The following is a 66,410-nucleotide window of genomic DNA, read 5'->3' as shown; positions in this document are numbered from 1 at the left end:
TTGTGTAGATAGTAGTCCATGCATTGATAATGTTTTATTGGTAGACGGCTTAACACATAACTTATTGTCTATAAGTCAATTAGCTGACAAGGGTTATGATGTTATATTCAATCAAAAGTCCTGCCGGGCTGTAAGTCAGATCGATGGCTCTGTTCTGTTTAACAGCAAGAGGAAGAACAACATTTATAAGATCAGATTATCTGAGTTGGAGGCTCAGAATGTGAAGTGCCTTCTGTCTGTTAATGAAGAGCAGTGGGTATGGCATAGACGGTTAGGGCATGCCAGTATGAGAAAGATTTCTCAGCTGAGCAAGCTAAACCTTGTCAGGGGCTTACCCAATCTGAAGTTCGCTTCAGACGCTCTTTGTGAAGCATGTCAGAAAGGAAAATTCACAAAAGTCCCTTTCAAGGCAAAGAATGTTGTCTCAACCTCAAGGCCGTTGGAACTTCTGCATATAGACCTTTTTGGACCAGTGAAAACTGAGTCTATAGGTGGCAAGAGATATGGGATGGTTATCGTTGATGACTATAGCCGCTGGACATGGGTAAAGTTTCTAACCCGCAAGGATGAGTCTCATGCTGTGTTCTCTACCTTCATTGCTCAAGTGCAAAACGAGAAGGCTTGTAGGATTGTGCGTGTCAGAAGTGACCACGGTGGAGAGTTTGAGAATGACAAGTTTGAGAGTCTGTTTGATTCCTATGGAATTGCACATGATTTCTCTTGTCCCAGAACTCCTCAACAAAATGGTGTTGTTGAGAGGAAGAACAGAACTCTTCAGGAGATGGCTAGAACCATGCTCCAAGAAACTGGCATGGCTGAGCACTTTTGGGCAGAGGCAGTAAATACAGCATGTTACATTCAGAACAGAATCTCTGTGAGACCAATTCTGAATAAGACTCCTTATGAATTGTGGAAGAACATAAAACCCAACATTTCTTATTTTCATCCTTTTGGCTGTGTTTGTTATGTTCTCAATACTAAGGATAGATTGCATAAATTTGATGCTAAGTCTTCTAAGTGTCTATTACTTGGTTATTCTGATAGATCTAAAGGTTTTAGATTTTATAATACTGATGCTAAGACTATTGAAGAATCTATTCATGTTAGATTTGATGATAAGCTTGACTCTGACCAGTCAAAGCTAGTTGAAAAATTTGCAGATTTAAGCATTAATGTTTCTGACAAAGGCAAAGCTCCAGAGGAAGTTGAGCCAGAGGAAGATGAACCAGAGGAAGAAGCTGGTCCCTCTAACTCACAAACTCTGAAGAAGAGCAGAATCACTGCAGCTCACCCTAAGGAATTGATTCTGGGCAACAAAGATGAACCAGTCAGAACCAGATCTGCCTTCAGACCCTCTGAAGAGACCTTGCTGAGTCTGAAAGGATTGGTGTCCTTAATTGAACCCAAGTCCATAGATGAAGCTCTTCAGGACAAGGATTGGATTCTGGCCATGGAAGAAGAATTAAATCAATTCTCCAAGAACGATGTTTGGAGCTTAGTGAAGAAGCCTGAGAATGTCCATGTTATTGGAACGAAATGGGTATTCAGAAACAAGCTAAATGAGAAAGGAGATGTAGTCAGAAACAAGGCAAGGCTAGTTGCTCAAGGCTACAGCCAGCAGGGAGGAAGAGACTACACTGAAACATTTGCTCCGGTAGCAAGACTGGAGGCAATCAGACTGTTGATCTCCTTCTCAGTAAATCACAACATAGTTCTACATCAGATGGACGTAAAGAGTGCCTTCCTAAATGGTTATATCTCAGAGGAAGTCGAGGTTCATCAACCCCCAGGTTTTGAAGATGAAAAGAAACCAGACCATGTGTTCAAATTGAAGAAATCACTCTACGGTCTGAAGCAAGCTCCCAGAGCATGGTATGAGAGACTTAGCTCATTCCTTCTGGAGAATGAGTTTGTAAGGGGTAAAGTAGATACAACTCTTTTTTGCAAGACTTATAAAGATGATATCTTAATTGTGCAAATTTATGTTGATGATATTATATTTGGTTCTGCTAATCAATCTCTATGCAAAGAATTTTCTGAGATGATGCAGGCTGAATTTGAGATGAGTATGATGGGAGAATTAAAGTACTTTCTGGGAATACAAGTTGATCAAACACCAGAAGGAACATATATCCATCAGAGCAAGTACACTAAAGAACTTCTGAAGAAGTTCAATATGCTGGAATCTACAGTGGCCAAGACTCCAATGCATCCTACATGCATTTTGGAGAAAGAAGATAAAAGTGGTAAAGTATGTCAGAAGCTCTATCGTGGAATGATAGGCTCACTTCTATACTTAACTGCATCTAGGCCAGACATATTATTTAGTGTTCACTTATGTGCTCGTTTCCAATCAGATCCAAGGGAAACCCACTTAACTGCTGTTAAGCGGATCCTAAGGTATCTGAAAGGCACCACTAACCTTGGCTTGATGTATAAGAAAACATCAGAGTATAAGCTTTCAGGTTATTGTGATGCTGATTATGCTGGAGATAGAACAGAGAGAAAAAGTACTTCTGGAAATTGTCAATTTCTGGGAAGCAATCTAGTCTCATGGGCAAGCAAGAGGCAATCAACCATTGCACTATCAACTGCAGAGGCAGAATATATCTCAGCAGCAATATGCAGCACTCAGATGCTCTGGATGAAACATCAGCTGGAGGATTATCAGATCCTTGAGAGCAATATCCCAATCTATTGTGATAACACTGCTGCAATCTCATTGAGTAAGAATCCTATCTTGCATTCAAGGGCAAAGCACATTGAGGTAAAGTATCACTTTATTAGAGATTATGTACAGAAGGGCGTACTTCTTCTGAAGTTTGTTGATACTGACCATCAATGGGCAGATATCTTTACAAAGCCCTTAGCAGAGGATAGATTTAATTTTATTCTGAAAAATCTAAACATGGACTTTTGTCCAGAGTGAAGATGGATCAGAACCTCTGACTATGATACTTCTTGATCAGAAGATGTCTAGTCCAGAAGGTAACTCAATCAGAGTGTGTGTGCCCACTGGTACTGACTCTGAAGCTGAGACAACAACACGTGTGTCAGAATTTCTGATGCATAATTCCTTGTGCCCGTGTGACAGTCTGTTATGATTGCGTGTAGATATGCTTGTCTCCTGTGTGTGATTGTGTATTTTACTGTTACTATCTATCTTTAATTTTCAACCGTTGATCTTAAAGTGCTTTTTGAATCAACAACGGTTATTTGATAAAACCCACTATACACACACGTTCTCGTTCACTTCCGGCTTTCACTCTCGCACTCTCTGCTTTTCAAAACCGCCTCTTTCTTGATTTCTCTCTCGATCTCTCTTCATCCTTCAAACTTCATCTTCTACCTCAAACCTTCAACCTCTTCAAAATGGTGAGACAAACCAGAAGATCTACTGCAGATGCACCTCAGTTCCCTCACATGGTAGTTGGTTTGGCAACGGGTCAAAGGGGCTCTGAGAACCCGGCACAAGAACAAGTTCAAGTTCAAGAGCAGATTGTTCCAATTGCAGAACGGGGCTGTGCCGTTCACTGCGTATTTGCTCCTGAGGAACTCCAAGTCCTGGCAGAATGGAGATTCGACCTCGACAACCTGGCTGCAAATGGGTTTGATCTTCGTCCTGAAGTCCAAGCTCAAGGTTGGGGAAACTACTTCAACCGACTTCGAGGACCGGTGTATGAGAAGTTGGTCAAGGAATTCTGGAAGCACGCCGACTGCGATGATACTCAAGTGGTATCTCATATTCTTGGCAGGAAGATCATCATCACGGAGAAGTCATTCGTGAATCTGCTAGGTGCAGACACTGCTTATGGGTTTCGATTCCAATTCACTGAGTCGAAGCTGAAACCCAGCACCAAAGACAAAACCAACCAGGCCCTGTACACCACTTTCAAACCGGGCAAGACAAGTTACAAGGTGATGGACCTTCACCCCAAACTCAGGATCTGGCACAAGATCCTGCTCAACTGCATCAATCAGAGACCGAAGGGCAGTTCCCCAGATTACATCAACTTCAACCAGAAGGCGATGCTGTTTTTCATTCAAGACAAGAGGAAGATCTGCCTTCCCTACTTCCTGTTCTCCTACTTGAAGGAGTGTATCCGGAAGTCTAGGACTACTGCCTCAATCAAGTCAGCAATCAAGTATATCCCCTTTGGGAGACTGCTGTCTGATCTCTTCATTGAGAGTGGCCTCATTCAAGACCTGATCAATGCTGGTTGCACAGAGGACTTGAGCACAATTGTCAGCGATGTCTTCACTGCCAACTCTCTGAAGAAGATGGGTTTGGTCCAGAAGAAGATTGCTCCTGCTCATGAAGACACATCTTTTGAGATCAGAGGAAGAAGGATGCCTCTGAATGACTACCCACTGTGGACTCAAGCAGACAATCCTGAAGCCATCAGATGCTATGTTGAAGACCTCAGGGCTCAAGGATTCGAGATTGATCTTGATGATTTCTTCAGCAGACTGCCGCCAGCTCCAGAGTTTCCTTCTCCTCCCAAGAAGAAAGCTCAGAGGAAGATGGTTCTGGAAGAATCCTCTGAAGAATCTGATGTCCCTCTGGTCAAGAAGACAAAGAGAAAGCCTGATGATGGTGATGATAGTGATAGTGAGGATGGTCCTCCTAAGAAGAAGCAGAAGAAGGTCAGAATCGTGGTGAAGCCTACTCGGGTGGAACCAGCTGCTGCAGTGGTCAGAAGGACTGAACCTCCTGCCAGAGTGACTCGATCATCAGCACATTCAAGTAAGCCTGCACTTGCTTCTGATGATGATTTGAATTTATTTGATGCACTTCCTATTTCTGCCTTGCTTCAACACTCCTCAAATCCCCTCACTCCTATTCCTGAATCCCAACCAGCCGCACAAACCACCTCTCCACCACATTCCCCACGATCCTCCTTCTTTCAACCTTCTCCTACCGAAGCACCTCTCTGGAATTTGCTTCAGAACGCAACCTCTAGGTCAGAAGATCCAACCTCTCTCCTTACCATTCCGTACGACCCATTATCTTCTGAACCCATCATCCATGACCAACCAGAGCCCAACCAAACAGAACCACAACCCAGAACGTCTGATCACTCTGCTCCCAGAGCATCAGCACGTCCTGCTGCCAGAACCACGGATACAGACTCTTCAACAGCCTTTACACCTGTATCCTTCCCAATCAATGTGGTTGATTCTTCTCCCTCCAATAACTCTGAATCAATTAGAAAATTCATGGAGGTTAGAAAAGAGAAGGTGTCTGCCTTGGAAGAGTATTACCTTACCTGTCCAAGCCCTAGGAGATATCCTGGCCCTAGACCTGAACGTCTAGTTGACCCAGATGAACCTATCTTGGCCAATCCTATCCAAGAGGCAGACCCCTTAGTTCCACAAGCTCACCCTGTCCCTGACCAACAAGAGCCCATTCAACCAGACCCTGAACCCGAACAATCAGTGTCTAACCAATCCTCGGTTAGATCACCTCACCCTCTGGTTGAAACTTCAGACCCTCACCTTGGAACCTCTGAACCCAATGCTCCCATGATTAACATTGGTTCTCCACAAGGTGCCTCTGAAGCTCATAGCAGCAATCACCCAGCCTCTCCTGCACCCAACCTCTCCATAATTCCCTATACTCACCTTCAACCCACATCTCTCTCTGAGTGCATCAATATCTTCTATCATGAAGCCTCCTTGAGGCTCCGCAATGTGCACGGTCAGACTGATCTCAGTGAGAATGCTGAAAATGTGGCTGATGAGTGGAACAATCTGAGCACTTGGCTAGTGGCTCAAGTTCCGATTATGATGCAGCTCCTGCATGCAGAGGGCAGTCAGAGCATTGAGGCTGCAAAGCAAAGGTTTGCTAGAAGGGTGGCTCTTCATGAACTAGAACAGAGAAATAAGCTTCTTGAAGCTATTGAAGAAGCCAAGAGAAAGAAAGAACAAGCAGAAGAAGCTGCACGTCAAGCAGCAGCTCAAGCTGAACAAGCCAGACTTGAGGCAGAGCGACTTGAAGCTGAGGCTGAAGCTCTTAGATGCCAAGCACTTGCACCAGTTGTGTTTACTCCTGCTGCTTCTGCTTCCATTCCAGATCCTCAAGCTGCTCAGAATGTTCCTTCCAGTTCTACTCAGACAAGCTCATCCAGACTCGACATCATGGAACAACGTCTTGACACTCATGAATCCATGCTGATTGAGATGAAGCACATGATGATGGAACTTCTGCGACGCACTGACAAACCTTAGTTTTAGGATCTCTTCTTTTTCTTCTTTTTCGTTACCTTTGTTTTCCTTTGTTAAACTCTGTTTCTTTTTATTTATTTATTCTCTTTTGTTCGTTTGTGATTATATATGCATAACTATATACTTATGTCACATATGTTTGCTAAACTCGTTTTATTCATAATTGTTTTGTGTTTACATCATATTTCTTTCCATCATATAATCTAGAATAGAGGATCTCTCCTCATTCTTCTGCACTCCTGGCGCTGCTCTGACCTATCCTTCTCCAGACGCTCCAGTACATGCTGGATGTTGCTGAGCCTGATCTTTAGCTCATCCCTCTCCAGAATCTCTTCTGAAGTCTTGAGCTTCTCTTCCAAACTCTCTTTCTCTTCCAGCAGCTTGAGTTCAAGCCGGCTGAGTTCTTGCACCTCCTCCACGAAGGCAAGAAATTCCTTCAGGTCTCTCTCCAACTCTGGACGCAGGTCCTCTTCCAGCAGTGTCCGTGTCAGCTCCGCGATGGTAGTTGCACCCTCTGGATGCCTGATGTTCAGGAACAAGTCCTCTTCAAAGGCCTTCTTCCTCAGCTCTTCTAGTGCTACGTTGTATGATGCCATTTTTTTTACTGAAAATTATTCGAGGTGTGAAGCTTACCTTTCTCTCCAACGCTTTTTATAGGCTTCACTTTCTCTCTGAAAGTTAATGCTCTTACAGTTTCTCGAGGTTAAGTTCTTGGTAACTGACCCTTCTATTTACTCACTTGACCGATGGTAAACGTTCATCCCTTGCATTAACTCTTCTATTTATTTTCGCCTAACTCTGATTCTTACATCGTTTTCATTTTCTTTTAAACTTAGACCTTCTCTAAGGGGGAGTACCTTGTACTTCAAGCTACGTTTTTCACACCCCAAGCTTTTTGCTTATGACAAAAAGGGGGAGTAAACCCAGTTTTTGATTTGTAAGATGTGTTAGTGTGACTTATTTTTCTTTTGGAGATTTTAAGAGTTCCACCTTCATGACCATAGATGTGTCACTGGGCAAATACAAGGAATACATTTCACTTCTTCTGAAGTGATTCTAAGTTGACTCTGATACCCAAGACTCTGATACCTTGTCCCTGACTCTGATCACTTATGCGCTCTGATTATTCGTTTTTCATCTATGTCATAAGCTTTTCACTCTGAACTCTTATATTTTTTTTAGCTCAGAATCTAGACTTTACTAACGTTTTCATCAAGTATTAGATTCAGGGGGAGCTAAGCTCAGAATCAAGCAGTGACTTGAATTCAGAATGAGCAAGATAAACTATTCACATCAGGATAAGTCTTATTCTATATCTCTAAACTCTGAGTGAATTCAGTTTAATGTTTAAGAATTGTTCATCAAAAATCTTAGTTTTGTCATCATCAAAAAGGGGGAGATTGTAAGATCAAGTTTTGATCTAGTAGTACAACTCTATGTTTTGATGATTACAAGTTAACCTTTTGATATGAACAATTGTGGTACTCTAACGTGTTTTTCTGAGTGTGCTATTTACAGGCTCTGACCTCAACTCAATCTCACACAAATCAGAAGCACTGTGTATAAAGGGTAACCCAAGCAACGCTTTCGCATTCACCATGTTCAGTATGAACAGTGGAAAAGCTTCAGAAGTTCTGAAGCTATACAAACTCTGATGTGGACTCAGTCGCTAGAAGCTCTGAAGATCCAGAAGTTCTGATAACCAAGAGACACTGAAGGTTCAGATGTTCTGATGGTGTAGAAGACTCTGAAGATCCAGAAGCTGAATAGTGGAAACTCTGATGTCCAGAAGCAAGAAACTCTGAAGGCCATGTTCTTCCCTCTGAGTTCAGAATCAGAAGATACAATGGTCAGAGGATCTGTGCTTTCCCTCTGACTCTGATCAACCGGCTTCACAAGTTCCAATATGAAGTATTCCCCTGATCAGAAGTCTCCTAGGTTAAAAGGTCAAGTCGCTATCCAAGTACAAAAGCAAGTGTACCTTCCTGACGACCTACCTAACGTTCTCAGCCACAGCAGAAGCTGGATTTTCCAGAACTGCCCTCCAACGGTAGCATTTCCCATGCAACGCTCAACCCTAATCCTTGGAGTATATATAGAGGCTGAAGATTGAAAGAAGCGGCTAGAGAGAAAGAAATACACACGCGCAAGACATATTCAAAATATTCTAAGCCTTCTTTCATATGAAATTCATTGAGTTTACAATTAGCTTTTTAGAAGCAAATCTCTTGTAAACAATTCTTTGATAAACAGTTTGTTTAGTTCCTTTAGGAGATCAAGGTTGATCGGATCCTAGAGAAGACTAAGAGAGTGAATCTTAGTGTGAGCTAAGTCAGTGTAATTGTTAGTCACTTGTAGGTTTCAAGTGCAGTTGTAACTCTTACCTGATTAGTGGATTGCCTTCATTCTAAGAAGGAAGAAATCACCTTAACGGGTGGACTGGAGTAGCTTGAGTGATTTATCAAGTGAACCAGGATAAAATCCTTGTGTGCTTTTCTATCTCTTATCTTTAGCACTTAAGTTCTCGAAAGATTTGTCAAAATCTTTAAGGTGGAAGTTTTGTTCTGAAAACGTTATTCAAACCCCCCCTTTCTACCGTTTTTCATACCTTCATCATAGTCAGAGGTTCTGATCCATATTCACTCTGGACAAAAGTCCATATTCAGATTTTTCAGAATAAAATTAAATTTATCCTCTGCTAAGGGCTTTGTAAAGATATCTGCCCATTGATGGTCAGTATCAACAAACTTCAGAAGAAGTACGCCCTTTTGTACATAATCTCTAATAAAGTGATACTTTACCTCAATGTGCTTTGCCCTTGAATGTAAGATAGGATTCTTACTCAAAGATATTGCAGCAGTGTTATCACAATAGATTGGGATATTGCTCTCAAGGATTTGATAATCCTCCAGCTGATGTTTCATCCAGAGCATCTGGGTGCTGCAAATTGCTGCTGAGATCTATTCTGCCTCTGCAGTGGATAGTGCAATGGTTGATTGCCTCTTGCTTGCCCATGAGACTAAATTGCTTCCCAGAAATTGACAATTTCCAGAAGTACTTTTTCTCTCTGTTCTATCTCCAGCATAATCAGCATCACAATAACCTGAAAGCTTATACTCTGATGTTTTCTTATACATCAAGCCAAGGTTAGTGGTGCCTTTCAGATACCTTAGTGTAAGACCCAAGTTTTTAAGTTTTGGATAAGGGAATAAAGTACAAGAGTTTATTGGATGAAATAAATTTATGAAGGAGAAGGTTCAGGTAAAGTCCAAGGATTGTATCAAAACCGATAAAAGTTATTGCACGATTAACCTACGCCTAATCCTAGGTCAAAGGTATTAGTAAATAGTTAATTTATACTTTAGGACGCGATGGAAACTAATTCCAAAAATCTTCAGAGAAATGTTAGAATTTCTCTTATTCGTCTATAAACAAGTACTTCGACGCGAAACCCTGGAACGTACGAACGTCAAATTCCAATTCTCGGAAGTTTGCCGAAACGGAAACCCTGATAGTTCGAGAAACCTAAGATCGACGGACGATGAAGACTTTTTCTATTCGGAGCTTCAAATGAAGATTCCACCCGTGTACGCCTATTTCTCTCGTTATTTCTAATCTTTCTTCAGAAGGAAGTTTTCTCATCCGACATCCACTGCAAAAAGTAACTTATCGGGTAAAATAGTTTTACACCGACTTTGCGTTAGTCACCTAAAATACAAGGAAACCTCTGTTGAGTTTTGGAATTCTGTCGCCAAAACCTATCTTAGAACTCACGGAGAATGAAGCCGGAAAAATAGGAATCATTCTTATATTTTTATTTTAACTCTATGAGTTAAATCCTCCGGTATCTAAACTAATCTGTACCGGTTTACAAAATATCTTCTCAAAATATCTCCCTAAAATATCTATTCGTTCTTATCCAGTCTTTGATAAATATCTATTCATTCTTATCCAATCTTTGATAAATATCTATTCGTTCTTATCCAATCTTTGATAAATATCTATTCGGTCTTATCCAATCTTTGATAAATATCTATTCGTTCTTATCCAATTTCTGATAAATATCTATTCAACCTTATCCGATCCTTGATAAATATCTACTCATCCTTATCTAATCTCTACAAAATATCTTTACAAAATATCTTTACCAAAATATCTTCTCAAAAATATCTATCCATCCTTATCCATCCACCAATGCATCCTTATCCAAACTTTGCAAAATATCTCCATTTCCTTCACTAAATATAGGTTATAAGCTAGAAAATGAAAATTTTGCAAAACTCACCCATTTCTTTCCCCAAAACCGCGACCAAGAGAGGAGAAGAGGAGGAAGTTGATCTTCGCGAATTCTTGCCCGTTTGCTTCACCGATCGTTGCTAATCGAAGACCTTGAGGTAGGTAAACTATATCTCTCTTCTGATCGTCGTTTCTGTCGACTTCTCCTAAGTCTTTATGTGTCCAAAGTTTTGAGGTTTTTGGAAAATTGTCCAAATAGCTTGATTTCTTTGTCTAAACATCTTCCCTACGTGCTCAGGAGCACTTCTGTCGGATTAGTTCTTTCGTAATGTCGCCGGAATTCCGCCGGAATCAATTCTACCTCAAATACCCATTTTGGGGCAAAGTCTCAATCTTTTAGCTTAGAACTCTCGACTTGGCTTAGTGCTAGTAGGATTAGTTGTCATAAACGTCGTTGTTGACGTCTCCATCCAATTTGTTTTTCAAAAATCCAGTTTTGAAATTCTGAGTTTAAAATAATGACCAAACTACCCCTATGTCAGTTTTCGATCCGAAAATTTTTCCGAGCATAGATCCGCCTTAGTTACGACTTATGATAACCTAGGAACCAAGTTTGATCGAAGAAAAATCGACCCTCCCAATTAAAGGAAGTGGCCGAGAGCTATATCAAGGGGGGGGGGGAAGAATCCGATTTTTCGAAAACTTGTCTTAACGCGTTAGATTGTCGTACCACGGAGTTGTAGTGTTTCCGTGTGACCCTAGGACTTATTGTTTGCTGAGTTTCTGACTCATTGTGATTGATTTATGTGAAATTGCTTTAAGGTTCGTTTGAGGAATTCGGGGGACTTGAGGAGGAAGATCGTGAAGGAAAGTCCAAGGAGCGAGCTGGAAAATCAACAGGTGAGGGCTACTCTCTGAATTACTAGATAATGCTTTAGGTGTCGACGAATTCGACTTGATTTATGTGTTGTGCACTTAATTGCTAAATGTCTGAAATGATTTTTGAGGCTTCGGCCGATCTTGTTGAGTACTTGATGCCATGATATTGTGTGCTAAATTATTCACATGTTATGTGCTAAATGGTTAATCTAGGATGTGTTGGAATATGCTGTTTATGTTTATTGATTGAGCTGATTTATTTATGTTACTCCACTTATATCTGCTATGCTTCAGAGTGAGGATAACGGGCATGTCATGCCGATTTTATTTTGAGATTTTGGGAAAGTTTGATGGGACGGACCGAGGTTCGTACCTTGTTATTGTTTTTTTTTTTTTTTTTTTTTTTTTTTGGATCAAGACCTTCTCAAGGAAAATGAGTTTGAAAATGATATTGGAAAAACCCCATTTGAATTCATGTAAGAACTTGGGTTGTTCTGTCTAAGGCAAGAAGGGCTTTTAATGAGGCATTGTGCCCGGCCAGCTTACCTGGGAACTTCTCGGGCCATTACTTGGGTGATGATGGACCTTTTGTTTTGAGACCTTCTCCAGGGAATCATTGGAATTATGGGATCTTTGAAACTAATAGGATTAGAGACGAAACTTAAACAATTTCATAATGAACCTCCATAATGTATTAAACAACCTCAAAACCCTTAATGTAATGATAAAAGACTCAGACGAAAGTTTAGGGCTCGAATATTAGTTTTGAAAAATGAGAAGTGTCGTCGAGTCCAAGTCTTGAGGAAACTTACAAGTTTCCGAGTATGCTTATACTCTTTCGCTCGATGAGCAGTTTACTGTTTGGCTATCTAAAGTTTAGCCGGAGACTATAAGTTTCCAAGTACTTCGGTACCTTTTCGCTCGATGAGCAGTTTATTGATTGGCTATCTAAAGTTTAGCCGGGAACCATGAGTTCCAAAGTACATTCTTCTTCTTTTGATTAATTCATTTTGTCGCAGAATCGACATTTGCCTTAGGGTAGGTTTTTTTAGAGACAATAAGTTAGCTAGAACACGTGACGACGTGTCGAGTGAGGTCGGAGACGTTGTTTGGCTAATCACTTGCATTCATGCACTCATTTTGAGGTTAATACACGGCGTGATACCGGACCTCGGTGGATTCCAAAATGGTCATAAGACCCGGATTTCCATATTTAGGACACTACGGTGGTCCTTAGTAGCAGACGGAATGGCAGACCTACGGGTTCACTGCTGATCTGACTACTTTTGTGTGGTGTAAGAGGCGCCCGAGCGGAATGGTCCCACTTTGGCCGGTGTTAGGGCTGACTCGATGGTGTCCATCCTTCTTCCGGAATGCATTTTGTTACCCAGCATTGCATTTCATGCAACATACATGCTGACTTAGTTGCTGAGTGTGATTGGTACCTGTTTATCCTACTTGAGGCATGCTAATTGTTATTATGATCTTTATATTCATTGTGATATATGCAACCCTAGGATGTTATCCCTAAACGTATAAGCCTGAGAGGCTAAATAATTATTACCCTATATATCTGGTTTTATTATTTATATAATTCTTTGGAGTTGACCCTCGCGTCTTCTGTGTGTGTTTGGGCGGACTACGCCATTGTCAGTTGAGTATGGCGGACTGGTACGAGACGGTCGTCCCTTCAGGGGGGACCAGGTTTGAGATGTTGGACCAAGACACCCCGGCCACCGAGCTATCTATTCGGGGCGAATAATGGAGGATCGCATTGACCGGGTACCAAGCCTGACGCACGGAGTTTGGAGGCACTACACTGTCAGCTTCAACTTGCCACCGGGTGTACACTGCGGGACTGGACTGGGAGTACCACCACCACCGTCGCCTTCGGACGACGAGTACCCCTCGGAGGAGGTGCCTGTGGGAGGAACTTCTTCAGGCACTAGTTCACCCACTGTCGCGGCTGCTATTGACTTGGGATCGGGTGCAGAACCCGCGCGACCAGCTGTGGAGACCGATGCAGTCATCGACATAGTCGTCTTGGATTCAGATTCAGACGACGATCTTGGGGATGCATAGTTGGGATTAGTGTAGGTGTAGCGTCTTGGCTCTGATGTTCAGTCTTCCGTTTTGGGCAGGGTAGGTCCCCGACCTTTAGCTTTTCTTGTGGTTCTCTTTACGGAAATCACAGAGAGTTGGTTGGACTAGGGGGTCTTGTTTTAGGCCATCTGGGCTGACTTATTCTCATTTTGAGGGTTTGTGTTGCGGACACTTAATCCTTTTTTTTGAAATGTACCTTTTGCCTTCGGGCGTTACTCTCTTTTGCTGTCCTTCACTGGAGGTTTACCCGTGACGTGGTTTACTACTTACAGCGGGGGCTGTAATTATTATTGTATATTAGTTCTGTTATCTTCTGTTGTCAAGCTCTATTTCTTACAGTTTTAATTTTGTATTATCGAGAAAAAAAATATTCACGTTTTTCCGCTTAAACTTTCTTTTCGGTTACTAAAGTGACGCCACCGTAATCGGGGTGTTACACTTAGGATCCTCTTAACAGCAGTTAAGTGGGTTTCCCTTGGATCTGATTGGAAACGAGCACATAAATGAACACTAAATAATATATCTGGCCTAGATGCAGTTAAGTATAGAAGTGAACCTATCATACCACGATAAAGCTTCTGACAAACTTTACCACTTGCATCTTCTTTCTCCAGAATGCATGTAGGATGCATTGGAGTCTTGGCCACTGTAGATTCCAGCATATTGAATTTCTTCAGAAGTTCTTTAGTGTACTTGCTCTGATGGATATATGTTCCTTCTGGTGTTTGATCAACTTGTATTCCCAGAAAGTACTTGAGTTCTCCCATCATACTCATCTCAAATTCAGCCTGCATCATCTTAGAAAATTCTTTGCATAGAGATTGATTAGCAGAACCAAATATAATATCATCAACATAGATTTGCACAATTAAGATATCATCTTTGTAAGTTTTGCAAAAGAGAGTTGTATCTACTTTACCCCTTACAAACTCATTCTCCAGGAGGAATGAGCTGAGTCTCTCATACCATGCTCTGGGAGCTTGCTTCAGACCATAGAGTGATTTCTTCAATTTGAACACATGGTCTGGTTTCTTCTCATCTTCAAAACCTGGGGGTTGATGAACATAAACTTCCTCTGAAATATAACCATTTAGGAAGGCACTTTTCACATCCATCTGATGAAGAACTATGTTGTGATTCACTGAGAAAGAGATCAACAGTCTGATTGCTTCTAGTCTTGCTACTGGATCAAATGTTTCTGTGTAGTCTATTCCTTCCTGCTAACTGTAGCCTTGAGCAACTAGCCTTGCCTTGTTTCTGACTACATCTCCTTTCTCATTCAGCTTGTTTTTGAACACCCATTTTGTTCCAATTACATGGACACTCTCAGGCTTCTTCACTAAGCTCCAAACATCATTCTTGGAGAATTGATTCAATTCTTCTTCCATGGCCAGAATCCAATCCTTGTCCTGAAGAGCTTCATCTATGGACTTGGGTTCAATTAAGGACACCAATCCTTTCAGACTCAGCAAGGTCTCTTCAGAGGGTCTGAAGGCTGATCTGGTTCTGACTGGTTCGTCTTTGTTGCCCAGAATCAATTCCTTAGGATGAGCTGCAGTGATTCTGCTCTTCTTCAGAGTTTGTGAATCAGAGGGACCAGCTTCTTCTTCTGGTTCATCTTCCTCTGGCTCAGCTTCCTCTGGAGCTTTGCCTTTGTCAGAAACATTTATGCACATATCTGCAAACTTCTCAACTAGCTTTGACTGGTCAGAGTCAAGCTTATCGTCAAATCTAACATGAATAGACTCTTCAATAGTCTTAGCATCAGTATTATAAAATCTAAAACCTTTAGATCTTTCAGAATAACCAAGTAATAGACATTTAGAAGACTTAGCATCAAATTTATGCAATCTATCCTTAGTATTAAGAACATAACAAACACAACCAAAAGGATGAAAATAAGAAATGTTGGGTTTTATGTTCTTCCACAATTCATAGGGAGTCTTATTCAGAATTGGTCTCACAGATATTCTGTTCTGAATGTAACATGCTGTATTTACTGCCTCTGCCCAAAAGTGCTTAGCCATGCCAGTTTCTTGGAGCATGGTTCTAGCCATCTCCTGAAGAGTTCTGTTCTTCCTCTCAACAACACCATTTTGTTGAGGAGTTCTGGGACAAGAGAAATCATGTGCAATTCCATAGGAATCAAACAGACTCTCAAACTTGTCATTCTCAAACTCTCCACCATGGTCACTTCTGACACGCACAATCCTACAAGCCTTCTCATTTTGCACTTGAGAAATGAAGGTAGAGAACACTGCATGAGACTCATCCTTGCGGACTAGAAACTTTACCCATGTCCAGCGGCTATAGTCATCAACGATAACCATCCCATATCTCTTGCCACCTATAGACTCAGTTTTCACTGGTCCAAAAAGGTCGATATGCAGAAGTTCCAACGGCCTTGAGGTTGAGACAACATTCTTTTCCTTGAAAGGGACTTTAGTGAATTTGCCTTTCTGACATGCTTCACAAAGAGCGTCTGAAGCGAACTTCAGATTGGGTAAGCCCCTGACAAGGTTTAGCTTGCTCAGCTGAGAAATCTTTCTCATACTGGCATGCCCTAACCGTCTATGCCATACCCACTGCTCTTCATTAACAGAAAGAAGGCACTTCACATTCTGAGCCTCCAACTCAGATAATCTGATCTTATAAATGTTGTTCTTCCTCTTGCTGTTAAACAGAACAGAGCCATCGATCTGACTTACAGCCCGGCAGGACTTTTGATTAAAGATAACATCATAACCCTTGTCAGCTAATTGACTTATAGACAATAAGTTATGAGTTAAGTCGTCTACCAATAACACATTATCAATGCATGGACTACTATCTACACAAATAGTACCAGTACCAACAATTTTACCCTTTTCATTTCCTCCAAAGCCAACTTCGCCTCCAGACTTAAGTTTTAGCTCTTGGAACATACGCCTTTCTCCCGTCATGTGACGCGAGCATCCACTGTCCAGATACCATGATTGGTGTTTCAGTGGAGCTATCAAGGATATCTGCAACATAGATAATCTTATCCTTAGGTAACCATTTTCTGGGTCCTCTCTTGTTAGTTACCCCAGAGGTTCTGATCACTTTGGGTTTCTCAACATGATAATGTAAAGGAATTTTTGCATGATATTTAGACATAGAGAAAGATCCCTTTTTGAGAGGGGGTTTTGCAACTTCAGCAGGTAAAGGATCAGTCAATATGGTACCAGAGGGAACAAAGCATTCATACAAAGATTTAGCTTTAGACACAGAGGGCTCATTTCTAATTGGTTTAGAATAGCCAATGCCATGCATTCCATTTCTGCTTACGCCATAGATCATTGAAGCCATCAAGCTTCTATCTACGCTCTTAGCTAGGAATCTTTGAAAAGACTTTTCATACTTAGATTCGTTTCTACAATCAGAGGCATCACAAGCAACTATTTCTTCTAACTTAGCGATCTGGTTCTTAAGCACAGAGTTAGAATTGATCAAAGCATGATTATCATTTTTCAAATCAGAAATAATTTTCTCATGTTCAGAAGGAGTCTGAGAAACAGCAGATAAGTTCTTTTTAACTTCTTATGCTTAGACAATAAAGAGTTATACTTATCCATGATATCAGACAAGGCATGTTTCAGTTCAGAGGTAGAGAAAGAAGCGAATACCTCATTTTCATCGTCTGAGTTAGGATCTCCTTCTGATTCTGAGTCAGAGTCAACAACTTCCTTTGACTCTGCTCCTTTGTCTTTGACAATAGCCATGAGTCCTTGGACTTCACCATCAGAGTCAACATCCTCTGACTCTGATTCATCAAATGTTACCATCAGACTCTTCTTCGTCTTGAAATGCTTCTTTGGCTTCTTGTCCTTCTTCAACTTTGGACAATCACTTTTGTAGTGCCCTGATTCTTTGCACTCAAAGCATGTGACTTCCTTAAGTGATGACTTCTTCTGGCCTGAGGATTCAGACTTTCCTTTTGCCTTTCCAGAGCCTTTGTACTTACTCTGCCTGTGCTTCCAGATGCGGTTGAGTCTCTTGGAGATCAGAGTCAGCTCATCTTCATCAGAATCTTCTGATGCTTCTTCAGATTCTTCTTCTTCAGCTTGGAGAGCCTTTGACTTCTCAGCCTTAGCCTTTTCAGATTTGGATTTCAAGGCTATAGACTTTTTCCTCAGATCTTGCATCTCAGAACGCTTCAGCTCATGGCATTTCAAAATGCTGATGAGTTCTTCTAAACTCATATTCTCGACATCTCTTGTGAGCTCAATTGATGTCACTAAAGGCATCCAGCTTTCGGGAAGACACCTGATGACCCTTATGACATGATCTTTTGTTGTGTAGCTCTTGTTGAGAGGTCGTATGCCAGCTACAAGCAACTGAAATCTGGAGAACATTTCTTCAATGGACTCATTTGGCTCCATGATGAAGGATTCATACTTTTGGATCAAAGACAATGCCTTTGATTCTTTGACTTTCTTGTTTCCTTCATGAGACATCTTCAGAGATTCAAAAATGCCTTTTGCAAACTCACGATCTGTAATCTTCTGGTACTCTTCATAAGAAATAGCACTTAGAAGAATTGCTCTTGCTTTGTGATGTTGTGAGTACAGCTTCTTTCGATCTGCAGTCATCTCTGACCTTCGGATCTTCTGGCCATCTGCATCAACTGGACGCTCATAGCCATCCACAATAATATCCCAGAGATCTGCATCGAAACCCAGAAAGAAACTTTCGAGTCTATCTTTCCAATACTCGAACCTTTGACCGTCGAACATAGGAGGCTTTGCGTTGTATCCATCTTTTTGTGTTTCACTGGTGGTAGCCATTGTTTTTCACACCGGCCCGGCTCACTGAACACTGTTAGGTGTGGTAATCAGAACTTGCGCTCTGATACCAATTGAAGGTATGAAAAACGGTAGAAAGGGGGGGTTTGAATAACGTTTTCAAGATAAAACTTCCACCTTAAAGATTTTAACAAACCTTTTTGAGAACTAAGTGCTAAAGATGAGAGATAGAGAAGCACACAAGGATTTTATCCTGGTTCACTTGATAAATCACTCAAGCTACTCCAGTCCACCCGTTAAGGTGATTTCTTCCTTCTTAGAATGAAGGCAATCCACTAATCAGGTAAGAGTTACAACTGCACTTGAAACCTACAAGTGACTAACAATTACACTGACTTAGCTCTCACTAAGATTCACTCTCTTAGTCTTCTCTAGGATCCGATCAACCTTGATCTCCTAAAGGAACTAAACAAACTGTTTATCAAAGAAATGTTTACAAGAGATTTGCTTCTGAAAAGCTAATAGTAAACACAATGAATTTCAGATGAAAGAAAGCTTAGAAGGATTTGAATATTTCTTGCGCGTGTGTGAATGCTTCTAGCCGCTTCTTTCAATCTTCAGTCACTATTTATACTCCAAGGATTAGGGTTGAACGTTGCATGGAAATGCTACCGTTGGAGGGCAGTTCTGGAAATTCCAGCTTCTGCTGTGGCTGAGGATGTTAGGTAGGTCGTCAGGATAGTACATATGCTTTTGTACTTGGATAGCGACTTGACCTTTAAACCTAGGAGACTTCTGATCAGGGGAATGCTTCATGTTGGAACTTGTGAAGCCAGTTGATCAGAGTCAGAGGGAAAGCATAGATCCTCTGACCGTTGTATCTTCTGATTCTGAACTCAGAGGGAAGTACATGGTCTTCAGAGTTTCTTGCTTCTGGACTTCAGAGTTTCTTGCTTCTGGACTTCAGAGTTTCCACTATTCAGCTTCTGTATCTTCAGAGTCTTCTACACCATCAGAACATCTGAACCTTCAGTGTTTCTTGGTTATCAGAACTTCTGGATCTTCAGAGCTTCTAGTGACTGAGTCCACATCAGAGTATGTGTAGCTTCAGAACTTCTGAAGCTTTTCCACTGTTCATATTGAACATGGTCAATACGAAAGCGTTGCTTGGGTCACTCTTTATGCACAGTGCTTCTGATTTGTGTGGGATTGAATTGAGGTCAGAGCCTGTAAATAGCACACTCAGAAAAACACGTTAGAGTACCATAATTGTTCATATCAAAAGGTTAACTTGTAATCATCAAAACATAGAGTTGTACTACTAGATCAAAAATTGATCTTACACTCTCTGCCTTTGCTCATAGGCTCTCTCAGCTGCATCATGAACTCTTAGGCGTTTCTCTTTGCTAAGCTGCTTCTGAAGTTCATAAGCTTTGCTTTCTAACCATCTTCCGAAGGCAGACCATAGACCATCAACAAGAGAGGCATCAAACTGATTATCAGTTACCTGATATAATCATTTCAGTCTTCTGGTTGCCTCTTCAGAGAACTCCTGAATGAGTTGAATAAGATTTTGAGGTCTGAAGGAGGTTACCAAGGTCAGAACAGGCTGAGGAGTTCTGGTTGCATTGGAGCTTGAAGCATTTGAGCTATCAGGTCTGGGTTGTTCTGAATGAATAGAATTAATCTCATGATCCTTCTTTATGCCTGAGTGATCTGATTCATCCATGTGCTCAGCTTCAGAGATCGTTACTGGCCTTTGCCTTGAGGTAGCAGTCTTCTCAGGTGAGGTAAAACTCAGATCCCGTGAGTTGACTGCAGAATAGTTAGACAAAGACACATAGGAAGTTTCAGGAGCATCCTGAAGTTGGTCTTCAAAGTTGGAAGCTACCTGTTGAAGAGGCTTGACATTGAAGGGCGGTTCAAGGATCTGAACATCATCATCCTCTTTTTCTTCCTCAGCAGGGATCTCACCAGTTTGAGTTATCAGAAGGGTGTGTGAAGTGGATGGAGGCTTGGGAGTAAATTGTTGAACCAAGGTTCTCAGAGTAGCCTCACTTTGAACAATACCTTGAATGAAGGAATTGAAAGGAGGTACAGGTTCAGTTGTGGTAGATGTGGAAGGGGTGTGAATTGGGATGGAAGGAATGGCAGTGGTAGCTGTTTGGATGGTTGATTTAGGAGCTTGTGTTTCAGCTTGTGTTTCAGGCTGAGTGGGTGCTGTTTGGGTTGAGGTAGGCATGGAGGTAGATATAGGCAGGGGTTGTTCAGGAATAACTACTAAAGCAGAATCAGAGTTAATGCTTTCAGTAATTACCTTACTTGAACTTCTGATGGGAGTGGTTCTGGTGAGTTTTGCAGCCCTTGCAGGATCAGAAGTGCTCTTTGATCTTCTTTCCCTTTGTGCTTCTGAAGCACGGTCAGATGCCTTCTTTGATTCTGCCTCTTTCTGCTGAAGTGGACCCTTCAGAGGCAGTTTCCTTCTCTTCACTAAGGGTACTTCATCAGAATCTGTGGATTCTTCAGCTTCTGAAGATTCCCTTATCACCTGAAGCACATTCTGGATGATCTCACAGTCATCCTGCTCATCTTCTTCCTCAAAAATAACCTTTCGCCTCTTGGCCAGAGGAACATCATCATCTTCAGTCTCCTCACTTAAGGATTCTTCCAAGGAGTTCTCAGAGCTTTCAGACTCAGATAGTTGAGGTGATTACACTGAGGTTCTCTTAGGAGGTCTTTCTGGAGTGAGTTCCCTGATGACCGCTGACTTGGATGCAGCTTTCTTCCCTTTAGGTTCTTCTATCAGAATCCCTTTGCCCTTGGGATCTGAAGGCTTGCTGGTTGTTTTCTTTCCTCTCCTCGTTGGCATCTCAGGAGGGCTCTCAGGAAGAGTTCTGACAAACTCCTCAAGAGTGATTGGATCTCCATTCCTTCTGAGCATTCTCACATATTCCAGAATGCTTGCTGGATTGTCTTTCTTGGACCAGAGAGGAAAGTCATCTACAGGATAGTTCTTCTGACGAACATCTTTAGATGTATCTTCTGTGGGCTCAACTTGGACCTTCTCAATGATTTGCATCCTCTTCAACTTGGTTCCATTGAGAGCATCGCCAATTGTCATGGTCAGATCTTCATGAAGTCCAAGGTCTGATAGTGTCTTGACTAGTTTGTTCTGAACGAAGATGTCAGACAACAACCTTCCATAAGGAATGTAAGAGATGGACCTCTTGTTCTCAGTAGCTGTGGTCCTTGACTTCTCAACGCATTCCTTCAGATAGTTGAATAGCAGAAATGGCAGACATATAGGTTCACCCGTAGAGATATAGTACATGATTACCTTTTGAGTTGCATTCAGGTAATCAGTTCCTCCAGTTCTTGGGTGAATGCAGTAGATGAAGATCTTCTGCCAGATTTTCATTAAAGGCTTCAGATCCTTTATTCCATACTTGGTCCTTGTCTGCGACCAATTGTCATAAATTTCCTTATTCACTTTATTCGTCATCCCAGGAATATTAGCATCAACGTTTTTGATCCTTTTTCCTTGCTGGAACTCCATACCCAGTAGCTTTGCAATGGACTCTTCAGAAATTACAATCTTCTTGTCCAACACATGAGAGACGACATAGTAGTCGTTGCACACTACATTTTTCCAGAATTCTATAACCAGTTTGGTGTAAATCGGTCCACAGAGCCTATCAAAGTAGCCAGACCATCCTTGCAAGTTGACCTGATCCCTGATATCAAACCCATGATCAGCCAGGTTGTCGAAATCCACTCTTGCTTCGTGGCACACAACCAGTTCTTCAGCTTTCTTGACACAAGTGACCACATTGGGTGTGTCCAGAATCTACTGAGCTTCTTCAAATCTCTGAGTTTCTTGGTCTGCGGCGGTTTGTTTGGAGAAGGCAGTAACATTTGTCTTTGATTTCTTTGATTTCACCATGATTCTCGGACAGTGAGGTTTAGGGTTCAAAGAGAGGGATATTTGAGAGAAAAGTATGAATGAATGCAATGCACACAAGGAGTTTGAAAACCGTATGTGTAAGTGTGTGGGAGATCGTGTGTGAAGAGTGCGTATAGTGGGTTAGATGGTAACCGTTGAGATTTTAAGAAGAAAAGAGTTAAAACAAGATCAACGGTTCTAAAATAGATAGTCTGAAAATAGCATAGTGGAGGAGGGTAGGCATCATCATTATAGCAGATATACCATGCGACTCAAGGAACTATGTCACAAATGAAGTGACACGTGTATTGTTGCCTACCACAGAAGTTTAACCAGTGGGTTAAGTGCTTCTGATCGAGTACCTTCTGAAGGGGGTAACATCTGATAACTTCAGAAGTACCAAGGTCAGAAGTTCTGAAGAAAACCTTACTCTGGACAAAAGTCCATATTCAGGTTTTCAAGAATAAATAAAAACCTATCTTCTGCTAAGGGCTTAGTGAAAATATCTGCCCACTGATGGTCAGTATCAGCATACTCTAATGATAGAGTGCCCTTCTGAACATGATCACGAATGTAATGATACTTTACCTCTATATGCTTTGCTCTTGAGTGTAGAATGGGGTTCTTGCTGAGTGAGATAGCAGCTGTGTTGTCACAGTAAATAGGAACCTTCTTTAGAGACAAACCATAGTCCTCTAGATGATTCTTCATCCATATGGTTTGTGTACAACACATGGCAGCTGAGACATACTCTGCTTCAGCAGTTGATAGAGCAATTATGTTCTGTCTCTTGCTTGACCAAGTGACAAGATTTGCTCCAAGGAAATGGCAGCTTCCAGAGGTGCTTTTCCTTTCCACTCTGTCTCCAGTAAAGTCAGCATCACAAAAACCTGAAAGTGTATACTCTGATGTTTTTCTATACATCAAGCCAAGGTTAGTGGTTCCTTTCAGATATTTGAGGATCCTCTTAACAGCAGTTAAGTGAGTCTCTCTAGGATCTGATTGGAATCTAGCACAGAGATGCACACTAAATAATATATCAGGTCTGGAGGCAGTTAAGTAAAGAAGAGAGCCTATCATTCCACGATAGAGCTTCTGACAAACCTTAGAGGAAACTTCCTCTTTCTCAAGAATGCATGTTGGATGCATTGGAGTCTTAGAGATGTTGCAATCACTCATGTTGAACTTCTTCAGAAGTTCCAAGGTGTACTTCTTCTGATGGATATAGGTGACTCCTGGTCGTTGATCTATTTGAATTCCCAGGAAGTATTTGAGTTCTCCCATCATGCTCATTTCGAATTCAGCCTGCATCAACTTAGAAAATTCCTTGCACAGAGAGGGATTAGCAGAACCAAAAATGATGTCATCAACATAAATCTGAACTATAAGAATATCATTCTTATAGGTTCTGCAGAAAAGAGTATTGTCACCTTTACCCCTTACAAACTCATTTTGTAGAAGAAAGGAACTGAGCCTTTCGTACCACGCTCTGGGAGCTTGTTTCAGTCCATAAAGTGACTTCTTGAGCTTGTAGACATGCTCTGGATATTTGTCATCTTCAAAGCCAGGAGGTTGCTTGACATACACTTCTTCAGAAATGTAGCCATTGAGGAAGGCACTCTTGACATCCATCTGATGGAGAATGATGTTGTGATTCACTGAGAAAGAGATCAGTAGCCTTATAGCTTCAAGCCTTGCTACAGGAGCAAAGGTCTCAGTGTAATCAATTCCCTCTTGTTGACTGTAGCCTTGAGCCACCAGTCTTGCCTTGTTTCTTGTTACTTCTCCTTTTTGATTCAGCTTGTTTCTGAATACCCACTTGGTTCTTATGACATGGAAACCTTTGGGTTTAGGCATTAAGGTCCATACATCATTCTTGGTGAACTGATCTAGCTCTTCTTGCATTCCCAGAATCTAGCCTTTGTCTTCAAGAGCTTCATCAACTGATTTGGGCTCAATGAGAGAAACAAGTCCCTTCAGACTCAGAAGAGTCTCTTCTGAAGGTTTGAGCATAGACCCGGTTCTGACGGGAGCATCTTTGTTGCCAATAATCAGTTCTTCTGGATGAGAGACAACTATTCTTTTCTTCTTCTGAAGCTGATCAAAAGTTGTTGGAGCAGCTTCAGATGCTTCTGCCTCTAGAGCAACATCCTCTGAGCTGTTCTTTGGTTGATTTTCTTCCGAATAATCAATGCTTAGATCTGCAAATCTTTCAAACAGCTTTGACTTTTCTGAGCCAAGCTTATCATCAAATCTAATCCAATTGGTCCTTAGTGTTGAGCATGTAGCAGGTACTTCCGAATGGATGGAAGTAAGAGATATCAGGTTGTCTTCCTTTGCATAGCTCATAAGGAGTCTTCTCCAGAATAGGTCTGATGGAGATCCTGTTCTGGATATAGCAAGCAGTGTTGATTGCTTCTGCCCAGAAGTGCTTGGCCATACTTGATTCTTGCATCATGGTGCGAGCCATCTCCTGAAGAGTTCTGTTCTTTCTTTCAACAACTCCATTTTGTTGGGGAGTGCGAGGACAGGAGAAGTTGTGTAAGATTCCTTGAGAGTTGAACAATTTTTCAAAAGCTTTGTTCTCAAATTCTCCACCATGATCACTTCTGACAGTAATCACTGAAGTTTGGAACTCCTTCTGAACTTGAGTGATGAAGTTGGTAAACATAGTGTGTGTTTCATCTTTATGCCTTAGGAACTTTACCCATGTCCACCTGCTGTAGTCATCTACAATGACTAACCCATACTTCTTTCCTCCAATGGATTTAGTTTTCATTGGTCCAAAGAGATCAATGTGAAGTAGCTCAAGGGGTCTTGTTGTAGAAACCACATTCTTTGCTTTAAAGGGCTTTTTGGTGAATTTTCCCTTCTGACAAGCTTCACATAGAGCCTCTGATGAATACTTCAGACGAGGCAATCCTCTGGCGAGATTTAGCTTGCTAAGTTGAGAGATTTTCCTGAGGCTGGCATGCCCTAGGCCTCTGTGCCAGATCCATTGCTCATCATTAACTGACATGAGACACTTGACTTTCTGAGATAGCAGTTCAGAAGATTTGATTTTGTAAATATCATTTCTTCTCTTCCCAGAAAACAGAACAGATCCATCTGTTTGACTGACAGCTTTGCAGCCGGTTTGATTGAAGATTACATCGTAACCTTTGTCAGCAATTTGGCTTATGGAGAGCAAGTTATGAAATAATCCTTCCACCAGAAGTACATCATTGATAACTGGAATTTTTCCATCTCCTATGGAACCTTTTCCAATGATTTTTCCCTTCTGGTTTCCTCCAAAGCCAACGTCTCCTCCTGACTTAAGCCGTACAAGCTTTTGGAATATAGACTTTATGCCCGTCATGTGTCACGAGCATCCACTGTCCAGGTACCATGACAGGTGTCTTAACTGAGCTGCATAATTTTTGTCTTAGGTACCCATATCTTGGGTCCTTTCTTGTTAGTTTTCCCAGAATTTCTTGGAACTTTGGGTGCAATAGGAGGATAATACATAGGAACCTGATTATAATATTTAGACATGTCAAGTTTAAACTTTCCCTTAGGTTTCACCACCTTTGGTATAACCTTTTCTGGAATGACAGTGCCAGCGGGAACAAAATGCTTATGCAATGGTTCGCGTTTGGGCTCAGATGACTCATCTCTCATGGATTGAGAGTAGCCAAGGCCACTGTTCCCATTTCTGCTTATGCCATAGATCATTGAAGCCGTAAGAATTCTGTCTATGCCCTTGGCTAGGAACCTTTGAAACGCTTTCTCATATAATGTCTCATGCTTAACATCAGAAGATGCAAGTTGATCTTCTAGCATTGCATTTTTAGCACAAAGAACAGAGTTGTCATTTTTAAGAGAATAATTCTCTTATGTCAGTTCAGAGACTGACTTCTCATGAACTTCTGATGAACTGGTTTTAACAGCATACTTTCTCTTAAGCTCTTTATGTTTACTTACTAGAACATCATGTTTCTCCATTATTTCAGATAAAGCAGTTCTTAGCTCAGATGGAGAAAAATTAGAGAATACCTCATCGTCATTCTCAGAGTCTGAGTCATCTTCTGAAGCTTCAGCACCTCTGCTGGTGGTAGCCATCAGAGCCTCCACAGCTTCATCATCTTCTGACTCAGCTTCATCAGAATCAGTTGCATCAAAGGTCACGAGAGCTTTCTTCTTGAAGACTTTTCTTGGTCTCTTGTCCTTCTTTAGCTTGGGACAGTCACTTTTGTAGTGCCCAGATTCCTTGCACTCGAAGCAAGTGACTTCCTTTCCAGATGATTTCTTCTTACCAGATGAAGATTCATATCTTCCTGAACTATTCTTTGGTCCTTTGCCTTTGTTATGTCTGTTCCTCCAGAGTTTGCTTAATCTCTTTGTAAAAAAAGATAGCTCTTCATCACCAGACGCATCTGATAGCTCTTCAGAGGAATCTTCCTCTTGTGCCTGATAAGCTTTCGCTTTGTCAGACTTTGACTTAAGAGCAATGGATTTGTCTTTCTTTTGAGGCTTATCCTCTTTGAGTTCAATCTCATGGCTTCTGAGATGACTCACGAGTTCTTATAACTTCAACGAGTTCAGATTCCTGGAGAGTTTCAGTGCAGTGACAAAAGCTCTCCACTCCTTAGGCAAACTTCTGATGATCTTCTTAACATGATCACCAGTAGAGTAGCCCTTGTTTAGAACTCTGATTCCAGCAATCAGAGTTTGAAACCTTGAGTACATCTCCTCAATGGTTTCACCAGATTCCATCTTAAACTGCTCATATTGTTGTATGAGAGCAAGAGCCTTGGTTTCCTTGACCTCTTCATTTCCTTCATGCGTCATGACCAAGGAGTCAAAGATGGATTTTGCTGTTTCTTTGTCAGAGATCTTCTCATACTCAATATATGATATTGACCTGAATAGCATAGACTTTGCCTTGTGATGATCCTTGAAACGCTTCTTCTGAGCGTCAGACTTTACCTTTGTACATTTTCATTTTAGCCAACTGCATAATAAGAACCACTGGACCATCGTGTCCTTCAGCAACATATTGTAAAAATTGTTGAGCAAAATCTTCCCATTGTTGACTGTAGTATCTTCTTTCTTGAAGTCCGATAGTTGTCATTTGGCTACGACAACACCTATGGCGTCTGCATCAAAATATCAAAAGTGATGATCTCTATATTTATTTAAAAAATACAAATACTTTTTACACATACCGATCAATTCCTCGTCTTCTTTAAGATTTTCAAATATTGAACCATATGGTGCGAAGCTAAACCCATAATAGGGAATTTTTTGAGCTTCTATAGGTTTCACTTCAGTTTGCAACTTGAAATACAACCTGCATGGATGAGTGCAAGGTATGTATTTGTAATTATTGATAGCGACGCTGAGAATGACAATTTCATAGCACAACCCGTCTTTTAAGGCTGACTCAAATTTTACAACGTGGCTACTCCACACTGTAGCCTGAATCTTGTCACCCTGAAAATTGTTGGATTTTCGTTAAAAAAAAATGAATGAAAGATTTTTTTTTTTTGAAAACAGATCAACATGCTCATATCTTGAAAAACGCAAGGGCATGAATTTGTTTATAAATTTAAACCTTAGCATCCAGGAGGATCATGTCAATTTCTTTAATATCGGGTTTTTTTTAAAAATATTATTCAAGTATAATGTTCAAATCCTTAATTTCATATAATTTTTAAATGTATAATTTATATCTTTTCATTATTTATTTAATATTTTATTACAATATTCAATTATTATTTTTAAAAGCTATTCAATAAATTTTAGCATTAACGTTTTTTTTAACGTGCATTAATGGTTGTTTAAAATAGGAAAAAATTTGAAATTCATGTAGTGATTGGAGAAACTTAATAATGAGTATGAAGAAACCTAATAATGATTGTTTTAATGGTTGTTTAAAATAGAAAAAAAAAATTAATTTGAATGAATTTTTTTAATATAGTTGTATTTTAATATATAAAAAGAAACGACATATGAATGTCAATATTTTTTTCATTAATATATGTTTATTTTTTAAATTAATGAATTATTATTTTAATATTTTTGTTTTTAATATTTGTAAAAACAAATCTGGATTTCATGCTATTTTTTCGTTAATATCAATTTTTTTAAGACATTATTCAATTAAAATGTTCAAATTCTTCATTTCATATAATTGTTAAATGTATAATTTTTCATTATTTATTTAACATTTTAAAAAATTATACAATTATTATTTTCAAATCTATATTTTCGTATTATTTAATTCAATGAGTGTTAGACATTATTTTTGCAATGTTTTCAAAATTATGGTTATAAAAGAAAACTGAAAATTAAAATGTAATTAAATTAGACCACAATAATTAAGGTGAGTTATGATTGAATGTTGTGTCAAAAAAGTAGATTGGTCTTTTTTCTTGGAGGGAAAATAGATAACTTTGGAGGTGCCATGTGTCATAGGTTTCTAGAAGAAAATCTTATTTTCATATATATATATATAGATTTAAGTTCATATCCTCGTTAACTTGCTTGTGTTGAATTCATACTATAGACCCATTAACCTTCACATAAGCACATTAACATCCAAGTAAGCACATTTGATGACAGAGAATGACTAGTAGACCAACACGACAAACTTTTTAATGAACCAAATACTAATTTGCCAATCTCTTTTCTATGGGACCAAAGTTACTAACTTTAACACTTTATTGAAATTTTGAAATGAAACGGAACAAGACATAATTCTCCTTGAATGATACTCTTTGATTCCGTGAAAACGGTAAATCACAAGAGCATAAAATGGAACACTCACTTAAAAACTTACACTAGGAAAAATGTCGCTAATTTAAATTCAAAATATTTAAGTTATATAATAGTAAAAAATAAAAAATACTAATTATGTATAGAAATATTATTATAAATCAATATTTAGTAGTTAATATATTAATAATATTAAAGAATTATTAATGCTTTTTGACATTAAATACTAGCATTTATAATGTAGTTTGACCAAATGTGAAATGAAAGTCAGACGATTATTAGTCAATGCTTTACAATATTAGTTGGTACATACTTAAATAAAATTCTCTCAATAGATGAAATTTGTATTTCAATAAACATTAATTATATTTTACACATTAATAATATTAATATTAATATTATATTTTTAATAAATATTTTCAAGGTTTTATAGTCAATGGTTTTACAACATTCAACTAAGTTTTATGATGTATATAAGTATTATACTAGATAATGAATATATTTTAAATTTATATCATTTATTTTTTCTTAATATGAATATTTTTGGTCAAGACAACTTTTACATTTCCTGTGTGGCAGGAAAGTCAACATTTTCTTTTCCGGATTCCCTCATACTATTACCTTTTTTTTCACTATATATACATATATCTTACCTCCTTTCAACTTAACAACATTTTTCTTGCAACTTAGATACAACATCATTGTCCATTTAGTCTTCTAGGCTTTTGTACTCTCTACTCTTTAGTTATCTTCCTTCATACATATACATACACATGCACTTTTGTTCTTCTTTTTGGTGATTTCATTTGACGCTTTGGGTTAGTGTCTATTGGTTGATTGAGATCTTTATTCTTTTAGTTTTTTCACCATTTTTTGTCACTTATTTCTCTCATCTTTCTCTTGGTGCATGTTGCAGATTACCCGGTGAATGCTTTCATAATTCAGATCCAGGACGGTTCACAGGCACCGCCGCGAAAATTTCCTTTGGTAAATTTCCACTGCTTTTTGCTGTGTGTGAGTAATTTATGTTTTTTTGTCTTTTATTCTATCTGGTTTTCTAGGAAATTAAGAAAGGGGGAAAATTGGTCAAGTAGTCGGAGAAATGTTTTTGTGTTATGGGTTTTTCAATTGAAACTGAAACTTCAGTTGTGTTTTCAGTTTTGAATTCTGCCATTTTTTTAAAATGATTTGGACTGTTGGATTTATATGACAATGGCTTGGAATGTATCTGTGTTTCCATTCTCCCAAGCTTCAAATCCTGAATTTTATCGTGTCTTATATATATTTCAAATTTAAATAAATGGCCCCTTCTCAACCTTGTTAAAAAGAAAGACCTTTTTTAGTTGGTTATAAAGTGTGCTATCAAAACTTTGAATATTTTAAGTTTGGTGATCATTCAATGTGACATATGTTGTTTCTCTCCAATTTAGGTTCAGGAAGGTTCACTAGACACTGCCCCAAAAATTCCCTCAGGTAAATTTCCACAATTTTTTTTTACATGAGGAAAATTTCCACTCTTTTTGGCTGTATGTGAATAATTTATGTTTTTTGTCTTTCGCTCTATATGGTTTTCTAGGAAATTAGGAAAAGAGGTGGAAATAGATCTTGTAATCGGAGAAATGTTTTTGTGTTATGGGTTTTCCAAATTGAAACTGAAGCTTCATTTTAGTTTTTTGTTTTGAATCCTGCCATTTTTTTCTTTTAGAATGACCTGGAATGTTGGATCCATATGTCAATGACTTGGAATGCATGTGTGTTTTTTCATTCTCCCAAGCTTCAAGAGCTTTGTTTGTATATGAATGATCTAGCATTTTTTTACTTCCAATATCAAATCTTGAATTTGATCATGTCTTATATATTTCATGTTTAATTGAATGTCTCATTCTCAACCTAGATAAAAGAAACACCATTTTCAGAAATGTGAATCTTTTAAGTCTTGTGGTCATCCACTGTGACACATGTTGTTTCTCTTTGACTCTTATAATGGGTAGATCTGTATTAAGTTCTTTTGTCCTAACAAGAAACGCGACATTGCAAAATTATCTTCTTTTTTAGGCTCTAAGGAAATGGCATCTGATTTCCGTCCTTGGGATGAGTTATTTATAACGGACGCTATTGGAGATATCTTTTCAAGGCTTTCTTTCGAAGAAAAAATGAATGTGATCCCCTTGGTATGTAAATCCTGTCACCAAGGAGCAAAGAGACCATACCATTGGCAAGAGATAGAAATTGAAGATTGGAGCAGCCGTCATGAGCCTGACCAAATTGATCGGATGGTTGAAAAGATGGTTATGATAAGCAATGGATCCCTAAAAAAGTTTTGTGTTTCTGGAGTTCAGAGTCAAGAGGTTTTGATGTTGATCGCGGAAAAGTAAGTTTATTTTCACCGTTTGAACGAAATCTTCGAATTACATACAATATAATTATTATGTTTATGGATTAAAGTATAATATAGATTGAATATTTTACTATTTTGGTTCCCATTAATTTTTAAAATTGATTACCATTTTTGGAAAACATTTTACATTTGGTTTTTTAAATCCAAAATCAATTATGAGGATAAACTTCTCTAAGTAGCTTCTGGATGCTGTAACTGATTATGAGAAAGAAATAAGCTATTGGTTTATTCATATTTTCACTGTTGTATTAATTACAAGAAATTTATATTTGTGTTCACCTAAAAATAGTGAGGGTGGTATTTAGGTGTGATTTTGGCTAATTGAACATTTTGCTTATGTGTGTGTTTTCACTCTTTTGGAAGTGCTGGATCCCTCCAAACTCTAGGGTTGCCAAGAAGCAACCTAAGTGATTCTATGATGGAAGACTTTTCTTCGAAGCTCAAATTGAAAACTTTCTTAGATGTGAGCTATTGTATCCGAATTGGCTCTCAAGCGCTGGAGACCATCGGGAAGAATTGCAAGCAGCTTGAAGTGTTGCGACGGAACATGCACCCAAGTGATACATTCGGCAAGCCCTTGAATGATGATGAGGCATTGGCAATTGCCTCAAACATGCCAAAGTTAAAGCGTTTGGGATTGACCTACAATCTGATGACCAATACGGGCATTCTTCAAATTCTATCAAGTTGTCATGAGCTTGAACATTTGGACCTGAGGGGTTGCTCGGGTGTTAATATTGGCGATATCTTTGTCAATGAGAATCATCCAAGGCTCCAGGTTCTAGGGCCTCATGTGGAAGATATCGACATGGGGGATGATGATGAAGAGGCCTCTGATGACTCGGAATTGGAACATCTTATCATTGATCTAGAGGATTGGGCTGTATACTCTGATGGAGAGCTTCAAGGTGAAGAAGCTTCGGAGACTAGTGATGATGAAGAAAGTTAGGACGGGGATAACGAAGGACCTGGAGATTCTAGATCTCATGAGCCTCCTTCGTCTTCATAAATCTTAGTATTCCTTGTGAATGGCTAGATTTTATGTTGCATCTAGATGTTATGTTTAAACGTTTTTGTATAATAATTAATAAATACAGAAAGTATTTCTTAGTATATTTTAAAGTATCTTATAATCTCTGATTGATTACAAAAAATGCAATCATTTGGGTTCCTTGATAGCGTAACGTTAATATTTTTCCAAACCGATCCCAATTCGCATTTTTCGCAAAAAGAAAAATAGAGCTCTTAAAACTTGTGGTTTCAAAGCCCAGTGATAGAAGTAATAAATAAAAGAAAAGTAGTTTGTTTCAAAACTTTTATGTTCCATAAATTTTCTACAAACTTCATAAAATGTAAAATGATTGGTGGCTCTTAGGTCTTTCATGATCAAAATATCTTTATTAATTGGCCAAGCAATTTTGTTTGTAAGAGCCTTATCTTTAGGAAGGTAGAGGAAATTAAGTGATAGCTCAGATCAGCTTCTCTGTCGGGCTTCTACCTATATTTACTTGCTTTTCCTACATAGGAGTTTTTCATTTTATCTCTCTTCCTATCACACCATATTATATATTACATTCATCACTTATCTCTCTTCTCTTTCTTTCTCATTCAACTAATTTTGTGTATCTACACCCAAATTGGTGTCTACTTATCATTTCGTATAAATTATAGTGTAACAAAAAAAAAATCCCCAACAATGCAATGCATCTTTGATACATAAATTCAATACTAGTTATTCTTCTTGTACATTGATAAAAACCACATAGATACAATAAAGGGGGTGGGTTTTGTCTATGGAATTCAATCGCAATTGACTTGATCTCTTATACTTCTACTAATGGCTTCAGATAAATACATTGTCTATAAGGACTAATTATCCCTTTGATGTTGCGTAGCGAACACAACTATTTTTATTCCTCTTCTCTCTAATCTATTTGTTACCCATTTATTAGATATTAAGTATATAAACTTATATGAACAAATTCAATTATTCACTATCTCTTTAATTTATTATTAATTTCTTTATGATATAAATGGAAGCAAAATGATTAACTGTAACCACAGTAGTATATAAAAGGACGAAAAAAATTGTTTAACCTCTTGTAACGAAAATAGTTATTATAGTTTTAATATAAATTTACGTATAACAAGAGTGTAAATTCACGTAACCTAATCCATGTAAATGTCAAGGTGTTGTTATTGTAGTTTAAACAAAATTTGTGAAAGTTTAAATATTACATATAACTTTCCCTTTCTTTTTAATTGCTTTATTTTAAATCTTGGATGCTCACAACCAACCAACCAAACTTTTTCTATAGAGTGCATTTTCTCTTTGGGTGTGTATTTGAAAACCGACAAATAAAGTTTCTTTCCTAAGAGTTAAAGGAAAAGTTCTACAAATCAGAGCATCGGGTGGTTCTAGTGAAAATATGGACATGAAAAAGGCACCTAGATGCTTGATTGGATCTGTCTATCCCATGTATGACTCTATATTCATTGGTTTAATTTCATGAATTCTTTGGGAATGTCTACTGACATAATTTCTTCAGAAAAAAGATTATGGATCTTAGGAAAAAGTCTAGCTATTTGGCTTGAATTTCCTTCATGTGAGTCAATGTTCTTGCATGATTAATGTCAACTCTTCTTATCATCTATCATTCTTTGATTGTTCATAACAAATTATTTATCAACATAACGACTAGTAACTTCTCTATGCGTATGTGAAGCATGCACAAAATTTTCTAGATCCTCAATGAAACACTCCAGTCTCTTGAGAAAAACATCTGTAGATGAAATTAGTTGGTACATACTTAAACAAAATTACCTCTGTAGATGAAATTTGTATTTCAAAAATATTAATTATATTTTATATATTAATAATTTTATTATTATAATTTTAAATAATATTTTTCTGCATTTTATAATCAATGGTTTTACAACATTCAACATTCAAGTGATATAAGAGATAATAAATATTTTTTAATTTTATATCAATTTTTCTTTAATATTAATATTTTTGGTCAAGACCATTTTGGCAGTTTGTGTATTGTAGGATGAAGGTGCGAAAAACACTAGAAAGGGGGGTTTGAATAGAGTTTTTGAATAAAGGGTATACTTTTAGATCTTTTCGAAAACTCAAAGATAAGAACTAGGTGCAAAAGGATAAGAAGTAAAGCACGCAAGTATTTTATCCTAGTTCACTTGAGATAAAAGCTCAAGCTAATCCAGTCCACCCGTGAAGGTGATTTCTTCCTTCTTCTGATGAAGACAACTCACCAAAATCAATGAGTGTTACAACTGCACTTTGCTACCTGCTAAGTGACTAACAATACACTTATTTTCTCACTAGTATCCTCTTAAGAAGCTAATCTACCGATCCTCTTAAGACTAGCTAAACACTGAATCAACCTTGATTCAGTCCTCTCAAGATCCGACCAACCTTGGTCTCTTAAGGAACTTTTCAATGTAATGTTAAAGGTTTCGGGTTTACAATAAGTGCTTCTAAGAAGCTAATGGTAAACTCAGATGTTTAAGAACAGTGAAGAAATAATGCTAAGAGATTGGTTCGTAAATGTTGAATGATTTAAGCAAATTTTCTTAGTCTCTTTCTTCTTTCTTCAGCCTTTATATACTCCAAGACTTGTGATGTAGCCGTTGCTAGGGTTTTGTCCGTTGGAGTGGCAATCTTGTAATATCAGACTGCTAGGCTGAACAAGGTAGGTGGCGGACAGACTGAGGCTTGTACGATGTTGTACTATGATAGCAACCTGTCCTTTCACCAGTTGACTTGAGATCTGAAGGCTTCAGATGAACGTTGGTGAAGCTTCTGATCAACGTCAGATTAAGGCTTGGATTCTTCTGACCTTGCAACTTCTGCTTCTGAACAAGTTCTTCAGAAATTCTGAACGTCAGAGCTAGAATAGCTTGGGTCTTCAGAACCAACTTCTTGCAGGTCTTCAGAACTTGAGTCTTCTACTTATGGACTGTTCCACTGGAACATCTGGTCTTCAGAACTTCTGAGTCTGGTTCTTCAGAACCTCTTGAGAGCTTGTATCTTCAGAACTTCTGAAGGATTTGCCACTGTTCTCAACGAACATGGTACGCTTTAGAGCTCTCTTTTTAGTAACCCTTGGTTCTTCTTCTTGTGAATAAATACGCTTGGGTCAGATTCAGAACCTGTTTGTCACAACTAAAAAAGACAAACGTTAGGGTACCACAATTGTTCATCATCACAAACCTTAATTGTAATCATCAAAATATAGAGATGCAACCGCTGATCAAATCTTGATCTTACGTAGGAAAGTCAACATTTTCTTTTTCGGGATTCCCTCCTCTTATTACCATTTTTCCACTATATATATAATGGCATATCGCCTCATTTCAACTTCACAACAACATTTGCTTGCTACGTAGATACAACATCACCATCCATTTTTCTTCTAGTGTTTTCTACTCTCTACTATTTTGCTATCTTCCTCCAACATATATAGTTTTGTTCATCTTTTGAGTGATTTCATTTGACGCTTTGAGTTGGTGTGTATTGGTTGATTTGGGTTTTTATTCTTTTAGCTTTCTTACCCTTTTGGACAAGGAGGATGACGCGTTCAAAAGAAAGCGCGCGAAGAAGGAGAAAGATGGCGGACAAGTGGAACAACTGAAAAAGGACGGGTAAGACCGGGACAAAGGTGAAAACAGCAAGCGAAGGGAGAAGAAAGGTAAGTCATTGGAGATATACGCTAAGGAACAGCTTTATCCGTAGAAAGAGAGTTTTGAGCGGCGTCGCACTTGGCAACAGCAAGGATCATGTCGGCGAGAGGAACCAAAAAAGGACCTTAGTGCACATTTAACAGACTTGCTTCGCGAGGTGAAAGCAACGCATACGGTTGCGGAAGTCGATCAAGAGGCGCACACGCCACGAGTGGCGGTAGACAAGAATAAATGGTGTGAGTACCACCGCTCGGCGGGCCATGACACTGATGACTGCTTCACCCTGAAGAAAGAAATTGAAAGGCTGATCAAGGTCGGACGCTCACAACAGTATGATCGCGGCGATCGTCAGCAGGGTGACCGCCAACGAGAGGAGCGCCGACAGGACAACCGTCGCTCGACCCCAGCGAGAGATCGGAAGGAGACAATGGCGACTGAAAAGAAGGGAGCTGAGGAAACCTTTAACAAGGATCTGGAGCCGCTAGTTGGAACCATCAATACAATCGACAGAGGCTTCGGTGGTGGGGTGACTCTCAAGAGGCGAGGCGAAGGCACGTCAAATCGGTAAGGTCAGTACAAGAGATTCCGTTTGGTTTTCAGTATCCGGATATAGTAGTGTCGTCGGTTGATTTTGAAGGGATCAAGACCCACAAGGATAATCCCATAGTGGTCATGGTAAGGATTAATAGTTTCTACGTAAAGCGAGTACTCCTGGATCAGGGCAGCTCGGCAGATATAATTTATGGCGACGCCTTCGACAAACTAGAGCTGAAAGATCAGGACCTGACGCCGTACACAGGAACTCTGGTAAGATTCTCGGGAGAACAAGTTTGGGCGCACGGCTACCTGGATGTGAATACAATTTTTGGTATTGATGACAACGCGAAGGTTCTGCGAGTAAGGTATTTGGTTTTGCAGGTAGTAGCATCGTACAACGTCATCATTGGTCGGAACACAATGAATCACCTATGTGCAGAGATTTCAACGGCTCACCCAGCAGTGAAGTACCCGCTAAACAGCGATAAGGTAGGAAAGATAGCAGTTGATCAGCGGAGGGCAAGAGAGTGTTACAACAACTGTTTGAGTCTGAACGGCAAGAAGGGAGTTGTTGCAGGTCATAGATGTCATGAAATTGAGGTCATGGAGGGCGTTCAAGAGCAGGACCAGGACAGAACAAGCAGGCAGGGACAGCTGGCTGGCGCAAGGAACGGCAGAAGCAGAGCGAGCCATTGTGAAGAAAGAGCTGAAAAGAGGACAGGTAGGGATTGGCAGTTCACCGGCTCTCTTACAGAGGAACGATGGGCAGGCTTGATCGGAGATCTTGAGCTTTTCAAGTTTAGTAGGGGAGTCTTGACGATTGAGCCTGGGCTTACAGCGGAGCAAGAGTACCGTTGGGAGAAGTTGGTAGTGAAAAATTTAGACCTTTTTACTGGAGTGAGAAGGACACCAAGTGGGGCCTGCCCAAGTTTAAGGAGTCGATTCTTCTGAAGAGTCGCTTCAAAGGCGATAGAAAGGGGTGGAGCGGCAGGCGCCAGTCCTTTCGGAGCATTGTGGGAACAATCGCGGCCATGGAAAATTTGGGAAGTCACCGATGGCAGTCTCCCAGAATCATTGCAGCAAAAATGAAGGAAAGGAAAAAACAGCTCAACAGGGTGTTGGCCAAAGTAAATCTGGGAAGATAGGGGCGATGTGTCAGGAGTATCGCACAGAGAACAAAGGCAAAGGAAAAATGGTGTATTGGAAGGCGGCGGAGGCGACGGGTTTCAAGCTCCCCAAGACAGCTCGACAATTGAAGGGCAAATTCAAGCTTGGTGAAAACCAGTTTCACCACAGGAGGTCCGGGCGAGAGGTTTGGTTTCCAGAGGATGCAGGTTGGGTGGCAAGCACTTCAGGGTTGAGAAATGGGATTCTTGGCGAGGTGCTCTGAATGGCGACAGAGGGCAGCCACCGGCATGGCGAGACGAGCAAGGACTTGACTTCACCAGGGCAAGTTTGGAACAAAAATTAGGACTAAAAATAAAGATGTCTTTTTCTCCACCACGGGAGTTTTTTAATGAGATATCCCTCAAAAAATATAAAAAAATATTTTTACAATCAAATACAAAAAGGATATTCTCAACAATACTCCTACAAAATAACTTAATTGTACTGGTTGCACGGTGAGAAAACTTCCCTGAAGGTGGCGATCGCAACACGACCTTGATGTCTGGGGATCGCTCCGGAAAGTCCGGTGCAATTGCTGCTATCCGTTGGCGATGTGTGGGATAAGCTTCTTATCCACAAAGCCTCCGCGAATAAGGGTGAGCATACTTAACTAGGCCAAGCCTTGGGCAACTCAAAGGGCCATTGGTACCCGAGCCATTGTAAGTCCTCGCCGAGTAGAGTTGGCGAGGCCACACCTGCTCTTACGGGAAAAGCGTGTTAATCAAGCCTTGGTTCAAATAAACCGAGCAAAAAGTCCTAGTTAAACCCTACACACTTTCAATGTCGTTAAACGTAATTTAGGTTTAAGTTGAAAACATACAAAGTGGCGAAATACGAAACATTAAGCTGACAAAGTCAAAACAGCGACCATATTCATCAATATCCAACCCCAAAGGGCGGTCAAAATTACAAGCCAAGGTAAACGTAATCGCAATTACTCATCAACATTTTTATTAAAATCTCCCGAGCACCGTCACCTTCCTTCTTCGCACGCCTCCGCTTGAATGCGTCATTTTCCTCGTCAAGAATGTATGTGTTTGCTCGAGCTCGTATCTCCGCCATAGACCTGGCTAGCTTCTGAAGGTATGAAAAACGATAGAAAGGGGGGGTTTGAATAGCGATTTCAGAATAAAACTTCCCACTTAAGATTTTAACAAATCTTTCGAGACACAAGTAAAGTGCTTAAGATAAGAGATGAGAAAAGCACACAAGGATTTTATCCTGGTTCACTTGAGTAATCACTCAAGCTAGTCCAGTCCACCCGTGAAGGTGATTTCTTCTTTCTTAGAATGAAGGCAATTCACTAATCAAAGATTTGTTACAACTGCACTTGAAACCTACAAGTGACTAATATTACACTAACTTAGCTCACACTAAGATTCACTCTCTTAGTCTTCTCTAGGTTCCGATCAACCTTGATCTCCCAAAGATAAACTAAACAACTGTATAAAGAATATTGTTTACAAAGAAATTGCTTCTGAAAAGCTTGTAGTAAACACAATGAATTCGATGAAGAAATATAGCTTAGAAGATTTGAATATTGCTTGTGCGTATAAGTTTCTTCCAACCGCATCTTTCAGTCTTCAGCCTCTATAAATACTCTAAGGATTAGGGTTTGAACATTGCATGGGAATGCTACCGTTGGAGGGCAGATCTGGGTTTTCCAGCTTCAGCTGTGGCTGAGAATGTTAGGTTAGGTCGTCATGATAGTACACTTGCTTTTGTACTTTGGATAGTGACGTGACCTTTAACCTTGTTGACTTCTGATCAGAGGAATGCTTCGTGTTGAAACTTGTGAAGCTTGTTGATCAGAGTCAGAGGGAAGCATGGATCCTCTGACCATTGTACCTTCTGATTCTGAACTCAGAGGAGAAGTACTTGGTCTTCAGAGCCATTTTGCTTCTGGACTTCAGAGTCTTCACTTTTCAGCTTCTGGATCTTCAGAGTCTTCTACACCATCAGAACTTCTGAGCCTTCAGAGTGTCTGGGTTATCAGAACGTCTGGATCTTCAGAACTTCAAGTGAGTTGAGTCCATATCAGAGCCTGATTAACTTCAGATCTTCTGAAGCTTTTCTACTGTTCAGATTGAACATAGAGATTGCGAAAGCGTTGCTAGGGTTACTCTTTAAGCAAAGTGCTTCTAATTTGTGTGAGATTATATTAAGGTCAGAGCATGTTAAGAGCACACTCAGAAAACACGTTAGAGTACCATAATTGTTCATACTAAAATGTTAACTTGTAATCATCAGAACATAGAGTTGTACTACATGATCAAAACTTGATCTTACCATCTCCCCCTTTTTCATGATGACAATACCAAGTATTTTGATGAACAATTCTTAAACAATAAATTGAATTCACTCAGAGTTTAGAGAAATAGAATTAGACTTATCCTGATGTGAATTGTTTATTTTGCTCATTCTGAATCCAAGTCACAATTTGATTCTGAGCTTAGCTCCCCCTGAATCTAAGACTTAATGAAAACATTAGTGATATCTAGATTCTGAGCTATATAATATAAGAGTTCAGAGTGAAGACGCATGACATAGATGAAATGAAATAATCAGAGCGCATAAGTATTCAGAGTCAAGAGTAAGGTGTCAGAGTCAACCAATATCACATCAGAAGAAGTGAAATGTATTCCTTGTAATTGCCCAGTGACACATCTATGGTCATAAAAGTGGAACTCTTACATTCTCCAAAAGAAAAAAATCACACTAAAACAGCTTATACATCAAAAACTGGGTTATACCCCCCCTTTTTGTCATAAGCAAAAAGCTTGGGGTGTGAAAAACTTAGTGTGAAGTAAAAAGATGGAGAAGGAATTAATGATGAAAAAGAAATTAGCGAATTAATGAAAGGAATTAATGCATATGCAGAACGTTTACCACCGGCCACGGGAGTAAAGAGAGGCTTCAGTTACCAATAACTTATCCTCGAGAAACTGCAATAGCAATAACTTCTGGAGAGAAAAGGATGCTTATATAAAGCGATTAGGAACAAAGTAAGCTTCACAACAAGACTACTTTCGAATAACAAATGGCACCATACATCGTTGCATTAGAGGAGCTTAGAAGGAAGGCTTTTGATGAAGATCTGTTCATCAATGTTAGGCACCCAGAGGGTTCAAGAACCATACATGAGCTGACTACAACACTGCTTGAAAAGGATCTTAGTCCAGAATTGGAGAAAGATCTGAAGGAGTTCCTCTGCTTCGTGGAGGAGATTCAAGAGCTGTGCAAGCTGGAGCTGAATTTGCTGGAAGAGAAGGATCTGAAGACAATGGAAGAGAGTCTGGAGAGGGATGAGCTGAGCAACAGGCTCTGCAACATAGAGTACATACTCGATCGTCTGGAGAAGGAAAGAGTAGAGCAGCGCCAAGAGTGTAGGAGAATGAGGAAGGATCCTCCATTCTAGAGTAATGCAGATGAGTGATGATGTAATTTGTAATGTTGGGTTATATATATATAAAAAAAAATTCAGATATATGTTGTGTTAAATGCAAGAAGAAAATTGAAATGAATAATCACAAAAGGCAATAAATAGACTTAAAACACAGAAGCAAATAACTAAAAAGTTATCAAAATAGGAAGAAAATGAGAGAAAGCCTAAAACTAAAGTTTTGCAGTGCGACGAAGGAGTTCTTGAATAGCTTCATTCATGCTGAACAAAAGAGTCTCATGAGAATTAAGACGTTGTTCCAAAATAGCAAGTCTGGAAGATCTTGGCTGAGTAGAACTGGATGGAACATCCTAAAGATTGTCTTGAGCAGAGTGAGGAGCTTGAGTGGAGTGTGAAGCAGCACTTGTGAAAGGCACGTGTGCAAGAACTTGACCTCGGAGAGCATCAGCTTCAGCCTGTAGCCTCTCAGCTTCTTTCAGAGCTTCTAACTTTGCATTCTCAAGTCATTCAGGAGAAGTGGGGTGATTACTTCTATTTGCTTCAGAAGCACCTTGAGGAGAACCAACATCTAGAGTTTGGACATTTGAGGTGTTGATCTCAAGATTAGGCTGAGAGGTCTCAACCTCAGGGTTTGGAGATTTAACCGAGGAATGGTTTGAGACGGATGATGACCCTATGTTAGTAGTGGTTTTAGGGTCATTTCTTTGAGTATTTTGAGTCTTTTTCTTTGCCTCATGTAGTGTTTCATGCATTCTCATGCATTTTTGTGTTTATTTGAGTTTGAGTTAAGTTTTGGTAATTTTATGGTTTTATGAGTTTTGTTTTTGCATTTTTTATAGAGTTTAGGACTTGCATGAGTTTTGCCATGATGTTGTGAGGACTAAGGTGGTTAAAAGCCCTTTGATTTTCTTGATTTTACTCCTTGTCTTGGTCCTTTAGTGCTGCAGCAGGTAACTTATGGAAAAGGAAGGCCAAGATGCAAAGGAATTGAAGAAAGCATTCAAAGGGGGGTTACAAAAAGCTGAAAAGCCACCAAGAGCGTGCAGCTGGAGCTCAAGCGCCAGTACTCCAGAAGCTGGGGCCTTGCATCTGCCACATGGCCGCTCAAGCCCCCTAGGGCAGCGCTTGAGCGCCCCAGCTCGACTTTTTTGCCTATAAATAAGGCTTTAGGCCATTTTGTTCAGGACTTCTGATTTTTACTTAGATTTTTACCAAGTATTGAAGCTTAGGAAGTGCTTTTGGGGCTTGTGAGAGGCTTCCACCTTGTATTTTCCAGGTTTTCTTTACATTTTTGTATGGATTCACTAGCCATGAGTGGCTAGACTCTTCTTTTGCTTTGGGTTCAATGTGATTTCATGAATTTCTAGACTTAATTCCTATCTCTATGATCTTGTTCTTTAATCTACCTTATATTTCAATTCTTTTATGCATGATAAGCTTGGGTACACCTTTGCTTAAGGCTAAATTGCAATCATATTGGAAGATTGTTGTAATTTTGAGACTTGGGTTGAAATTGACCTCTCTTTGCTTGCTTCTAGGAATAGAGTGGGGGATTGGTTTTGTTTGCCTGTAAATTGTATGCTTATAAACCTCATATAAATGACTAGGTACACAAGGAATTGAGCTTAGCTTTTAGTATGAGAGAATTGCTCATGTGAGGAATCAATGAGTGAGTATCTAAGCTATAACAATAAGGGAATGATTCAAGGTTTCAATTGCATAAGGTAGGTTGTCTAGGAAGGATTGGATGAACATTAACCCAGAGCATTTTCATCAATTGATATTTTAATCTCTTTTCCATTGCTAATTTTGCAAACTCTTGTTACAAACAAACAAATCCAAAAACTGAATTTTATTTGCTTTCAAACACACAAGCTTTGAGCTTAAACCACAATTCTCACTCACGGCGCCAAAAACTTGTTGGTCAATCTGCAAGTGCACAGATATCTCCGGGTTTTAATATCGAATCCACAGGGACCGTGAGTGAGAATTGTGATTTAAGCTCAAAGCTTGTATGTTTGAAAGCAAATAAAATTCAGTTTTTGGATTAGTTTGTTTGTAACAAGAGTTTGCAAAATTAGCAATGGTAAAGAGATTAAAATATCAATTGATGAAAATGCTCTGGGTTAATGTTCATCCAATCCTTCCTAGACAACCTACCCTATGCAATTGAAACCTTGAATCATTCCCTTATTGTTATAGCCTAGATACTCACTCATTGATTCCTCACATAAGCAATTCTCTCATACTAAAAGCTAAGCCCAATTTCTTGTGTACCTAGTCATTTATATGAGGTTTATAAGCATGCAATTTTCAGGCCAACAAAACCAATCCCCCACTATATTCCTAGAAGCAAGCAAAGAGAGGTCAATTTCAACCCCATTCCCCAAATTACAACAATCTTCCAATATGATTGCAATTTTGTAAGGGTAATGATATATACACACCTCCTTTTGTATACACTTCATTTCCACCTATTTTTATTTCTATCTCTCTCACCTTATTATCTATCATATCTTATACTTTCTCTCTCTTACTTTTTCTTTTCTTCCTATCTCTCTCATCTTCCACCTCTTTCCACCCCATTTAAGAGGTGTGAACGTAACTTTACTCATTTTGTAAGATCAAGTTTTGATCTAGTAGTACAACTCTATGTTTTGATGATTACAAGTTAACCTTCTGATATGAACAATTGTGGTACTCTAACGTGTTTTTCTGAGTGTGCTATTTACAGGCTCTAACCTCTATTCAATCTCACACCAATCAGAAGCACTGTGCATAAAGAGTGACCCAAGCAACGCTTTCGCAACATCTATGTTCACTATGAACAGTAGAAATGCTTCAGAAGATCTGAAGTTATACAAGCTCTGATGTAGACTCAGTCACTAGAAGTTCTGAAGATCCAGAAGTTCTTACAACCAAGCAACACTGAAGGTTCAGATGTTCTGATGGTGTGGAAGACTCTGAAGATCCAGAAGCTGAATAGTGGAAACTCTGATGTCCAGAAGCAAGAAACTCTGAAGACCATGTACTTCCCTCTGAGTTCAGAATCAGAAGATACAACGGTCAGAGGATCTGTGCTTTCCCTCAGACTCTGATCAACCGGCTTCACAAGTTCCAACATGAAGCATTCCCCTGATCAGAGTACAAAAGCAACAGTACTATCCTGACGACCTACCTAACAGTCTCAGACACAGCAGAAGGTGGAATTTCCAGAACTGCCCTCCAACGGTAGCATTTCCATGCAGCGTTCAAACCCTAATCCTTGGAGTATAAATAGAGACTGAAGATTAAAAGATGCGGTTGGAAGAATTACACACGCGCAAGCTATATTCAAAAACCTTCAAGCATTCTTTCATATGAAATTCATTCTGTTTACTATTAGCTTTTCAGAAGCAAATCTCTTGTAAACATTCTTTGTTAAACAGTTTGTTTAGTTCCTTTAGGAGATCAAGGTTGATCGGATCCTAGAGAAGACTAAGAGAGTGAATCTTAGTGAGAGCTAAGTCAGTGTAATTGTTAGTCACTTGTAGGTTTCAAGTGCAGTTGTAACTCTTACCTGATTAGTGGATTGCCTTCATTCTAAGAAGGAAGAAATCACCTTAACGGGTGGACTGAATTAGCTTGAGTGATTTATCAAGTGAACCAGGATAAAATCCTTGTGTGCTTTTCTATCTCTTATCTTTAGCACTTAAGTTCTCGAAAGATTTGTCAAAATCTTTAAGGTGGAAGCTTTATCTTGAAAACGTTATTCAACCCCCCCCCTTTCTACCGTTTTTCATACCTTCAATTGGTATCAGAGCGCAAGTTCTGATTACCACACCTAACAGTGTTCAGTGATCCGGGCCGGTGTGAAAAACAATGGCTGCAACCACCAGTGAAACTCAAAGAGATGGTTACAATGCAAAGCCTCTCATGTCCGACGGTCAAAGGTTCGAATATTGGAAAGATAGACTGGAAAGTTTCTTTCTGGGTTTTGATGCAGATCTCTAGGATATTATTGTGGATGGCTATGAGCGTCCAGTTCATGCAGATGGCAAGAAGATCCCAAGGTCAGAGATGACTGCAGATCAAAAGAAGCTGTACTCACAACATCACAAAGCAAGAGCAATTCTTCTAAGTGCTATTTCTTATGAAGAGTACCAGAAGATTATAGATCGTGAGTTTGCAAAAGACATTTTTGAATCTCTGAAGATGTCTCATGAAGGAAACAAGAAAGTCAAAGAATCAAAGGCATTGTCTTTGATCCAAAAATATGAATCCTTCATCATGGAGCCAAATGAGTCCATTGAAGAAATGTTCTCCAGATTTCAGTTGCTTGTAGCTGGCATACGACCTCTCAACAAGAGCTAAACAACAAAAGATCATGTCATAAGGGTTCTCAGGAGTCTTCCTGAAAGCTGGATGCCTTTAGTGAGTTTAGAAGAATATGAGTTTAGAAGTTGTCGAGAGCTAGAGCTCACGAGAGATGTCGAGAATATGAGTTTAGAAGAACTCATCAGCATACTGAAATGCCATGAGCTGAAGCGCTCAGAGATGCAAGATCTGAGGAAGAAGTCAATAGCCTTAAAATCTAAATCTGAGAAGGCTAAAGCAGAGAAGTCAAAAGCTCTTCAAGCTGAAGAAGAAGAATCTGAAGAAGAATCAGAAGACTCTGATGAAGATGAGCTGACTCTGATCTCTAAGAGACTCAACCGAATCTGGAAGCACAGACAGAGCAAGTACAAAGGCTCTGGAAAGGCCAAAGGAAAGTCTGACTCCTCAGGTCAGAAGAAGTCCTCACTTAAGGAAGTCACATGCTTTGAGTGCAAAGAATCTGGGCACTACAAAAGTGACTATCCAAAACTGAAGAAGGACAAGAGGCCAAAGAAGAATTTCAAGACCAAGAAAAGTCTGATGGTGACATTTGATGAATCAGAGTCAGAGGATGTTGACTCTGATGGTGAAGTCCAAGGACTCATGGCTATTGTCAAGGACAAAGGAGCAGAGTCAAAGGATGTTGTTGACTCTGACTCAGAATCAGAATGAGATCCTAACTCAGACGATGAAAATGAGGTATTCGCTACTTTCTCTACCTCTGAACTGAAACATGTTTTGTCTGATATCATGGATAAGTATAACTCCTTATTGTCTAAGCATAAAAAGTTGAAAAAGAACTTATCTGCTGTTTCTAAGACTCCTTCTGAACATGAGAAAATTATTTTTGATTTGAAAAATGATAATCATGCTTTGGTGAACTCTAACTCTGTGCTTAAGAACCAGATTGCTAAGTTAGAAGAAATAGTTGCTTGTGATGCCTCTGATTGTAGAAATGAATCTAAGTATGAAAAGTCTTTTCAAAGATTCCTGGCTAAAAGCGTAGATAGAAGCTTAATGGCTTCAATGATCTTTGGCGTAAGCAGAAATGGAATGCATGGCATTGGCTATTCTAAACCAATTAGAAATGAGCCCTCCGTGCCTAAAGCTAAATCTTTGTATGAATGCTTTGTTCCCTCTGGTACCATTTTACCTGATCCTTTACCTGCTGAAGTTGCTAAACCCCCTCTCAAAAAGGGATCTTTCTCCATGTCTAAATATCATGCAAAAATTCCTTTACGTTATCATGTTGAAAAACCCAAGGTGATCAGAACCTCTGGGGTAACTAACAAGAAAGGACCCAGAAAGTGGGTACATAAGGATAAGATTATCTATGTTGCAGATATCCTTGATAGCTCCACTGAAACACCAGTCATGGTATCTGGACAGTGGATGCTCGCGTCACATGACGGGAGAAAGGCGTATGTTCCAAGAGCTAAAACTTAAGCCTGGAGGTGAAGTTGGCTTTGGTGGCAACGAAAAGGGTAAAATTGTTGGTACTGGTACTATTTGTGTAGATAGTAGTCCATGCATTGACAATGTGTTATTGGTAGACGGCTTAACACATAACTTATTGTCTATAAGTCAATTAGCTGACAAGGGTTATGATGTTATATTCAATCAAAAGTCTTGTCGGGCTGTAAGTCAGATCGATGGCTCTGTTCTGTTTAACAGCAAGAGGAAGAACATCATTTATAAGATCAGATTATCTGAGTTGGAGGCTCAGAATGTGAAGTGCCTTCTGTCTGTTAATGAAGAGCAGTGGGTATGGCATAGACGGTTAGGGCATGCCAGTATGAGAAAGATTTCTTAGCTGAGCAAGCTAAACCTTGTCAGGGGACCCAATCTGAAGTTCTCTTCAGACGCTCTTTGTAAAGCATGTCAGAAAGGCAAATTCACAAAAGTCCCTTTCAAGGCAAAGAATGTTGTCTCAACCTCAAGGCCGTTGGAACTTCTGCATATCGACCTTTTTGGACCAGTGAAAACTGAGTCTATAGGTGGAAAGAGATATGGGATGGTTATCGTTGATGACTATAGCCGCTGGACATGGGTAAAGTTTCTAACCCGCAAGGATGAGTCTCATGCTGTGTTCTCTACCTTCATAGCCCAAGTGCAAAACGAGAAGGCTTGTAGGATTGTGCGTGTCAGAAGTGACCATGGTGGAGAGTTTGAGAATGACAAGTTTGAGAGTCTGTTTGATTCCTATGGAATTGCTCATGATTTCTCTTGTCCCAGAACTCCTCAACAGAATGGTGTTGTTGAGAGGAAGAACAGAACTCTTCAGGAGATGGCTAGAACCATGCTCCAAGAAACTGGCATGGCTAAGCACTTTTGGGCAGAGGCAGTAAACACAGCGTGCTACATTCAGAACAGAATCTCTGTGAGACCAATTCTGAATAAGACTCCCTATGAATTGTGGAAGAACATAAAACCCAACATTTCTTACTTTCATCCTTTTGGTTGTGTTTTTTATGTTCTTAATACTAAGGATAGATTGCATAAATTTGATGCTAAGTCTTCTAAATGTCTATTACTTGGTTATTCTGAGAGATCTAAAGGCTTTAGATTTTATAATACTGATGCTAAGACTATTGAAGAATCTATTCATGTCAGATTTGACGATAAGCTTGACTCTGACCAGTCAAAGCTAGTTGAGAAATTTGCAGATTTAAGTATAAATGTTTCTGACAAAGGCAAAGCTCCAGAGGAAGCTGAGCCAGAGGAAGTTGACCCAGAAGAAGAAGTTGGTCCCTCTGATTCACAAACTCTGAAGAAGAGCAGATTCACTGCAGCTCATCCAGTTAGAACCAGATCAGCCTTCAGACCTTCTGAAGAGACTTTTCTTAGTCTGAAAGGATTGGTGTCCTTAATTGAACCCAAGTCAATTGATGAAGCTCTTCAGGACAAGGATTGGATTCTGGCCATGGAAGAAGAATTGAATCAATTCTCTAAGAACGATGTTTGGAGCTTAGTGAAGAAGCCTGAGAGTGTCCATGTTATTGGAACCAAATGGGTGTTCAGAAACAAGTTGAATGAGAAAGGAGATGTAGTGAGAAACAAGGAAAGGCTAGTTGCTCAAGGTTACAGCCAGCAGGAAGGAATAGACTACACTGAAACATTTGCTCCAGTAGCTAGACTAGAAGCAATCAGACTATTGATCTCTTTCTCAGTGAATCACAACATAGTTCTTCATCAGATGGATGTAAAGAGTGCTTTCCTAAACGGTTATATATCAGAGGAAGTCTACGTTCATCAACCCCCAGGTTTTGAAGATGAGAAGAATCCAGACCATGTGTTCAAACTGAAAAAATCACTCTATGGTCTGAAGCAAGCTCCCAGAGCATGGTATGAGAGACTCAGCTCATTCCTTCTGGAGAATGAGTTTGTAAGGGGTAAAGTAGATACAACTCTCTTTTGCAAAACTTACAAAGATGATATCTTAATTGTGAAATCTATGTTGATGATATAATATTTGGCTCTGCTAATCAATCTTTATGCAAAGAATTTTCTAAGATGATGCAGGCTGAATTTGAGATGAGTATGATGGGAGAATTAAAGTACTTCCTGGGTATACAAGTTGATCAAACACCAGAAGGAACATATATCCATCAGAGCAAGTACACTAAAGAACTTCTGAAGAAGTTCAACATGCTGGAATCTACAGTGGCCAAGACTCCAATGCATCCTACATGCATTCTGGAGAAAGAAGATGCAAGTGGTAAAGTGTGTCAGAAGCTCTATCGTGGTATGATAGGTTCACTTCTATACTTAACTGCATCTAGGCCAGATATATTGTTTAGTGTTCATTTATGTGCTCGTTTCCAATCAGATCCAAGGGAAACTCACTTAACTGCTGTTAAGAGGATCCTAAGGTATCTGAAAGGCACCACTAACCTTGGCTTGATGTATAAGAAAACATCAGAGTATAAGCTTTCAGGTTATTGTGATGCTGATTATGCTGGAGATAGAACAGAGAGAAAAAGCACTTCTGGAAATTGTCAATTTCTGGGAAGCAACTTAGTCTCATGGGCAAGCAAGAGGCAATCAACCATTGCTCTATCTACTGCAGAGGCAGAATACATCTCAGCAGCAATATGCAGCACTCAGATGCTCTGGATGAAACATCAGCTGGAGGATTATCAAATCCTTGAGAGCAATATCTCAATCTATTGTGATAACACTGCTGCAATTTCATTGAGTAAGAATCCTCTCTTACATTCAAGGGCCAAGCACATTGAGGTAAAGTATCATTTTATTAGAGATTATGTACAGAAGGGCGTACTTCTTCTGAAGTTTGTTGATACTGACCATCAATGGGCAGATATCTTTACAAAGCCCTTAGCAGAGGATAGATTTAATTTCATTCTGAAAAATCTGAATATGGACTTTTGTCCAGCATGAAGATGGATCAGAACCTCTGACTATGATACTTCCTGATCAGAAGATGTCTAGTCCAGAAGGTAACTCTATCAGAGTGTACGTACCCATTGGTACTGACTCTGAAGCTGAGACAGTAAACGTGTGTCAGTATCTCTGATGCATAGTTCCTTGTGCCTGTGTGACAGTCTGTCGTAATGAGTGTTGATGTGCCTCTCTCCTGTGTGTGATATGTGTATTTACTGTTACTATCTATCTTTAATTTTCAACCGTTGATTTTAAAATTGCTTTTTGAATCAACAACGATTATTTGTCAAAACCCACTATACACACATGATCTCCTACACTTACGATTTTACTCTCTCTCTCTCTTCAGTTTTCCAAAACTTCTTACCCACGATCTCTCTCTCGCTCTCTCTTCATCTTTCAACTTCATCTTCAACCCAAACCTTCAACCGCTCAACAATGGTGAGACAAACCAGAAATGAAGCCGTCGAAGCAACAAGCTTTCCTCACATGGTAGTGGGTCAAGCTACAGGCCAAATGGGAAAGCTCCTGATCAAGGTCAAGCTCAAGAGTAGATAATTCCGATTGCAGAACGGGGTTGTGCCGTTCACTGCGTATATGCTCCTGAAGAACTCCAAGTTCTTGCTGAATGGAGATTCGACCTCGACAATCTTGCTGCAAATGGGTATGATCTTCGTCCTGAAGTCCGTGTTCAATGCTGGGAAAATTACTTCAATAGGCTTCGAGGACCGGTGTATGACAAATTGGTCAAGGAATTCTGGAAGCACGCCGACTGCAATGATACTCAGGTGGTTTCCCACATCGCTGGAAGAAGGATAATAATCACGGAGAAGTCATTCATGAATCTGCTAGGTGCAGACACTGCACATGGGTATCGATTTCAACTCACTGAATCGAAGCTGAAACCCAAAACGAAAGATGACACCAACAAGGCTCTGTACACCACATACAAACCGGGCAAGACTGATTACAAGGTGGTGGATCTACATCCCAAGCTCAGAATCTGGCACAAGATTCTGCTGCACTGTATCAACCAGAGGCCAAAGGGCAGTTCTCCAGATTACATCAACTTCTGCCAGAAGGCAATGTTGTTTTTCATCCAAGACAAGAAGAAGATCTGCCTCCCCTTCTTCCTGTTCTCTTACCTGAAGGAATGTATCAGGAAGTCAAGAACTACTGCCTCCATCAAGTCCGCCATCAAATATATTCCCTTTGGGAGATTGCTGTCAGATCTCTTCATTGAGAGCAACCTTGTGCAAGATATGGTCAATGCTGGATGCACAGAGGATCTGACCACCATAGTCAGTGATGTCTTCACTGCTAACTCTCTGAAGAAGATGGGTTTGGTCAAGACAAAAATCGCCCCAGCTCATGAAGATACATCCTCTGAAATCAGAAAGAGAAGGGTGCCTCTGAATGACTACCCTCTGTGGACCCAGGCAGACAATCCTGAAGCAATTCGGTGTTTCGTTGATGATCTGAAGAATCAAGGGTATGAGATTGATATAGATGAATTCTTCAGAAAATTGCCCCCAGCTCCAGAGTTTGACTCTCCTCCCAAGCGGAAAGTTCAGAGGAAGATGATCTTAGAAGAATCCTCCGAGGAATCTGATGTCTCTCAGAAGAAGAAGAAGAAGAAGGCTGACCAGCCTAAGAGGAAACATGCTGAGACTACCAAGCCAAATGATGGTAATGATGGTGATGATGGTAATAATGATGACGGTCCTCCTCCACCAAAGAAGAAGAAGCAAGTCAGACTCGTGGTGAAGCCTACCAGGGTGGAACCAGCTGCTCAAGTGATCAGAAGGACTGAAACTCCTTCCAGAGTGACTCGGTCATCAGTACGATCATCAAGTAAGTCTGTTGTTGATTCTGATGATGATTTGAATACATTTGATGCACTCCCTATCTCTGCCATGCTCAAACGATCTTCAAACCCACTCACTCTTATTCCTGAATCCCAATCAGCTGCACAAACCACTTCTCCACCCCACTCACCAAGATCTTCATTTTTCCAACCTTCTCCAAATGAAGCACCTCTCTGGAACATGCTTCAGACCCAACCTACCAGACAAGATACACCAACCTCTCCCATCACAATCCAACAAGAACCAATCATTCTTGAACCCTCTGGACCTGAACTTACCATTCCTGTCCAACATCAACCAGAATCACAACCCAGAACGTCTAATCACTCTGTCCCCAGAGCATCAGCACGTCAGGCTGCCAGAACCACTGATACAGATTCTTCCACAGCCTTTACACCTGTATCTTTCCCCACCAACGTTGCTGACTCCTCTCCTTCCAACAACTCTGAATCCATTAGAAAATTCATGGAGGTCAGAAAAGAAAAGGTGTCTACCCTAGAAGAGTATTACCTCACCTGTCCAAGCCCTAGGAGATATCCTGGCCCTAGACCTGAACGTCTAGTTGACCAAGATGAACCTATCTTGGCCAATCCCTTACATGAGGCAGATCCTTTGGCTCAACAGGCTCAACCTGACCCTGTGCAACAAGAGCCAGTTCAACCAGAACCAGAACGATCTGTGTCTAACCACTCCTCGGTTAGGTCACCACATCCTCTGGTTGAACCCTCTGAACCTCACCTTGGAACCTCTGAACCAAATGCTCAAATGTTTAACATTGGTTCTCCTCAAGGTGTCTCTGAGGCAAATAGCAGCAACCACCCAACCTCTCTTGAAACCAACCTATCCATTATTCCCTACACTCACCTAAGACCAACCTCTCTTTCTGAGTGCATCAGTGTGTTTAATCATGAAGCTTCACTGATGTTCGCAACGTCAAAGGGCATACTGATCTGAGTGAGAATCCTGACTCTGTTGCTGAGGAATGGGATAATCTGAGTACTTGGTTAGTTTCTCAGGTTCCTGCTATGATGAGTCATCTCATTGCTGAAAGGGATCAGAGGATCAAGGCTGCAAAGCAAAGGTTTGCAAAAAGAGTGGCTCTTCATGAACAACAACAAAGACATAAGCTTCTTGAAGCTGTTGAAGAGGCCAGAAGAAAGCAAGAGCAAGCAGAAGAAGCTGCACGTCAAGCAGCAGCTCAAGCTGAACAAGCAAGATTAGAGGCAGAGAGACTTGACGCTGAAGCTGAAGCCCGTAGATGCCAAGCACTTGCACCAGTGGTTTTTACTCCTGTTGCTTCTGCTTCCATTCCAGCTCATCAAGCTGCTCATAATGTTCCTTCTAGTTCTACACAGTCAAGCTCGTTCAGACTCGACCTCATGGAACAACGTCTTGATATTCATGAGTCTATGCTTATAGACATGAAGCAAATGATGATGGAACTTCTGCGTCGCACTGATAAACCCTAGTCTTAGGATCTCTTCGTTTTTCCCTCTTAACTTTGTTTTATTTTCACTTCTATTTATTTTTTTTAAGCTACTTTAGTTATTCTGCTTTGTTCGTTTGTGTTTATCTCTGCATATATATATATATATATATATATATATATATATATATATATATATATATATCTGTCACATTGAGTTTTTCAAAATTTTCTTGTTTATTCATAATCATTATATAATTACATCATACATTTTTTTTCTCTTTTCCTAAAGTCTAGAATGGAGGATCCTTCCTCATTCTTCTGCACTCTTGGCGCTGCTCTGACCTCTCCCTCTCCAGACGATCCAGTGAATACTGGATGTTGTTGAGATTGACGATCAGCTCACTCCTCTCCAGAACCTCTTCTGTTGTCTTGAGCTTCCTTTCTATCGTGTCCTTCTCTTCCAGTAGCCTCAGCTCAAGCAGGCTGAGTTCTTGAACTTCTTCCACGAAGGCAAGAAATTCCTTCAAGTCGTTCTTCAGCTCTGGACAAAGATTCTCCTCAAGCAGTGTCCTCGTCAGCTCATGTATTGTTTTTGTACCCTCTGGATGCCTTATGTTAAGGAACAAGTCCTCCTCAAAGGCCTTACTTCTGAGCTCTTCTAGTGCTACCATGTATGATGCCATTTTTCTTTTGATGGTATTGATCGAGTTGTGAAGCTTACCTTCTTCTAACTCGCTTTATACAAGCTTCATTCGCTTCTTGGAAGTTATTGCTCCTGCAGTTTCTCGAGGTTAAGTCCTTGGTAACTGAAGTTCTCTTTACTCCCATGGCCGGTGGTAAATGTTCTTCTTCCGCATTAACTCCATTCTTTCATTCGCATAACTCTCATTCATGCATCGATTGTTTTCTCCATCTTTTGAAACTTAGACCTTCTCTAAGGGGGAGTACCTTGTACTTCAAGCTAAGTTTTTCACACCCCAAGCTTTTTGCTTATGACAAAAAGGGGGAGTAAACCCAGTTTTTGATGTGTAAGCTGTGTTAGTGTGATTTATTTTTTCTTTTGGACAATTTAAGAGTTCCACCTTTATGACCATAGATGTGTCACTGGGCAAATACAAGGAATACATTTCACTTCTTCTGAAGTAATTATATTTGACTCTGATATATAGTTGACTCTGATACCACTTATTGTTGACTCTGATTATTTATGCGCTCTGATTATTCTACTTCATCTATGTCATGCACCTTTACTCTGAACTCTTATATTATTTAGCTCAGAATCTAGACTTTACTAACGTTTTCATCAAGTATTAGATTCAGGGGGAGCTAAGCTCAGAATCAAGCAGGGACTTGAATTCAGAATGAGCAGAATAAACTACTCACCTCAGGATAAGTCGTATTTTATATCCCTAAACTCTGAGTGAATTCAGTTTATTGTTTAAGAATTGTTCATCAAAAATCTTAGTTTTGTCATCATCAAAAAGGGGGAGATTGTAAGATCAAGTTTTGATCTAGTAGTACAACTCTATATTTTGATGATTACAAGTTAACCTTTTGATATGAACAATTGTGGTACTCTAATGTGTTTTTCTGAGTGTGCTATTTACAGGCTCTGACCTCTATTCAATCTCACACCAATCAGAAGCACTGTGCATAAAGAGTGACCCAAGCAACGCTTTCGCAACATCTATGTTCACTATGAACAGTAGAAATGCTTCAGAAGATCTGAAGTTATACAAGCTCTGATGTAGACTCAGTCACTAGAACTTCTGAAGATCCAGAAGTTCTGACAACCAAGCAACACTGAAGGTTCAGATGTTCTGATGGTGTGGAAGACTCTGAAGATCCAGAAGCTGAATAGTGGAAACTCTGATGTCCAGAAGCCAGAAACTCTGAAGACCATGTACTTCCCTCTGAGTTCAGAATCAGAAGATACAACGGTCAGAGGATCTGTGCTTTCCCTCTGACTCTGATCAACCGGCTTCACAAGTTCCAACGTGAAGCATTCCCTTGATCAGAAGTCTCCTAGGTTTAAAGGTCAAGTCACTTTCAAAGTACAAAAGCAACAGTACTATCCTGACAACCTACCTAACAGTCTCAGACACAGCAGAAGCTGGAATTTCCAGAACTGCCCTCCAACGGTAGCATTTCCATGCAGCGTTCAAACCCTAATCCTTGGAGTATAAATAGAGACTGAAGATTAAAAGATGCGGTTGGAAGAATTACACACGCGCAAGCTATATTCAAAAACCTTCAAGCATTCTTTCATCTGAAATTCATTGTGTTTACTATTAGCTTTTCAGAAGCAAATCTCTTGTAAACATTCTTTGTTAAACAGTTTGTTTAGTTCCTTTAGGAGATCAAGGTTGATCGGATCCTAGAGAAGACTAAGAGAGTGAATCTTAGTGAGAGCTAAGTCAGTGTAATTGTTAGTCACTTGTAGGTTTCAAGTGCAGTTGTAACTCTTACCTGATTAGTGGATTGCCTTCATTCTAAGAAGGAAGAAATCACCTTAACGGGTGGACTGGATTAGCTTGAGTGATTTATCAAGTGAACCAGGATAAAATCCTTGTGTGCTTTTCTATCTCTTATCTTTATAACTTAAGTTCTCGAAAGATTTGTCAAAATCGTTAAGGTGGAAGCTTTATCTTGAAAACGTTATTCAAACCCCCCCCCCCCCCTTTCTACCGTTTTTCATACCTTCAAATTTAGCCTTAAGCAAAGGTGCACCCAAGCTTATCATGCATAAAAGAATTGAAATATAAGGTAGATTCAAGAACAAGAGCATAGAGATAGGAATTAAGTCTAGAAATTCATGAAATCACATTGAACCCAAAGCAAAAGAAGAGTCTAGCCACTCATGGCTAGTGAATCCATACAAAAATGTAAAGAAAACCTGGAAAATACAAGGTGGAAGCCTCTCACAAGCCCCAAAAGCACTTCCTAAGCTTCAATACTTGGTAAAAATCAAAGTAAAAATCAGAAGTCCTGAACAAAATGGCCTAAAGCCTTATTTATAGGCAAAAAAGTCGAGCTGGAGCGCTCAAGCGCTGCCCAGGGGCGCTTGAGCGCCCATGTGGCAGATGCAAGGCCCCAGCTTCTGGAGTGCTGGCGCTTGAGCGCCAGGTGAGGGCGCTTGAGCGCCGGCTGCACGCTCTTGGTGGCTTTTCAGCTTTTTGTAACCCCCCCCCCCCTTTGAATGCTTTCTTCAATTCCTTTGCATCTTGGCCTTCCTTTTCCATAAGTTACCTGCTGCAGCACTAAAGGACCAAGACAAGGAGTAAAATCAAGAAAATCAAAGGGCTTTTAACCACCTTAGTCCTCACAACATCATGGCAAAACTCATGCAAGTCCTAAACTCTATAAAAAATGCAAAAACAACCCTCATAAAACCATAAAATTACCAAAACTTAACTCAAACTCAAATAAACACAAAAATGTATGAGAATGCATGAAACACTACATGAGACAAAGAAAAAGACTCAAAATACTCAAAGAAATGACCCTAAAACCACTACTAACATAGGGTCATCAACAGAGGTTTCTGGTTGGACATTTTCTAGTTGTGAGGGAAGTGCTGGTTGTACAGGTTGAGATAAAGGAGATGATGCATTCAAGGGGACCATTGGAATAGGATGATCTAGATCAACTAGACGTTCCGGTCTAGGTCCAGGATATGTCCTTGGGCTAGGAATGGTCTGATAGTACTCAGGGATAGCAGACTCTTTCTATTTCGCAATTTGATCAAATTGGCGAATGAATTCAGAGTTATTTGAAGGTGAGGAGTCGGCAACATTTGTGGGAAAGGATACATAGGGACAAGGAGCAATATTGTCTGTATCAGTTGTTCTGCGAGCATGATGATCTGATGCTCTGCGGACAGAGTGATCAGAGGTTCTGAGTTCATAGTGAGATGGGTCAGAAATAATGGGTTCAGAGACTTGTGGATTATATTGAATGGTTATAGGTGAGGTAGGTTCAGAGGGTTTGGGAGTCTGAAGCATATTCCAGAGAGGTGCTTCTTCATCAGAGGGTTGAATGAATGAAGATCTGGGTGAGGTATTTGGAGATGTGTTTTGGTCAGTTGGTTGAGACTCTTGAATGGGAGAGAGTGGGGTAGCAGTGCGATTTAGAAGGGCAGAAATTGGTAGTGCATCAAATGAGTTTAAATCATCATCATTAAAGGAAACAACAAACTTACTTGATGATTTCACTGCAGACCGAGTAACCCTGGCAGGAGCCTCAGTTCTAGTTACCTTAACAGCTGGTTCCACACGAGTTGGCTTCACCACAATTCTCACTTGCTTCTTCAACTTCTTTGGTGGAGGAGCATCATCATCATCACCATCAGATGGAGCATCCGGCTTAGAGGGTTCCTCATGCTTCCTCTTAGGCTTTTCATGCTTCTTCTTCTGATCAACAACATCAGAGGGATCAGTCTCTTCAGAGAATTCCTCTACAATCATTCTTCTCTTCTTCTTCTTCTTTGGAGGAGAATCAAATTCTGGAGCTGGTGGAAGGGTTCTGAAGAACTCGTCCACATCTATTTCATAACCTTGTTCCCTTATATCAGCTAGATAGTGCAAGATAGCAACTGGATCATCAGCATTGGACCATAGAGGGTAATCGGTCAGAGGGACTCTTCTCTGTCAGACTTCATCAAAGGTGTCTTCATGAGCAGGTGCAACCTTTGTTTTAATCAATCCCATCTTTTTCATGGATGTGGAAGTGAAGACATCACCAACAACAGTCGTCAGATCCTCTGTGCAGCCTGCTTTAGTCAGATCTTCTATCAATTTGCTTTCCAGAAAGAGGTCTGAGAGCAATCTTCCAAAAGGAATGTATCTGATTGCAGACTTTGGAGAAGCAGTTGTTCTGGACTTCTTGATGCACTCTTTGAGATAAGAGAACAGGAAGAAAGGAAGGCAGATTTTCTTGCGGTCCTGAATAAAGAAAAGCATCACTTTCTGACAGAAATTGATGTAATCTGGAGAGCTTTCCTTTGGCCTTTGATTGATGCAATGCAGAAGAATCTTGTGCTCCTCAGCTTATGATGAAGTTCTACCACTTTGCAGCCATTCTTGCCTGGCTGCCAGTTTGTGTAGAGAGCTTGGTTAACAACTTCTTTGGTCTTGGGTTTCACCTTTGATTCCAACAGTTGGAATCTGTAGCCTGTACTGGTATTTTCACCTAGAAGATCAACGATTGATTTCTCCGTGATGATAATTCTTCTGCCAGCGATGTAGGAGACTACTTGGTTATCATCACAGTCGGCATGTTTCCAGAATTCCTTTACCAATTTGATGTAGACTGGACCACGAAGCCTGTTGAAGTATTCTTCCCAACCTTGAGCTTTTACTTCAGGACGAAGATCAAACCCATTGGCAGCAATATTGTCAAGATCAAATCTCCATTCAGCAAGAACCTGGAGTTCATCAGGAGAGTAGACACAAGTAACAGCACAATCCCTTTGTGCGAGAGGAATTATCTGGCCTGTAGCTTGAGCTTCTGGTTGATTTCGCTGAGTAGTGGAGCTCGATTGACCGGTAGCCTGACCCACCACCATGATAGGAAATCTCCTTCCGTTAACAGTTTCACCTCTGTTGGATTTCACCATCTCTGAAGCGGTTGAAGGTTTGGGTAGAAGGATAGGATGAAGGAAGAGAGAGAGAGAGATCGTGGGAATAAGGGTTTTGCAAACCGGAGAGAGAGAGAGAGAGAGAGAGAGTAAAACAAAATAAGTGATGGAGAACGTGTGTGCATAGTGGTTTTTGAAAATAACCGTTGTTGATTAAAAAGGAAAATAAAATCAACGGTTAGAAATTAAAGACATCATTACAAACAGTTAATACACATATCACACGATGGAGAGAAGCACATCTACACTCATTACGACAGATTGTCAGCACGGGCACAAGGAACGATGTATCATAGCTACTGACACACATTTAGTATCTCAGCTTCAGAGTGAGCATCAATGGGTACTTAACCTCTGATGGAGTTACCTTCTGAACTAGACATCTTCTGATAAAGAAGCATCATAGTCAGAGGTTCTTATCCATCTTCATGCTCGACAAAAGTCCATATTCAGATTTTTCAGAATGAAATTAAATCTATCCTCTGCTAAGGGCTTTGTAAAGATATCTGCCCATTGATGGTCAGTATCAACAAACTTCAAAAGAAGCACGCCCTTCTGAACATAATCTCTAATAAAATGATACTTTACCTCAATGTGTTTAGCCCTTGAATGTAAGATAGGATTCTTACTCAGTGAGATTGCAGCAGTGTTATCACAATAGATTCGGATGTTGCTCTCAAGGATTTGATAATCCTCCAGCTGATGTTTCATCCAGAGCATCTGAGTGCTGCAAATTGTTGCTGAGATATATTCTGCCTCTGCAGTGGATAGTGCAATAGTTGATTGCCTCTTGCTTGCCCATGAGACTAAGTTACTTCCCAGAAATTGACAATTTCCAGAAGTGTTTTTTCTCTCTGTTCTATCTCCAGCATAATTAGCATCACAGTAACCTGAAATCTTATACTCTGATGTTTTCTTATACATCAAGCCAAGGTTAGTGGTACCTTTCAGATATCTTAGGATCCTCTTAACAACAGTTAAGTGGGTTTCCCTCGGATTTGATTGGTAACGAGCGCATATATGAACACTAAACAGAATATCTAGCCTAGATGCAGTTAAGTATAGAAGTGATCCTATCATACCACGATAGAGCTTCTGACAAACTTTACCACTTGCATCTTTTTTCTCCAGGATGCATGTAGGATGCATAGGATTCTTAGAGATTGTAGATTCTGTCATGTTGAACTTCTTCAGAAGTTCTTTAGTGTACTTGCTCTGATGGATGTAAGTTCCTTCTGGTGTTTGATCAACTTGTATACCCAGAAAGTATTTGAGTTCTCCCATCATGCTCATTTCAAATTCAGCCTGCATCATCTCGGAAAACTCTTTGCATAGAGATGGATTAGCAGATCCAAATATAATACCATCAACATAAATTTGCACAATTAAGATATCATCTTTGTAAGTTTTGCGGAAGAGAGTTGTATTTACTTTACCCCTTACAAACTTATTTTCTAGAAGGAATGAGCTGAGTCTCTTATACCATGCTCTGGGAGCTTGCTTCAGACCATAGAGAGATTTCTTCAATTTGAAAACATGGTCAGGGTTCTTCTCATCTTCAAAACCTAGAGGTTGATGAACGTAGACTTCCTCTGAGATGTAACCATTAAGGAAGACACTCTTAACATCCATCTGATGAAGAATTATGTTGTGATTCACTGAGAATGAGATCAGTAGTCTGATAGCTTCCAGTCTTGCTACCGGAGCAAACGTTTCAGTATAGTCTATTCCTTCTTGCTGACTGTAGCCTTGAGCAACTAGCCTTGCCTTGTTTCTGACTACTTCTCCTTTCTCATTCAGCTTGTTTCTGAAACCCCATTTAGTTCCGATCACATGAACACTTTGAAGTTTCTTCACTAGGCTCCAAACATCATTCTTGGAAAATTGATTCAGTTCTTCTTCCATCGCCAGAATCCAGTCCTTGTCTTGAAGAGCTTCATCAATTGACTTGGGTTCAATTAAGGACACCAATCCTTTCAGACTGAGCAAAGTCTCTTCAGAGGGTCTGAAGGCTGATCTGGTTCTGACTGGTTCTTCTTTGTTACCCATAATCAATTCCTTAGGATGAGACGCAGTCATTCTGCTCTTCTTCTGAGGTTGTGAGTCAGAGGGACCAGCTTTTTCTGGTTCATCTTCCTCTGGCTCAGCTTCCTCTGGAGCTTTGCCTTTGTCAGGAACATTTATACTTAAATCTGCAAACTTTTCAACTAGCTTTGACTGATCAGAGTCAAGCTTATCATCAAATCTAACATGAATAGATTCTTCAATAGTTTTAGCATCAGTATTATAAAATTTGAAACCTTTAGATCGATCAGAGTAGCCATGTAATAGACATTTAGAAGATTTAGCATCAAACTTATGCAATCTATCCTTAGTGTTTAGAACATAGCAAACACAACCAAAAGGATGAAAATAAGAAATGTTGGGTTTTATATTCCACAATTCATAAGGAGTCTTATTCATAATTGGTCTCACAGATATTCTGTTCTGAATGTAACATGTTGTGTTTACTGTCTCTGCCCAAAAGTGCTTTGCCATGCCAGTTTCTTGGAGCATGGTTCTAGCCATCTCCTGAAGAGTTCTGTTCTTCCTCTCAACTGTAAGACCCAAGTTTTTAAGCTTAGAATAAGTGGAAGAGATTTCCATTTACGATTAGGCTTGACGTATCGTGAAGGAAAAACCTGAACAAGAGTTTATCGAATGAAATAAATTTATGAAGGAGAAAGTTCAGGAAAAGTCTAAGGATTGTATCCGAATCGATAAAAGGTATAGCACGATCGATTCACTTAAGCCTAGGACAAGAACCTTAGGAAAAGACTAAGTTCCACCCTTGGAACACTGTAGGAATTTATTCCAAAAAAAAACTTCAGAGAAATGTTAGAACTTCTCTTTTTCCATATATCACAATCGTTTCGAGGCGAAACTCTAGAATCTACGAACGTCCGATTCCAATCATCGGAAGTTTGCCGAAACCAAAACCCTGGTATTTCAAAACCCTAGAATCAACCGACAATGAAGACTTTTTCTATTCAGAGCTTCAAATGAAGATTCTACACGCGTACACCCATTTCTCTCGATGATTTCAATCTTTCTTCAGAAGGAAGTTTTCTATTCCGACATCCGATGCAAAAAGCAACTTATCGGGTAAACTAGTTTTACACCGACTTTGCATTAGTCGCCTAAAATACAAGGGAACCTCTTTTTAGTTTTGGAATTCTTTCGCCAAAACGTATCTTAGAATTCACGGAGAATGAAGCCGGAAAAATCAGAATCGTGAAACTTTCATTTTCCCGCGTTTTTCCATCCTCTATATAGCAAGCCTCGAAAACCAAAAATCATGCTGATATTTCTTTGAAGAATTAGAAGATTCAGCGGGGTGAATATCGTGTCTAAAATACGTTGGAATCAGTAGGAAGAATCGGAAATCACTCTCATATTTTTATCGTAACTCTATGAGCCAAATCCTCCGATATCTAAACAAAACTGTACCGGTTTACTAAATATCTATTCAACCTTATCCAATCTTTGATAAATATCTGTTCATACTTATCCAATCTTTGATAAATATCTGTTCATACTTATCCAATCTTGATAAATATCTATTCATACTTATCCTATCCTTAATAAATATCTTCCATTTCATTCCCTATAAATATGTGAAGCTTGAAACAAAAACCTCACAAACACACACACACAACCCGCGGCTTGGAGAGAAGAAGGAGGAGGAAAGCTTTTCTTCATTTCTTGCCTGATCGTCTCACAGTTTGTTGCTACGCATAGGTATCGAGGTATAGTCGCTAATCCTTACCTCTGATCGTCGTTTCCATAGCTTTTCTTTATACTTTTCTGTGCTCTTAGTTTTGAGGTTTTTGCAAAATTATCTAAATGACTTCATCTTTCTTTCTAAACTTATTCCCTGCGTGCCCCTGAGCATGTTTAGCGGATTACATTTTGCTGATTCTCGCCGAATTGCTGCCGAGTTTCAATTCTGCTCATAATACCCATTTTTGCTAAAGTTCCAACCTTTGGGCTTAAAACCCTCTACTGAGCTTAGCGTTAGTAAGATTAGTCGTCATAATCGTCGTTAGTATCAACCCCATCTAATTTGTTTTTCGAAACTCTGACTTTGAAATTCTGAGCTGAAAATAATGACTAAAATACCCCTGCGACAGTTTTCGATTCGATAATTTTTCTGAGAGTTTCCTTGGCCTAGATATCGCCTAAGAATACCTAGGAATCGATTTAGATCGAAGAAAAAGTTCGGAAACCCTATTTTACATAGTGGCCGAAACCTATTGCTTAGGGTACCGTGTCCAAAAATAATTTTTGGGTCTCTATGACCTGAGCCATTGCGTAGCTCTTTCGATTGTCGAAATTTTGGCGCTGGTTTCGTGTCATTCCGAGTTCTGTAGCTCGAGTTATGCTCGTTTTAGCGAACGAGGTTCTGTCGTCTATCCATGCTTAAAAAAATTGTACTCTGAAGCTTCTTAAGCTTTGTCTAAACGCTAGTTAGTATTGTATTGACCGAATTGACTTGTTTTGATTGACCTTCGCTTCGTTTACTCAAAGATTCGTTTGGAGGAACACTTGGAGCAGGAAAAGAGGATTGTGAAGGAGCCTTGCTTGAACACACTGGACGAGTTCGAGGTTAGGGCAACTTACTTGCTAGCTAATGCTTTGTAGGCGTCGATAAATTCGACTTGATTTATTGTTTATGCATATGAATTGTCTGGATTGAAAATGTTTTCTGAAGGCTTCGGCCGAGTGAACTGATTGAGACGTGTGTCTCCGTTTTCTGGGCTTCGGCCGACATGGGAGATGATGATTTATCGCATTGATATGTTGATAATTGACTCGCATGCTTAATTGTTAAATGGTTAACTATAGGCTATGTGATTATTTGTTCACATGATATTTGGATTATATTGATTATAATGTGTCTTTCTATTACGCACTTGAATTGCTGACTATATTGAATATACCGTGCAATTGTGCGAATGAGTGAGGAACGTCAAGATAGTGGATAACGGGTAATTATGCCAGACTCCTGACGAGTTTTTAGATAAAGTTTGATGGGACGGACCAAGGTTCGTACCCTATTATTGTTTTATGGATCGAGACCTTCTCAAAGGAAAATTGAGTTTGAAAATGATATTGGAAAAACCCCATTTGAATTCACGTAAGAACTTGAGTTGTTCTGTCTAAGGCAAGAAGGGCTTTTAATGAGGCATTGTGCCCGGCCAGCTTACCTGGGAACTTCTCGGGCCATTACTTGGGTGATGATGGACCTTTTGTTTTGAGACCTTCTCCAGGGAATCATTGGAATTATGGGATCTTTGAAACTAATAGGATTAGAGACGAAACTTAAACAATTTCATAATGAACCTCCATAATGTATTAAACAACCTCAAAACCCTTAATATAATGATAAAAGACTAAGACGAAAGTTTAGGGCTTGAACATTAGTTTTGGAAAATGAGAATTGTCGTCGAATCCAAGTTATGGGAAAACTGCAAGTTTCTGAGTATGTCGAATACTCCTTCGCTCTTTCAGCAGTTTGTTTGGCCATCGAGATGGTGAGCCTTGGTAAGTTGAAAGGTCACTGAGTGCGAGCTGCATTCTTTTGCTCGTTGAGCAGTTTGGTTGGCCATCGAGACGGTGAGCCCAAGTGACTAGGAAAGTTACCAAATGCGACTAGCACTTCTTTGTGTACCTTAGGGTGTGGTAGAAACAATGTACTCTAGCTAGACACGCGTACCTTGTGAGGACGATTCGTTGTTTGGCTAACCATATTGCATTCATGCATACATTTCTTGGAAAGTGTGCTGCTTTCCGAAGGACGATCTCAGATCGGACTTCACAGGAGTGTGCTACTTCATAGGAGCGAGATGCTTCACAGGAGTGTGCTACTTCACAGGAGTGTGCTGCTTCATAGGAGCGAGATGCTTCACAGGAGTGTGCTGCTTCATAGGAGCGAGATGCTTCATAAAAGCGAGATGCTTTAGCGGAGCGAGATGCTTCGGGTCATCGTGAGGGTGACATTTTATCCGGATCATATTTTGAGCATGACATTGCATTGGCATACCATGCATTTAACTATATTCGTTGATATATTGCTTATCGAGTTTTCGAGATATAACTTATTGAACTGTTGAGATATTGAATATTGAATTGTTATTAGAAATCTGATAACATGTTATGTATATACCTTAGGGTAGACGATACAGAACTTATATGTCTATATACAACCTATATATATACCCCTTTATTCATCACATGTTGCTTGTATTATCTATTATATTCCGTGAGTTGACCCTAGCGCCTTGGCTTTGTGTGTATGGTTGTGTTTGGGCGGTCGGCCTGCTGCCAGACGTCCAACCGCTGATTCAAGATGGTTCGTCGTTCGGGGAGGATCCTGAGCACAATGACTGCTACTGAGCCTTCGACGTGGACCCGGACTTCATGCATGATCGGATGAGGGTCGATGTTAGGAGTGTATTATATGGGGGGATTGTTTTCACAACTCTGATTGTCATTTCCCATTTGGGGCTGACTTATCTTCTTGAAAACTGTATTCATAAAACTCATGGCTCTGACCATGGGATGAACTTATTCGCCTGCGGGCACTATCTCCAATCACTTTATGTTTATTATCTTTGGGTTGAGTCTTCATTATGTTAAGTCTTATATTTGAAAAGAAAACGAAAAAAAAATATTTACGCATTTTCCGCACTATTGATTTAAAGTCACTAAAGTGGCACCACCGAAATCGGGGTGTTACATCAACAACCCCATTTTGTTGAGGAGTTCTGGGACAAGAGAAATCATGTGCAATTCCATAGTCACTTCTGACACGCACAATCCTACAAGCCTTCTCGTTTTGCACTTGGGCAATGAAGGTAGAGAACACAGAATGAGACTCATCCTTGCGGGATAGAAATTTTACCCATGTCCAGCGGCTATAGTCGTCAACAATGACCATCCCATATCTTTTTCCACCTATAGACTCAGTTTTCACTGGTCCAAACAGGTCGATATGCAGAAGTTCCAACGGTCTTGAGGTAGAGACAACATTCTTTGCCTTGAAAGGGACTTTTGTGAATTTGCCTTTCTGACATACTTTACAAAGAGCATCTGAAGAGAACTTCAGAGTGGGTAAGCCCCTGACAAGGTTGAGCTTACTCAGTTGAGAAATCTTTCTCACACTGGCATGCCCTAACCGTCTATGCCATACCCATTGCTCCTCATTAACAGAAAGAAGGCACTTCACATTCTGAGATTCCAACTCAGATAATCTGATCTTATAAATGTTGTTCTTCCTCTTGTTGTTAAACAGAACAGAGCCATCGATCTGACTTACAACCCTGCAAGACTTTTGATTGAAAATAACATCATAACCCTTGTCAGCTAATTGACTTATAGACAATAAGTTGTGAGTTAAGCCGTCTACCAATAAAACATTGTCAATGCATGGACTACTATCAACACAAATAGTACCAGTACCAACAATTTTACCCTTCTCGTTGCCACCAAAGCCAACTTCGCCTCCAGGCTTAAGTTTTAGCTCTTGGAACATACGCCTTTCTCCC

The 66,410-nt window shown here is 39.9% G+C and overlaps 1 protein-coding gene across 1 annotated transcript; it reads left to right on the top strand.

Moving 5' to 3' along the window:
* The first annotated feature begins 30,353 nt into the window (after window positions 1-30,353).
* On the top strand, window positions 30,354-32,425 carry LOC130731722 (F-box protein FBW2-like). The gene is made up of 3 exons (XM_057583969.1): window positions 30,354-30,387; window positions 30,970-31,285; window positions 31,676-32,425. Exons 2-3 carry the CDS (start codon window positions 30,981-30,983, stop codon window positions 32,259-32,261), a joined length of 891 nt encoding a protein of 296 aa, XP_057439952.1. The 5' UTR covers window positions 30,354-30,387; window positions 30,970-30,980; the 3' UTR covers window positions 32,262-32,425.
* The last annotated feature ends 33,985 nt before the right edge of the window (window positions 32,426-66,410 follow it).

The sequence above is a fragment of the Lotus japonicus genome, chromosome 1 (genome assembly GCF_012489685.1).
Source record: "Lotus japonicus ecotype B-129 chromosome 1, LjGifu_v1.2".
Taxonomy (NCBI): domain Eukaryota; kingdom Viridiplantae; phylum Streptophyta; class Magnoliopsida; order Fabales; family Fabaceae; genus Lotus; species Lotus japonicus.
Note: the sequence above shows the minus strand (reverse complement) of the source record. Positions and strands in the feature narration are given on the sequence as shown.

Bases quoted from the DNA above. Each gene is read 5' to 3' on its own strand.
- LOC130731722 (XM_057583969.1), top strand. From the start codon at position 30,981: ATGGCATCTGATTTCCGTCCTTGGGATGAGTTATTTATAACGGACGCT. The intron at 31,286-31,675 runs GTAAGTTTATTT...CTCTTTTGGAAG, and splicing joins TTGATGTTGATCGCGGAAAA to TGCTGGATCCCTCCAAACTC.